Raw genomic sequence first — 70,134 nt, forward strand, 5'->3', positions numbered from 1 at the left:
ATGGGGAAAAGAGTGCAGTGTGAACTGAACTTTTAATTTATTTTTTATTTTTTTGTTTTGAACTGAACTTTGATTTGCACAGAAGTGACTGGGTCCTTTAAAGGGAGAATGAAGAAATAGGGAGGAGGATGAGCAGGGGCCAGTAAAGTCAGGGAAGTAAAAGGTCACAAAAATCAAGAAGGGATGGGGGTGGGGGTGTTGGGGATTGTGACACAGGGCTCTATCTTCATGTGTTGGGTGGGACAAGCAGTCAATAGTTTGGGAACTTTGAGTTTTCTCAGACAGGCACTTTAAGGGTGCTAAGGTTACCCCAAGGAGGCTGCTTTGAGCTGTTAGAAACTGTCAGTTGTTTTTTCATCTTTATAGGCCAAAGTTGAGGCCTAGTCAAGAGGAGGACTCGGAGAGAAGCTGGGCTAGAGTTTGCTGAAGGAGAGAATTTTAGTGTTTTTGCTTCCTAGGGAGACTGCTTTTTTAAGTAACACTCTTGAATAAATGTTTGTTATATTACCTTATTATTACCCGTCATATATGAGGTAACATTTTCCCCCATGATTAAAAAGAAACTTTTTAAAAAGGAGACATACCGTATGTAATATTTTAAACAATAAAAATAAATAAATATTTAAAAAATCTTTTTGAATTTCATTCAGTAGCAGTATTATTTTAAAAGGCCAAGAGTGAAGAATAAGACAGCCTTTGATCCACCTCCCACTTCTCCCACTTTGCAAGCTTTTTACACTATCTCTTCACTGTGTCCTTTTAGTAAATTCTTTTCCAAGGTTTCAGTAGCAGAAATGAAATTTTCCAAATATGATACTTGTTAAGGTGATTTACATGGCCAATTCTAATCAACCAACAGAAATTGAGGGCCTAGTAGGCTTAATGCACTGAGATGTTGTGGGCATAATGTAATTTGAAAATAGGAAAGTAAAAGACACATATAGTTTAGTTCTTTCTTTGTAATTTCTAGATGTAGTGCAAAAGAGGACTTAATCGGTGGGAGGGTTGGGGGGGCAATGGGGGAGATAAGGACACATGTAATACCTTAATCAATAAAGAAATTAAAAAAAGAGGACTTAATCTTTGTATTTTCATGTTCTTACTAGTAAGTAGAAGTGTTTCTTTCTTGTATGTCTTGCATCTTGTTCCATTAACACTTCCACTTTCTCTTCCTTACTCTGCTCCACTGGCCTCCTTGTTGTTCCTTAAACACACCAGCCAGACATTCTTCTTGCCTGGAAAGTTCTTTCCCCAGATATTTGCCTGGTCCACTCCCCTCACTTGCTCCAAGCTTTGCTCAAATGGCATCCAACTTAGTAAGGCCTACTACCCTGACCATCATATTTAAAATTGCAATACATTCCCATTCCTCATACCCCATTCTATATATTATATAATTTACTTATATACTCTATCATCTGTCTTTCTTCACTAGAATGTCAGCTTCATTAGAATAAATATTTTTTAAAATTGGTTTTATTCACTGATTTTTCTCATTCACCTAGAATATTTCCTGCCACTTAGAAGGAGCTCAATAAATATTTGTCCAGTAAATGAATTTTTTTTTGCACTGAATTTTCTACTTCCTTTCTCCAAGTTCCACTTTTCTTTCCAGTATAATTGATTTTCCTTAGAATCTGGACACAATTAACTGTAGCAAGACAGTGCTCAATACTCTTTAAACCTCATTTTAGGTTCTTTAAACTACCTCAGTATTTGTAAATATGAATTCACATTCAACTAAAATTTGACATACCAACAAATTTATTCAATATTGATGTAACTATAACATTTTATATGCAAACTATGGACTTTAATATAACAGAATTTTACCTTTATAAACTAGTTATTCTTTGCTTATTTGTCCTAATCTTAGTGTTGCACCAATAGAACCCCTTCTACAGCTTTTGCTATGTAACCAGATTCTACCCCTTAAGACAAAGTGGAAAAAAGCAAAGTTCCCACCCAGAAAAAAACATTAACAGAATTATCCAATTCTAAAGTATCAGCAGATATAACATCAGACATAGATTATGGGTAACTCTTAAGTCTTTTACTTAAGTAGTACATAGAAAGTTACAGTTGTTGACCAAAACCACCCGGTTTCAACATTGTGGGTTTGATCAACCAATGAATGCATAAATAAGTGGAACAACAAATCAATGTTTTTCTCCCTCCCTTCCTCTCTCACTCTCAAATCAATAAATTAAACACACACACACACACACACACACACACACACACACACACGTTTCTCATTGTTTTAATGGGTCTCAAAATTCTGTGACAGCCCTGGCCCATGTGCTGGCTCAGTTGTTTGAGCACAGAAAGTTTGCCTGTTGGATACCTGGGTAAGGCACATACCCAGTTGTGGGCTCCATCCCCAGTAGGGGGCATGCAGCAGGAGGCAGCCAATCAGATGTTTTGCTCTCACATTGATGCTTCTCTCTCTCTCTGAAAAAAAAAAAAAAAATCTGCAACAGATTTTTAGTCAAGTTGTTTCCATTAAAAAGTACTAATTTTAAAAACGAATAACTTAAAAGCTGCCTCCCCCACACACATTCCAAATGGTCCACAAAACATTCTCCTTTCCTTCTGAAGGTTTTATGATGCATTATAATCATTAACCAGTCTTTTACTATTACACTTAAATGGCCAATTGAGATAAACCGTTCTGAGACCGCTCTTCCACCACTAAGACTGGGGTGGCAGATATTAGGGATAATACTCATTTAGCCTTCTGAGCTTTCTGAGGGAGACTTGCTGTCTTTGCCACTTCCAGCTGCCTTCTCATCCACTGCTTTGATGACATCCATAGCAAAACGGCCCAGAGAGGGATAGTCAGAGAAGCTCTCTGGGCTTGCTAGGAACCACATCGATGATGGCAGCATCACCAGATTTAAAAAACGTTGGGCCATATTCCAGCTTTTTTCCAGAATGACAGTCGATCTCCTTCAGCTCAGCAAATCTGCAAGCAATGTGAGCTGTGACAATCCAGCACAGGTGCATATCCAGCACTAATCTGGCCTGGATGGTTCAGGATAATCACATGAACTGAGCAGCCAGAGGCTTCCAATGGTGAGTGCCACAATGAAGTTCTTTGATAGACATGTTCTTGACATTGAAGCCCACATTGTCCCCAGGAAGAGCTTCATTAAAAGTTTCATGGCCCTGCCGAAACCAGTTTGGCTCAGTGGATAGAGCATCGGCCTTCGGAGTGAAAAATCCCAGGTTCGATTCCAGTCAAGGGCATGTACCTTGGTTGCGGGCACATCTATGCAGGAGGCAGCTGATTGATGTTTCTGGTTATCTCTCTCCCTTCCTCTCTGTAAAAAATCAATAAGATATATTAAAAAAAAAAAGTTTTATGGCCCTGACCGGTTTGGCTCAGTGGATGGAGTGTCGGCCTGTGGACTCAGGGGGTCCCAGGTTCGATTCTGGTCAGGGGCATGTACCTCGGTTGCAGGCGCATCCTCAGTGGGGAGTGTGCAGGAGTCAGCTGATTGATGTTTCTCTCTCATCGATGTTTCTGACTCTCTCTACCTCTCCCTTCCTCTCTGTGGAAAATCAATAAAATATATATTTTTAAAAAAGTTTCATGGTGCATTTCAACAGACTTTATTTCAGTGTAACATTGATTGGAGCAAAGATGACCACTATGCTGGATTTAAGAACATCATTCTCCAATAGGCCCACAGGGACAGTACCAATACCACCAATTTTATAGACATCCTAGAGGTGGCATACACAGGGGCTTGTCAGTTGGATGAGCTGGTGGTAGGATGCAATCCACAGCTTCAAGCATTGTGGTTCCACTGGCATTGCTATCTTTACGGGTGACTTTTCATCCCTTCAACCAAGGCAAGTTAGCACTTGGCTCCAGCATGTTGTCAACATTCCAACTAGAAATTGGCACAAATGCTACTGTGTCAGCGTTGTAGCCAATTTTCTTAATGTAGATTCTGACTTCTTTAACAATTTCCTCATATCTTTCAGGCTGTAGGGCAGCTCAGTGGAATCCATTTTGCTAACAGCAACAATCAGTGGTTTCGTACCCAGTGTGTAAGCCAGAAGGGCATGCTCACCAATCTGCCCATTCTTGGAGATACCTGCTTCAAATTCATCAACACCAATAGCAACAATCAGGACCTCACAGTCAACCTGAGATGTGCTTATAATCATGTTTTTGATAAAGTCTCTGTGTCCTGGAGCATCAATGATGGTCACATAATAGTTGCTGGTCTCAAATTTCCACAGGGAGATATCATTGGTGATACCACACCCATGTTTAGTTTTCAGTTTATCCAAGACCCAGGCATACTTGAAGGAGCCCTTTTCTATCTCAGCAGCCTCCTTCTCAAAATTTTCGATAGTTCTTTTGTCGTTCCCACCACATTTATAGATCAGATGGCCAGTAGTGGTAGACTTACCAGAATCTACCTGTTCACTCATGACGAAGTTGAAATGAGTCTTTTCCTTTCCCATTTTGGCTTTGATTTAGTAATGGTTTTCATCACATCAGTGTTCTGGTGGCAAACCTATTTTGAAAAAGCTTCAACCTTTCTTTTATACAACTTTTTTTTTTAAAATTATATTTTATTGATTTTTTTTACAGAGAGGAAGGGAGAGGGAGAGAGAGTTAGAAACACTGATGAGAGAGAAACATCAATCAGCTGCCTCCTGCACACCCCACACCGGGGATGTGCCCGCAACCAAGGTACATGCCCTTGGCCGGAATTGAACCTGGGACCCTTGAGTCTGCAGGCCGACGCTCTATCCACTGAGCCAAACCGGTTAGGGCTCTTTTATACAACTTATTTTCCTTCCACCTATACTGTTCTTCATATTCATATACTGATTTTTATTTTCTTTTTGGGTGTCTGGATGGGTGGGATATTTTAATTACGGAAATGGGATCGTATAGTACCCTTCACTCAGCCACCAATTTTCTCACCTAACAATACCAGGACAATAGCTACAGGTCCTACATTCTTTTTAATGCTTTGCCTAATGTTCCACCATATATATGGGTACACTATTTTTCACTTCCTTCACCTTGGAGCCCATCCCAGGTCGCCCTCATTTTCTTTTTCACATAACATCATTTACCCATTCATCTGTTACCCTGCAATCCCCGGAACATAGTGATCAGTAAGTCTTTGGAGCTCCACTGGGCTGTTTTAGACAGGGATTAGCTGTGTGCATTGTTTGGGAGGGAGTGATTAAAGGGACAGAAGAGGACCTTAGTGAAGAAATAAGGTGTTTCATCCAAACAGATGGGAAGGAAGGAGAGCTGGGTGAGCTGGGTGCCTTTGGTGTCTCCTTGAAGTAGGGTAGACTTTTTGGACTTCCTGGAAGGGATGGGTGGAACTGAGGTGTCAGGGAGCTGGCAAGGGGCGAACCTGGGCGGAAGCGGGGTGAGGGGTGAGGGGGGGGGGGGGGTCGCCGGGGGGCGGGGCGGGCGGAGCACGCAGCCGCGCAGCCGCGAGCTGAAGCTCAGTGTGGCGCTCCGGGTCTCCCGAGTGCAGCGATCCGGGAGACATGAGCCGTGCAGCGGGGGAGCTCGTCTCTTCGCTTCTGGGGCTGTGGCTGCTGCTGTGCAGCTGGGTGTGTCCCGGGAGCACCGAGCCGCAGGCCCCGCCGGACAAGATCGGTAGGCGACCCTGGGGCGGCGCGGAAGGCGGGGCGGGGGTGCGCCCTGCGCCGGGCGGCAGCTGCCCAGTGCACCAGGCCCCGCACTAGGTTGCGCGGGCCGAGCCCTCTGCGCTTGTGATCTTGCCGGGTTCGCGTCTCAGTGTCGCTTTCGGTGCCTCCCCCCCCCCCCCCCCCCGAGAGCGGGCGTGGAAATGTGCCCACTTGAGGAATGGGCCGTGGGAGGGGGACCCAAGCGGGCGGGCAGGCACCCTCCAAGCGTCCCTGCAGCCCCTGTCTCGGAAGCAGAGGGAGACCGTGCGCCCTCTCGCCGCCTTCCCCTGCTGCTCCGTCGGGAGGCCAGTCCTCTGGTTTGTCTTAGAGCGACAGGCCGCTTACGCCCTGCAGGTGACAGGCGCACGCCGACTCAGCACGTCGAGCGGTGAAAACCAGCTGACCCCGTCTGCTCCCCTTAATAGGGTGAAACCCCCCTTCCCCTCCCCGCTTTGTGGCAGCGGGCCTGCTCTCAGAGGCCCCTGGCTTGCACAATTTCCCCGCCTAGGATTACTACACAGCTGACATAGTCCACTCTCTCTACGTTCAGTCGTTTGGTGTCTTTGCTTCCTGTTCGTTTTGCTCTGCTTGGTTTCTTATTCCCTTTAAAACGGCTCTTTGGGGTCATTATCCTGTCTACACGAAGGAAACAACACATCTAGGCAAAAATGGCGGCCACTTTGTTTAAAATGTATGCTGGACAGACCCACCTCCTCTATTCCCATGAGTTGGGCACAAAAAAAAAGGTTGTGCAGGCCCATTGGTGTCTCCACCAAGAACTGTGAGGATCTTTGGGCATCTGGCGAATTAAGGTCAGTTTGCAAGTTAATTGACGGCCACTTTTGTCGGAGGTCAGTGTTTGTGTCCAGATTCAGAATACTATCTTCACTGCAACTCTTTTTTTTTTTCACTGCAACTCTTACTGGCCTTCCCCTATCCAGCCTTCCCTAAATTGTTCATAATAGCCTTAAGTAACATCTGTTATTGCTTAATGGCCTTTCAAAAACAACAAAACCCACAAAGCTGGTAAGAGTGAAATAAACTTCCTTTTTTTCCCCTCCATAGCCATCATTGGAGCTGGAATTGGTGGCACTTCAGCAGCCTACTACCTGCGGCAGAAATTTGGGAAGGATGTGAAGATTGACCTGTTTGAAAGAGGAGAGGTGGGGGGCCGCCTGGCCACCATTACTTTACAGGGGCAGGAATATGAAGCAGGAGGTTCTATCATCCACCCTTTAAATCTGCACATGAAGCGTTTTGTCAAGGACCTGGGTATGTAATTTGGTCTTAGAGCTGCGCAGCTTTCTGTGTGACCATCCGTGGATATTTTTATCAGATAGGGAACTGAAACTTTTCCACTTTGTTAATTGTCTTTTACAGACAAGTTGGTGAAACTCGTTCCTCACTTTCCTCCTAGCAGTTGGTACTGCCTTAGTTAGGAGGCACTCTCCTGTAATGGGACACTAGTTATCAGTATCTTAAGTTATCTGGAATTACAGCCATGGTGTTGGGGGGGATGGGGATGGTTGCTGTTGTCAGTGCTTCAACCTGTGGGTTTCTGTTGAATCCAAGAATGGTTTGAGTTAGCAGAAACCCAGTGAGCTCATGTTATAGCAGGGGGAAATGAGACTCAGAGGCTTGTGTCTGGCTTAAAGTCACTCACACAGCTATGGGTACAGACATGTGCTTAGAAACCAGAAATTTGACTACTCCCCTACCAGCATAGAAGCTGGACAGGTTGTGAGGGAAATCTGGCAAGCCTCTGCAGGCTCTTTTCTCAAGGAATATTGGGTAATATTGGCCTCCTTCCAGTTATCTGAAATACCCAGTTATGTAAAGTGATATTTGCACAGGACTAGGATTCCTCCTTTCCCTTAGCTACCTTCCATATCTCCCGTGGATGCTTCCTGAGCCTCTTTTCTCCATGAGGGCAAATATATGCCAGCAGCAATTTATGCTGCAAAGATTCGAGTCTGCCGTTTCTGTTTTTAAGTTGAATTCAGTTGATACTCTGGCTTTTTCCTTTGACTTTTTAGTCTCTCCAGACTAAAAATAGCCAGCCTAATTTTGATATGTCTGCATGACCCCCCTCTTTAAGAGAATTTGCTTTTGGACAGTGTAGTGAGTGTATCATATCACTTATTCTAAAGATAGTGCTCCTTTGGTATATCTCCTGAGAACAAGGGGAAGCCCGGCATTCACTTCAGAGTGTCCCCAAAAAGTTCAGATTACCTTTCATTTGATCAGCATAGAAACTACTGACTTGGCTACCCTTTCTCTGTTTTTGCAGGTCTCTCTACTATTCAGAGTTCTGGTGGCCTAATAGGGGTCTCTAACGGAGATACTCTGGTGTTTGAGGAGAGCAGCTGGTTTATAATTAACATAATTAAACTAATTTGGCAGTATGGATTTCAGCCCCTGCGAATGCACATGTGGGTAGAGGATATATTAGACAAGTTTATGAGGTAATATTTTCCCCTTCCATTTAACCCTAAGTTTATGAGGTAATATTTTCCCCTTCCATTTAACCCTAAGACCTTTTGGTTAGATGATCATTAGGAATTATGGTTTCTTGGAACAGTTCTCTACCTAACTGGAAGGCTTATTTGTTAGGCAAAAAGTGTTGTTTTTTTTTTAAACATATTTCTTTATTGATTTCAGAGAGGAAAGGAGAAAGAGAGAGAGTTAGAAATATCAATGATGAGAGAGGATCATTGATTGGCTGCCTCCTGCAAGCCCCCCACTGGGGATCAAACCTGCAATCCAGGCATGTGCCCTTGACCAGAATCGAACCTAGGACCCTTCAGTCCGCAGGCTAGTGCTCTATCCACTGAGCCAAGCCGGCCAGGGCAGGCAAAAAGTTTTGTATAAAATGCGCAGACCATTTACCCACTTGGAAATTAAAAGGGTAGCTTATTTTTGCTTCTGAAAATGTACTTTGCAAATGCTTGTTTAGTATTGCTAGACACTCTTAAAAGCTCTACAAATGTTAACTTGAATTCTCATAACAGCTCTCTAGGTAGGTACGATTTATTAGCTTCTTTTTACAGATATGGAAGGTGGAGCATGGAGAAGTTTCAAGTGTGCAAGTATACCCACCTATTAGTGGTAGAGTCAGAGATTCTACCCAGGCAGGCTGACTCTAGTCCTCACTCTTATTCACTTCACTGTGCTGGTGTTATGTATCAGATGAGTGAGGCCATGTGTGCAAGAGCTTGTAGAAAGGATCAGAAAAGTGGACTTTAATTGTGACATGATGTTTTAGTGAGCCAGACATCTGAGGTAGGGTATCAGTTCTGTGCCCTAAGAATTTAAATTAAGATAATAAATTCCAGCCGAAACCGGTTTGGCTCAGTGGATAGAGCGGTGGCCTGCAGACTGAAGGGCCCCAGGTTCGATTCCGGTCAGAGACATGTACATTGGTTGCGGGCACATCCCCGGTGGGGGGTGTGCAGGAGGCAGCTGGTCGATGTTTCTCTCTCATCGATGTTTCTAGTTCTCTATCCCTCTCCCTTCTTCTCTGTAAAAAATCAATAAAAATATATATAAAAAAAAGATAATAAATTCCAGCACTGTCCTGGGAGTGCCTCTTTTTCTTTCTTTTTTTTTTCTTTATGTTTTGTATTTTCAAAATTGTCTGTGTGTATGAACGCATATTGTTTTGGTAATTGGGAAAAATAACATAATAAGATAACCAGTGTAATTTTCAAAAATGCAACCTGTTTCTTTTAAGGCTGTTGGCATGTGCTAATTTTTATGCTGGTTTACTTTTAAAATTTTTTTATTTATTTATTGATTTGAGAGAGAGAGAGAGAGGTCAGTTTGTTGTTGCACTTATTAATACATTCATTGGTTGACTCTTGTATATGCCCTAACCAGGGATGGAAACACAACCTTGGCTATGGGAATGATGCTCTGACCAACTGAGCTACCCGCCAGGGCTAGTTTACTATTTTTTTTTTTTTTAGTTTACTATTTTTAATAAATAAATAAATAAATAAATAAATAAATTAAATCTTTATTGTTGAAAGTATTACATATATCCTCTTTTTCCCCCCACTGACCCCTTCTAGCCCACCCCCACCTCCCACCCCAGGTTGGTTTACTAGATGCTAGAGATATTGAACTTATAAATGTTATTAATATTTCATTACTATGACTATTCCAGTATAATGAAATGATCATTAAAAAGGTAAAAATTACATGTCATATGTGCCTGCTAAGTGCCTGGCACTATTCTAGGTCCCGAGGATGTACAACCTAGAACATGTCCCTGCCCTCAAAGAATACACACTTTAGTAGAGCAACAGGCAATAAATCCATAACTAAGAAAATATATAGAGGCACGGGGACCTGGGGCTGGGGGTGGCCAAGGGGAGGGAGGGAGGGTAGAGTAGGGGATGGAGCATTTCGCTTGCAGTTGGTCACAGGGCCACCCGTGGAGAGCTGTGCCGGGAGGGCCTGGATCCTATGGCAGAGGCACCATGAGCCGCCAGGCCTGCTGCTCAACCGGGGAATCCTCTGGGTGACCTCGAGGTCCCATCAGCTGTGTTCGGACCTGCTAACTTATGAGCTTAAAATTAAATTTAGTTCTGAACAAATACAGCTTTTTTATTTGAGACAAACCATTTTGAAGACTGGGACTGGAGTTTTATCTTTTTTTTAAAATATATTTTATTGACTTTTCACAGAGAGGAAGGGAGAGGGATAGAGAGCTAGAAACATCGATGAGAGAGAGAAACATCGACCAGCTGCCTCCTGCACACCCCCTACCGGTGATGTGCCCGCAACCAATGTACATGCCCTTGACCGGAATCGAACCCGGGACCTTTCAGTCCGCAGACCGACGCTCTATCCACTGAGCCAAACCGGTTTCGGCTGGAGTTTTATCTTTGAGGATATAGTAAATCTTTGGGAAAGTCTGTAATTTATATAGCTAAAAGGTGAATCCTGAGATGGAATCTCTAAAAGGCCAGTACAGGGGAATAGATATTGGTGGAAGCATTTATACCCAGGCAGCTTGAAGAGTTCCAAATGGATCCTACCACTGAGAAATCAACTTGGCAGTCCACAGTGGGAGATACAACAGTGCTGTGATAATATACAACAAGACAGGGTTCTTTTAAAATGGATTTCATGAAATGAATGAAGACAACAGGTTTCTTACTCAACACAAATGGACAGTGGATTTGACTTTCTAAAGACTTTTTGTATCATTAAAACAAGTTCATTTTTTTTTTTAAATATATTTTATTGATTTTTTACAGAGAGGAAGAGAGAGGGATAGAGAGTTAGAAACATCGATGAGAGAGAAACATCGACAAGCTGCCTCCTGCACACCCCCTACTGGGGATGTGCCCGCAACCAAGGTACATGCCCTTGACTGGAATCGAACCCGGGACCTTTGAGTCCGCAGGCCAACGCTCTATCCACTGAGCCAAACCGGTTTCGGCTCATTTTTGACATTTGAAGATGAAAGATGGCACGTTAACAGAGATGATAGTTTGTACGCCTGGAATTTTTTTCAGAGTGATTTGTATGACCTTGTGGAGTGTTAACTTTAATAAAATTTCTTAACACTTAAAAAAAAAAGAAAATAAGTAGAATTTGTGTAGAGATAGGTAGTCACTTTTTAAAGAAGGTAGGTGGCATGGTGCTACACACTCAGCAGGAAAATCCAGTTCCAGTGGCATCAGATGCAGTGCCACCTGTATGTATAATTTGTTGCTTTTTAAAATTTATTGATTTTAGAGATAAGAGAAAAAGGGTGTTGCTCCACCCATTCATGCATTCACTAGTTGATTTAAAAAAAAAATATATATATATTATTGATTTCAGAGAGGAAGGGAGAGGGAGAGATAGAAACATCAATGATGAGAGAGAATCATTGATTGGCTGCCTCCTGCATGCCCCCCACTGGGGATCGAGCCTGCAACCTGGGCATGAGTCCTTGAATGGAATCAAACCTGGGACCCTTTAGTCTGCAGGCCTTCGCTCTATCCACTGAGCCAAACCAGCTAGGGCTCACTAGTTGATTTAAAAAAAAAATTTATTTATTAATTAGAAAGAGAGAGAGAGAGAGAGAGAGAGAGAGAGAGAGAGAGAGAAAGAGAGAGAAAGAAAGAAAGAAAGAAAGAAAGAAAGAAAACATTGCATTGTTGTTCAGTTCATTTATGTATTATTCATTGGTTGATTCCCTGACTGGGAATTGAACTGGCAACCTTTTGGTGCACGGGACAGTGCCCAGTGAACTGAGCCACATTGGCCAAGGGCCTAATCTTCCTTTTTGATTTACTTTCATCCTTAATATTTATCATCCTCTAAAGTATGTAATTTCCTCACATTTATTTATGTTTTTATTACCTGTTTTCCTAACTAGAACACAAGGTCCAATTAGGGCAGGGTTTTTTTTTCCTCTGTTGTGCTGACCTCTGCATCTGTGACACCTAGAACATTGCCTGAATCAAAGTTGATGCTCCATAAATAGTTGAGTGAATAAATGAATGAATAAATATTAAGAGTTATACAAATGTAGTTTGAAAAGAAAAAGAGCTGTATGAGCAAACTGATTAGCAGAAACTGCCAAGTTACTCACATGTCTAACTTTTTAAAAAATATGTTTTTACTGATTTTTAGAGAGAGAGGAAGAGAGAGGGACAGAGAGATAGAAACATCAGTGATGAGAGAGAATCACTGATCGGCTGTCTCCTTGCATGCCCCACACTGGGGATTGAGCCTGCAACTTGGGCATGTGCCCTGACCCAGAAGCAAACTGTGACCTTCTGGTTCATAGGTCAGTGCTCAACCACTTAGCCATGCCGCCGGGTGGGGAATAATTTTTTATAACATCACATGTTATTTTTGTCATGCTGACCATTAGCCACTGGTCACTTTACATTAACCATTCTTCATTTTATGAGATAATTAGTCTGTTATTTTTCTAAAAGAACTCAGTTCATCCTACTTTTTCCAAGTTCCTAGGACCTAGAGGTCAAATGATACGTCGGGAAGGAGTTATTTAGGGGTTCTCAGTTTTGGCACTTATATTATTTTTCCCCACAAAAATTTATTCAACATTTTGTACAGTACACTGGTAGATAGCAGGTAATATTAAAATGGATATGACATTGTCCCCTGCTCTCTAAAAATTTACAGTTTATTTTGGAGAAGAAAGTTAATGTAAAACTCTCTTCCCTTGATCACTGATCAAGATATTTCTGTGGCACTTATTTCTTCCTTTTTTTTAAATATATTTGTGCATGTGCCTTATTACCTGTTCCTAACTGTAAGCTCCTTGAAGGAAAGGAACCATGTCTTTCTCATTTTTGTGTCACTTGGAATCTGAAAAATTATGTATTGAATTACTGTATGAACTAATTTATGTGGACATTCTTTTAAGTCCATAAAATACAGAGATATGTCAGGTGGTATTTTCTGAAAATTAAATCATACAATTTGTATCTAAGTGCTGAATGAGAGGCCTGAGTGGCAGGGATGCTGTTAGGACTGATCAAATAATTGAATCAATACCCCCTCCCTTGGGAACTGACCTTTAGATCACTTCACAACCGACCTTCCCTTTCACTTAGATCACATTCCACTTGCTAAGACCGTTATCTTTCCCAGGATCCAGACCCACCCAGAGAGTTCCCTGCCGAAAAAGCCTGCCTAGAGTCCTTTAAAACCTCTGACTCCCCATCCTTGGGTGCTGGTGCCATTTTGGGGCTCAGCCCATCTGCTTTTCCAGATGACCTAATAAATGTATAATTCCTTACCACTTGGCCTTGTGTGTAACTCCTTTGGCTACCTTAATAGGTGCTAAGTTTTAAGGGATTTTGGGAGATGATATCACTGTGGACTGAGAGGTTGGGCAAGACTTTGCAGAGGAGGTGTGATTCAAGCTCTGAAGGAAGTGTAGCTGTTCTGTGTTTAGGAATGGGAACTGTATTGCAGTTGGAGGGAAGAGGGAGTACCATATTAGGGAGTAATATGTAGAGCCCTAGGGGCCCAGTGCACAAATTCATGCACCTTGAAAGGAACTGTAGGCTGCGAGGCTGCAGTGGGCACAGAGGCGGGTCTTGGCCCATCCTCTGCACCCCTGCCTGGCCCCTCCCCCCGTGGCCCCTGGTCCCCTCTCTGCTGGGAGCTCCCCGTTCCCACTGCTGCCTCTCCCATGTGCTGACTGTGCCCGCCCCGCTCACGGTGTGGAGTGATAAGTAGGAACCCATCAAAGAGAAACATGAAAGTCAGTGATTCTTATGATGCTATTTCCCTTACTTATGCACCCTTTGCCCCTATCTTGTTTGATGTTTAATGGTCATTTCTCTCTTTTTTAAAAGGATCTACCGCTACCAGTCTCATGACTATGCCTTCAGTAGTGTAGAAAACTTACTACATTCTCTAGGAGGGGACGACTTCGTTGGAATGCTTAACCGGACATTGCTTGAAACCTTACACAAAGCAGGTTTCTCTGAGAAGTTCCTTGATGAAATGATTGCTCCCATCAATAGGCTCAATTACGGCCAAAGCATGGACATCAATGGCTTTGTAGGTAAGCCAATGCTTGGAAAGGTTATAGAACTGGTTCGCAAGGGGCGTACCTGATGTTATGGTTACTTCTGACCTAAGCCATGAGTTGGAGAAGATACCTTTCTCTGTGAAACCTCAGGCATTGTTGGCAAAATTGTGTAAATGTAGATGTGCATTTTTATGGGGAGAGTGTCCTTAGTTTTCATTAGTTGAATGGTTCTCACCTGGAGGAAATTTTGCCCCCAGCGGCCATTTGGCAATGTGTGGAGACATTGGGAGCAGAACTCACCTAATTGGGAAGGGAGAGTGGGTGGAGGCTCCTTACAGAGTTAGAATTGAAACACATTTTTTTCCTACTGCTGACAGGGGCAGTGTCACTAGCTGGTGCTGATTCTGGCCTTTGGGCAGTAGAAGGTGGCAATAAACTTGTTTGTTCAAGGCTCCTTCAGGCTTCCAAAAGCAACCTTATATCTGGCTCAGTAATGTACATAGAGAAAACAAGAACCAAGCAGACAGGTGAGCTTGAATTTCTATTTTATTGTTCCTGATTTCCCCTGTAGAAAGTGTAATTGCTCAGGGAGAAAAACCTCTCTTCCTCCGTTTCTCACTCGGTTCCAAATGATGGAATTTTAAATTGTATGTGTTGTACCATGTGGAAATATTCCTAAATGTACTCGAGTACAGAGGCATGATTCCTTGGATTTAAAAAATTTCATTCTCAAGAGTAAAATTTCCTTATTTTGTACTTGTATTATTTTTATTCTGAGTAGGAAATTGGCCTCAGTTTGGGACAGTTATCCTAATAGGTAAAAGTCTCTTTTTTTTTTTAGAGAGAGATAGAAACATCAAATTGTTGTTCCACTTATTTATGCATTCATTGAATAAACTTTTTAATTCCTTAGGATTATAAACAATTAAGAAGATATAGAATTATTTTTAGGAGGCATAAAACATAGTATGTTAGAAACACTAAAGAAATGTATGCTTCCTTATTTCTTCTAGGAAACCCCACAAAAATGTATGAAGTGGTCTACCAAACTGGATCTGAGACCCGTTCAGACTTTTATGACATCGTCTTGGTGGCCACTCCATTGAATCGAAAAATGTCCAATATAACTTTTCTCAACTTTGATCCTCCAATTGAGGAATTCCATCAACACTACCAACAAATAGTGACAACTTTTATTAAGGGGAAGTTGAATTCATCTTCTTTTAGCTCCAGAGCTTTAGGTGAACTTGGTCTCAGTACAATCTTAACCACTGATAATTCACATTTGTTTATCAATAGCATTGGAATTGTGTCCTCTGTAAGAGAAAATAATAATCCTCAACCATCAACAGATGGAGCTTTTGTTTGGAAGACCTTTTCCCGGGAAACTCTTACTAACGAGCAACTTTTAAAGCTCTTTTTGTCCTATGAATATGCTGTGAAGCAGCAGTGGCATGCATATCCTTACTATAAGCCTCCAGAGAAATGCCCCTCCATCATACTCCATGATCGACTTTATTACCTCAACGGCATGGAGTGTGCAGCAAGTGCCATGGAAATGAGTGCCATTGCAGCCCACAATGCCGCTCTCCTTGCCTATCATCGCTGGAACGGGCACACAGATATGATTGATCAAGAGGATTTGTATGAGAAACTGAAAACTGAACTATGAGATAACACTTTCATTTTCCCCCTCCTGGTTCCACATGGAATATCACTGGCAAAAAAGAACACAATCTGAGCAGAGATGATTTTGAATCAGATATTTTGCCATTATCATTGTTTTAACAAGCGTAATCCCAGTGAGTCATGGGAAAATACAAAGGTCTAAGTGTGAAGGTGTAACTATTTTATGTATGCCATCTCCAAAATGTGTGTGTAATTTTCAGAGTATATTTATTAAAGCTGGGGACTGTGAAACAAAGGACTTAGGGTAGAAGAAGCAAAAGGAGAGAGCCTCGGTGGTACTCTGCTTTGGTTCCGTAGAAACGTTATAGAAGTGAGCCAAGGCAGAGCTGCTATTAGCTCACTGAAAAGTCAGAAAAAAGGGGCCTTGGAGACGGGTTCAGGATGTTAGTCCTGGATGAACTGCTGTTGCCCATTGCTTCCCCGGTTGCAAGTCTTGTGGGGACCCTTAGAGTTTAGGAGAGAATAGTAAAGATGCATGCCTGAGAGTTTAGGAGAGAAAAGTAAAGATGCACACATGGGCGTGCTCCAGAGAGAGCCTGCTCCAAAATTTTGTAACTCTTCTTTTAAGGTCCATCAACAGTGTTTTCCAAACTTGTCTGATCATAAGAATCATCTGGAATTTGTCAAACATATGGAATTCCCTAGTTCCTCTGGAGAGTCTGATTCCATAGGTCTAGAGGTGAGGCCTTGGATTTTGAACAAAACTTTAGAGCATTTTAAGCTGAACACTTGAGGAAGAACTTAAAGACATACCTTTTAGTTGGGGACTAGTTCATTTGTGCTTACAGCTGGTTGTGATCTTAAGTTACATAGTGAAATCTGCTATGGGAGCTGGTATCTTATGCCTGGCTTTAGTAATTTATACCATTTTCAAAGTAAATGTGCCCATTACTTAAGCCTTGATTTTTAGAATGATACTCTTTGATTGCTTCTGCCTTTTTTTAGGAATGAAATTCAGAAGTCTGAGTAGTATAACTTTAAGATGTCATACAAAAACTCCAGTAAAATGAAAAGCAAATATAGGCTATTGATGTGAAGAAATTGGCATTCTATTATCAAAACCTCACCTATGGAGCTTTTATATAATTTTACTTTTTTTTCCTTTTAATATTTTTTATTGATATCAGAGAGGAAGAGAGAGGGAGAGAAAAATAGAAACATCAATGATGAGAAAGAATCATTGATTGGCTGCCTCCAGCATGTTCCCTACTGGGGATTGGACTCAACTGGGGCTTGTGCCCTGACCAGGAATCAAAGCAGTGACCTTTTGGTGCATGGACAACACTCAATGAACTGAGCCATACAGGCCAGGGCTCACCTATGGAACTTTAAAATATACAGATAGACCCCCCAACTCTCAATTAGAGATTCTAATTTAATAGAGGATAGGACCTCACCATTGTAGCTTTTGAAAGTTCCTAATGTGCAACCTGTGTTGAGAATCACTGATTTGGGCAACTGAAATGTCTCTAAAGGGTTTGTAGTGCCTTAAAAGTCACAAGAAATTCAATCCATAATCAAAGCAGATTCATTTTGTGAAGAATGAATTCTCAATGAGAAAGCATTGACAGTTTAACAGCAGAGGCAACCGAGATTATTCTAGAGCAATTGACATGAAGACATTCAGAATGACACTACACTTGATCAAATCCAGCATATGTTCCAACTTCTTAAGCTACTGCACCATTTTGAGTGAGAAACTGGTTGCTGAAATCTTAAAGATGGTAGTCTCAACCTTGACTACACTTTGAAATCACCTGTAGGACTTTAAAGCTTCCCAAGGGATTCTAATATGCAGCCAAACTTGAGAACCAGTTCTACAACTACTGAACAGATCATGAATGACTGTCCATAGGGATAGAACAAGTAAAAGCTTGTGAATTCAGTCACTGCAAAAAGTTAACATGTACTGTTAAAAAATATTAGTTTATCAAAGGGTCAGCTTTTTTCTAATTTTATTTTTAAAATAAGAATGTTATTTTCCCCCATATTGTTTTAATGAAGACAATATGTAGAATGTATATGCTGCACTGGTACATACTAATTTATCATCTGTAGACTTATTTTGCAATGTGATATATTTTTACTTATAAGAATTTTTTCCAACAGGAAATGTTGGAAATTGCTTCCTCCAAGAGCAAAACAGGTCATCTGTATATCAAGCATATTAGTTTTAATACAGTTACAGCATTAAAGAATAATTTTTTAATTGGTTGAAAAATATCAGCTCATTTACTCATCTTTTTACAGAAGAGTCTGGTAAAAATGATGCAGAGGCAGGATGAGAAATAGTTCTGCAACTTGAATATGCAGTGGACTCACCTGAATTTTTCAATAGGTTTGGAGTGGCATATAAAAATTTGCATTTCTAAGTTACAAGGTGATGTTGCTGGTCTAGGAACCACACAGAGAGAATCCATTCTACAATTCAGCTCTATGTGGTTGTAAAACATCAAACCTATCAACTTCAGTGAAGATTTAAAATGTATTGGAATAAAAATGGAAAAAATTGTAAAATGTTGGACATCACACCAACTCTCAAGTTGGTTTGATCCCTCTAGCTGTTCTTTGGCAATCCACATTTCCTATAAGTAGGAATACCATTTTAGAGATACATATAAGCCATCCACTGTGTTGTTTTCCAAATACCTTATGTACCCCATTCTCTACAGTTTCAAAGGGACTCAAGATTTGTAGGCTTTTTATTTTTTTTTTTTTTTAATATATTTTATTGATTTTTCACAGAGAGGAAGGAGAGGGATAGTTAGAAACATCGACGAGAGAGAAACATCGATCAGCTGCCTCCTGCACACCCCCCACTGGGGATGTGCCCGCAACCAAGGTACATGCCCTTGACCGGAATCGAACCCGGGACCCTTGAGTCCGCAGGCCGACGCTCTATCCACTGAGCCAAACCGGTTTCGGCAAGATTTGTAGGCTTTTTACCAAATCACAAAAAAGAGCAGGCCTAAGCATTTGTTAGGCTTCATAAAGTTAGATTTATGATATACAATCATGTGTAATATATCCTTCATCAGTTTGTGCACTCTAATACTTGAACTAGATGAATGTATTATGGGCAGTATTATCACTACTCCACAAAGAACAATACACTGGATTATTTTTCTCTGGGTTCTATTTCAGCTCTTGTATTCAAAATATTTTCCCACTTATGTTCAAAATAAACAGCAACATCATTACTTCCTGTTTTCTATTGTCCTCTACTCGGAATGTAGATGTGCTTGGAAAAGTCAGAGTATATCAAAGTCACTACAAGAATTTTGAAAATTACAATTAATGTTTCAGAAGAAACCTACTCAGTTTGCAGGTTCTTTTATCTCTCTTCAATGTTAAAAGATGGGAAAAAGGCATCCTTCTATATGAATGCATAAAAACCTTTGGGAAAAAAAATCAGTATTAACCAGGTATAGTTCTATAAGAAAGAGCTAATATTCTAATTTTTAAGTTCAGAACACCTGAGAAAGCATTTTTTGATCAATACAAAAGTTTATTTAACAAAAGTTCAATGTGAAAATGGACAGGACTCTATTTTTATATTGTAGTAAAACAGGTGCTGTGGAGAGGGGACATGTGGAAGCAGTTGATTTCTCTGGTAACTACAGCCATTCTTTATACTCGTTCCAAGGCTTCTAACATGATGATACTATTTCCTCGTATTACCTAAGAGAAAAGTAAATTTAAAAAGACCACAATCATTTAACAGACATACCATGATTAAAGAATTTTCACCAAATCATTAATGGTTTTGCAGTATTAAATGTCAATTTGAGGCTTTTTTTCAAGCCACAGGAATACCAAATAACTTGTCTTTTAATCACTCGTGAAGTCATATAAGCACTTTTTAATGAGATGCACGTTATCAAGATCAAAGGCTAACAACTACCCCTTTGAGATATCAAGTCTCCAATGACTCATTTCACCTCCTGATGGACTTGCTTTTCAAAATGCAGTAATGAAAATATATTTGAAATAAACAGTAACAAATAAGCAGGACACAAATAACATACCCATCACTGCCCCTAAGGCAGTGGTCGGCAAACTCATTAGTCAACAGAGCCAAATCCCAACAGTACAACGATTGAAATTTCTTTTGTGAGCAGAAAACCGACTTCTGCGCATGGGCCAAAGAGCCGCATGTGGCTCGTGAGCTGCAGTTTGCCGACCACTGCCCTAAGGGATCCATAAATTAATGGGAAAACAAGTGCAATACAATATGCATGTTAGTTTTGGGTGAAGATAAATTAGGAAACAAACCAGAATGAAAGTTGTGGAAAGCAGGCTCTATGAAATGGCATTTTTACTGAGCTTTGAAAATTTGGTACATTTTTTATAAGAAAACTAGAGGCCAGGTGCACAAAATTTGTGCACGGGGGTGGTGGTGGTATGTCCCTCAGCCTGGCCTGCAACCTCTCCAATCAGGGACCCCTCGGACATCCCTCTCACAATCTAGGACCGCTGGCTCCTAATCGCTCACCTGCCTGCCTGCCTGCCTGATCGCCCCTAACTGCTTGCTGGGGGGCAGGGCCAGCCCTGAGAGGAGCTGTCTGCCTACCTGATTGCCCCTAACCACTCTGCAAGCCTGCCTGATCATCCCTAACCGCTTGCTGGGGGCCATTTGCCTACCTGATTGCCCCTAACCACTTGCCTGCCTACCTGATCACCTCTAACAGCTGGCCTGCCTTACCTGATCGCTCCTAACCACTTGCCTGCCTACATGATCACCCCTAACTGCTGGTCTGCCTACCTGATCAACCCTAACCGCTGGTCTGCCTACCTGGTCACCCATAATCACTCTGCCTGCCTGCCTGATCTACACTAACTGCTTGCTGGGGGCGGGGCCAGCCTAGCGAGGGGCCATTTGCCTACCTGATTGCCCCTAACTGCTGGCCGGCCTACCTAACCACCTCTAACCACTCTGCCTGCCTGCCTGCCTGATCTCCACTAACCACTTGCTGGGGGGCGGGGCCAGCCCAGCGAGGGACTGTGGTGGCTCTGATCTAAGGGTTGTTATGGTTGTGACGCCGTTAAGGTCTCTGGCCTTTTATTATATAGGATAAGAATTTCTATATCTTATCTGGGGGATAAGGAAAGAATCTAATTGGCAGTAAAAGATTATGAAGGGAAGTGGAAACAAAGATAGTTTGCACCCTATCTTAGGCCTCAAACACCAATCTTAAAAGTGTTTGGAGACAGCCATTGCAGTATATTGAGCTCCATAGAGACAGCGCAGGGGCAAGTGCGAGCCGGCTGGGCACTGGGTGACTGTGTGGTCGCTGAGGAAAAGTAATTAAACATGGGCAAAGGAGATCCTAAGCAGCCGAGAGGCAAAATGTCATCGAGAGGCAAAATGTCATCGTATGCTTTCTCTGTGCAAACTTGCCGGGCGGAACACAAGCAGCACCCAGATGCTTCAGTCAACTTCTCAGAGTTTTCTAAGAAGTGCTCAGAGAGGTGGAAGACCATGTCTGCTAAGGAGAAAGGAAAATTTGAAGACATGGCAAAGGCAGACAAGGCTCGTTATGAGAGAGAAATGAAAACTTATATTCCCCCTAAAGGGGAAACAAAAAAGAAATTCAAGGATCCCAATGCACCCAAGAGGCCTCCTTCGGCCTTTTTCTTGTTTTGTTCTGAGTATTGCCCAAAAATCAAAGGAGAGCATCCCGGCCTATCCAGTGGTGACGTTGCAAAGAAGCTGGGAGAGATGTGGAATAACACTGCTGCAGATGACAAGCAGCCTTATGAAAAGAAGGCTGCTAAGCTGAAGGAGAAATATGAAAAGGATATTGCTGCCTACCGAGCTAAAGGAAAGCCTGCTGCTGCCAAAAAGGGAGTTGTCAAGGCTGAAAAAAGCAAGAAAAAGAAGAGGAAGATGATGAGGAGGAAGAGGAAGAAGATGATGAATAAGTTGGTTCTAGCGTAGTTTTTTTCCCTTGTCTGTAACAGGCATTTAACCCCCCTGTACACAACTCACTCCTTTTAAAGAAAAAAATTGAAATGTAAGGCTGTGTAAGATTTGTTTTTAAAATGTACAGTGTCTTTTTTGGTATAGTTAACACACTACCGAATGTGTCTTTAGATAGCCCTGTCCTGGTGGTGTTTTCAATAGCCACTAACATTGCCTGGTACAGTCTGGGGGTTGTAAATTGGCATGGAAATTTAAAGCAGGTTCTTGGTGCACAGCACAAATTAGTTATATATGGGGATGGTAGTTTTTTCATCTTCAGTTGTCTCTGATACAGCTTATCTGAAATAATTGTTCTGTTAACTGAATACCACTCTGTAACTGTAAAAAAAAGTTGCAGCTGTTTTGTTGACATTCTGAATGCTTCTAAGTAAATACAATTTTTTTAATTAAAAAAATAAAAGCGTTTGGAGGGGACCAAGACACCAACAATGTGCTAGTGAAAATTTCAGTTGGAATGACCAGTTCTGGCAACAGCATTGACAGACAACCTTTGAACAATACTGGACTTAGGGGGCCGAATGCCCTCACAGTTGAAAATCTGTGTATAGCTTTTGACTCCCCCGTCGTATATTGAAGGGGATTGTTTCCAGAACCCCCTGCAGATACCAAAATCGACAAATGCTCAAGTCCCTTATATAATAAAGCATACAGTTGGCGCTCCACATCCATGGATTCCCGACCACGAAAACACTATTTTCAATCCACAGTTGGTTGACTCTGTGGATGTGAAACCCAGGGACACTGTGTACCTACTGAAAAGAACTGGTGTATATGTGGACCTGCATAGGGTCCACATGGGGAGAGAGTTTAGAGGCAAGAGAAGTTATAGAGAAAAGGCCCTAGGACTAGCATAGTGCCTGACATAGCCATTCCATAAATGAAGATAAGCCAGATACTTATGAGAACACAGATGAAATGACTGGTAACTGAGTTCAAGAATGATAGAAAAATAAGTCAAATTCCAAGGCAAGGGTTCTGTGAATACAGGGTTTGGCCAAAGTAGGTTTATAGTTGTGAGCATGCAAAACACAGTTTATTCTTGTACTAGAGGCCCAATGCACGAAAATTTGTGCAAGAGTAGACTTTCCTTTCCCTGGCTGCCGGCACCGGCTTTTGCTCTGGCCCCACTGGCAGGCACCCAGGACCCAGCGGCTTCCCTCCGGCCCCGGCTTGTCTGGAAGGATGTCTGGTCTAATTAGCATATTACCCTTTTATTATTATAGATAACCTAGATCAGGTCAAATAGAAGCTCAAGGAGAATGTACCTGAAAAGGTTGATTTATAGGAAACTTGAGGGAGTCTTATACCTAGCGGCTATAAGCTGTTTTTCCAGCCCTGATGATGGACTTTTCAAAATGCAGCAATGAAAATATATTTGAAATAAATGGTAACAAATATTGGAATAAGTCATTAAAAAAAAAATTATACCCCTCTACTGCTCAAACTAAAAAAAAAAAGGGGGGGGGGAAGGGAAAAAAAATCAAGTCTAACAATTAGGAACTTTTATCACCTCATAGAGGTCTCTATGCTCTACGATTTGCTAAAGCTAAGTTGTCCTTTTGATTCAACTCTCCCAAGAAACTTGGACTTATCACTAAATGGGTATATTGTCCTGTGCTGGGCAAAGAGAGGGATTCAAAGTCTGGGTCTTGCTGAGAAACATCAAAAATTGAACCCACAACCTTGACAAATTGGGATGATGCTCTTAACTGAGCTACCCGGCCAGGGCTTACCTTGACTACTTATATACACAATTAAAAAATAAGTGTGATCTGCGGACTGGCAGATATGCATCAAATGGCCACTTGTCAAAAATGCAAAATCTCAGGTTCCACCCCCCATCTTATGAGTTAGGATCTGTATTTTTACAAGATTATCTGAGAATTCATAAAGATTTTGTTTTAAGATACTTTATTTCTATATTTATTTTTTAGAGAAAGGAAGGGAGAGATAGAACACCAATGAGAGAGAAAAATCATCAATCGGCTGCCTCCTGCATGCCCCCTACTAAGGATAGAGCCTCAACCCAGGCATGTAACCTAACCAGGAATCCAACCGGTGATCTTTGGTTCCTTGGTCGATGCTCAACCACTGAAACATGCAGGCCAGGCCACAAGCATGTTCTTAACCTTTACTACACATTAATATTTTAACAAAACAAAACAAAAGCACCACTAGGGATAGCTTCAGTTGTTTTGGGGTAGAATCTAGTTTTTTTTTGTGGAAAAACTCAGGTGACTGTAAATGCTCTTTACATTCAAATCATCTGCAGAACTTAATCACAGTTGAATGATTGCCAAGTGTTAAACTCAAAGGAAGATGGAAAGTCTAATGCTGCCTGTAATTTGCCAAACTTCAGTTTAGTTCAAGACTTTGATAGAGGGAAATTAATGCTTATTCCAAATGAAAAATAAGTCTCTTAAGAGAAATGTCACATCTTTACTTACCACCATTCCAATATTGTTCTGTTGCCCACCAGTTGCCATCTCCACACATTCATCTATCACAAGATTCATAAAGGGATCAAATCCCCGTAATATTCCTTGGACATGTCTGCCACCATTTAATTTCACTATAAAAAAAGGAAAATGAAGTTTTAAAAATTAGGTGGAGTAAAACCCAGGTATATGAGATGTGCAATCCAATATCCTTACTATATGCTAAGCACTGAGCTAAACATTTTACATTTACTCCCACATTTAAACTTACAAGAATCCTGTAGAATTATCCCAACTTTTTACGAGGGAACTGAAGTATAAGGCTTTTAAAAGTAACTGGTTCAAGGTTATACAGCTATTGTGTGGTAGGGCTTGGATTCAAACTGAAAGTTGCTTACCTATCTCTAAAGCCATGATCTTAACCCCTACAAATTTCAAATACTATGCAGGTCAGATCTTTAGTTCTTGTCTATGTCCTTTGTTTCTTTTTTAAAAAAGATAAATTTTCAAATATCACAAAATAGAAAAATCCTGTTAATTTTGTGAGAGTGAGGGAGGGCTTATATGAACTTTTGAAAAGTCTGAAGTACTGTGTAATTTATTAAATTGCAAAAATTAGGCAAATAAAACTGTCTAGTTAGGATTTTGCTAGACTTGCTTCTTCATTCATCAGAGGCTGTGTGCTTTGAATCTTTATAAAGTTGCTCCAAACACTGTATACTGCCAAGACATTTGTAAAGAGCAACTGAATAATTAAAAACAAAAAAGAAAACTTACATGATAACTTCTTGTCCATAAATCTGAAAAAGCAAAGAGATAAAGATTATGTAACTGCTAAAATTATATTTACACAATAGGAATAAGTAAATTTAAAATAGTAAAAACCCTGTACTTCTGTAAAGGATGAGTGGGTAATGGGCTACCCTAGTTAGTACTTATACAAAGTAATGTATTTTGGGAAGGGGCAAGATAATAAATAAGATGGAATAGGTTTATAATAAATTAATATACATTAACTTGAGTCTTTATACTGATGTGAATTACAAAAACATTTTCGTCGTTCAATACTGACCTAATTTTCAATGGTTGGATTTTATAGCCGTAATAGAACAAAGATTTTATTTTTGTTATTTCCAAAACCAAACAAAATTTTGAAGAAATTAGAAGTTGTAATCAAACCACATCCAATCCAATAGCTATATTTGAGACAGTAAGTGGAGTTTCATTTAATATTAAGTTTTATTCTTCAATACATAATTATAGGTTAGCAAAATAATTTCATATTTTGAAGATTTAAACAATTTAAACAAGAAAATCCCATCTCAGCAGAGTACTATACCGGATCTAGTACAGGATGGTTAACAAAGGGTTGGAGATCTTTAAGTAACGAGGGCGAGCGTGGGGGAGAGATGGGGCCGGGACTTCGAATAAGTCAAATCGGGGAAATTCAGGGGCCTAAGCTGCCTTGGGCAACCAAGCCGACCAAGCAAAAGAGGGGTTTCTGCGCGGTTTCAGGCCCGGCAGCGTGGGACCTTGGCTGGGACCTGGGCGGCCTAGGACCCGAACGCGCGCGCCAGGTGCACTGACGGGAAATGGAGGGGCACACGGAAACGCTTCCAATCACCCGCGGCCGCCGCAGACACTTACTTTTTTAACTCGGGAGGGTGAGCCTTGCTCATGGTGTCCAAGCGAGCTCAAAGATACTGCCGAACGGAATTCGCGGCCTCTCTGGCGCTCCCGCGGTAGGCCCGGCGTTTTGCGTCTGACGTCGCCGATCCGTTAGCCAATCGATTGCCGGCAACTTTCACATTTCACCTCGCGATACTAAGGGGAAGCCTGGGCGAGCAGACCAGTCCCGAGCTTCCGGTTGCGTCGCCAGCGATTGGCCAGAGCAGAGGGGTGTGGCCTCGGGAAGTCCTTGATTTCATTTTCTCTTCTGTAAAACTGAGATGCATGTCCGGACTCTTTTAAACCACACGGATTAATCCCTAATTTTAGTGGATCGCATCGTTTATCTTATTAATATATAGCAAATGAAAGTAAGCTCTAGATACATGGGCCCCTGATAATTCTTTGGAATGTATTCCCTCAGCATATCGTCTTGCGAAGCCTAGGGTTTAACATCGCATTTAGTGAACTCTGCACCAAAGAGTAGGGCGACACGCCTCAGTTTCCAATAATTTGAGTCCAGAGCCCGGAAGCAGATTCCCGACTGGATGGTCTTGCTATTCTTGTAACACTGCCTACAGATCCCCCACTTAAATGTAAAATGTACCTTGATCCCATACATAAAACATTAAGCACAACACACAAACTCGCTGAGGTATTGATTTTCAAGTCAAAAACATAAGTGTAAAAAGTAGTCTTTGACTTGTTCTCAGTTAAGTTACCCAAAATAGGGGAATCCACATTAATGAATAAAATACAATAGGGATTAGAGAAGACTTGGAGCAAAATAGAAATGCCTTGGTGATTCTAAGTACCAGCTGGTTCTCTAAAATTGAATTCATTCCTAATATTTAGGAAAGGCTCTACAGGGGTGGGCAAAAGTAGATTTATAGTTGAGAGTACACAAAACACAGTCTTTATTATTTATTTATTGTATTTTCCATATGAACTGTAAACCTACTTTTGCCCACCCCTGTATTGAAATGCCAATGATAAAGACTTAGTTAAACTAATATATTTTATATTCTCTTGGTACTCAAAATCCTAGACATTGCATATTCTCTAGATGGGTCATAACAGTATCTTTTCTACCCCCGGCTGTTAGTGTTTAGTTGAAACTAGAAACCTGACATACTAGCAGATAATTAATCTTTTTTTTTTTTTTTTAGTTTTATAGTTTCTATCTTTTTACTAGTACATTAATGGACTTCAAGTAAAAGTGCCTTCGTCTGCCCTTGACATTTTTCCCATTTACAATGACCAGGTCCTGCATCCAAACCATAGCACATAACTTTCACTCTTCTGGACCTCATAAGAAACTTATTTCACACATTACAAGGAAAAGCATTCTTAGAAAGTTATATATTCACTGCCCAGATATAAAAAAGCACAATAGTAGAGGAAAATTAAACCTTATTTATTTTTTAAAACCAGACCACTAGGAAAATATATCACAGTCTTGAAACAGCAAACAGACAAGCTATTTTATCATTTCAAGTAATAAGTTGGTAAAAAGACAAGCTCCTTATCAAAACAGTAAGGTTCCAGAGCTGGGGTAGGAACACTGTATGTTGCAAAGGGCCTGGCAAAAGTGGTGTTTGGTAATGGGGGGCTGCCCCTCTTTTTTCTCCCTTGACCTTCCTGTTGCCAGAAGATTGTCTCGTTAGGGCTGTTATTTGAGGGGGCGAAGTAAGCAATACTGGATTCAGGTTTCATTCCTGAAAACCAGGTGTTTCCCAAACCCAGTGCTTCAGAACTCTTAATGAAGCAACAGTTCCTCTCTCACTGTTTATTCTGGGATGTTGGTATACAGCACAACCAAATCCCTCTTTCCCTTCAAGGTAGAGTACCATGGCAAGATTGTCCTGTCATCCTGCTGTAGACAGACTTAGGACCCATCACAGCAGCCAGTGAGAAGGAAGGTCTGCTTCCATACCCAGTGGGACACTGCCTCTCATGTTTTTGGAGGGTTTCTGAGCTGGAAGGTGTCATGTGTGAGCATTAAAATGCATATCCATACCTTGGACAGAAACGGATATCCAAAGGAACCTTTTCAAGTTCTTATCCAAACTACCTCTCCCAACTCCCCATCTTAAATGAACTTTATGCCCTTGTATATAAAACCAAACCAAACCAAATACTCAGAAACGGTTTTTCCACTTCTAAATTAGTAACCTCATGGATTTTGTTTCACAGCTTATGGAAAATGGTGTGGTAATGCTTCTGGTAAACAGGAGGTTGGCAACAAACAGAAACACCTCTCCTCATCTCCCACCAGACCGCTGGCAGGTTAGAGGACCCTGTCAGCTTGTTGGTACCTCAGAGGGCTCTGGCTTGGTTTGAGGGAAATGCCTGCTGCCAGGATAAGCATTTGCCACATAAAATTTAGGCTCTCAAAAACTCTCTGACCCAAACTTTAGCACCAGTTTTTTTTTTCCCCATTTCACTTTCTAGGATTAAAACATAAAAGAACCGGTGTCCAGAGGCAAGTGACACATGCCTTAAACTTGCTGCCATCCTTAATTTCTTCATCCTTAAACTGCTTAAAAGACCAAAATTCGCATTCTTCATTTTAAATAGATTCCTGCCCTCAGCCTCCATGGCCAATGGCAAAGACTTCTATTTCTGAATGGATGAGAGAGACTCCTTCATCTTCTTGGTCATGGTTGGAATGAGGTTCATATGGTCATCCACACACTTGGTCACACAACTCTCCAGCTGCCGCTTCACCTGACTCTCTTTACTCCCCGCATCTATTGAGTCTTTGGCTTTGTCGTTGCAATGCATGGTGCACCGGGCCAGGCGGTCCTGTGGCAAGAAGGAGGAGAACAGAGAAGGCTGAGAAGTTGGCCTTTATTTACCGAGTGCTTTATCACGTGCCAGGCCTTGTGCTACATACAGTTAAGTCCTCACTTGATGTTGACATGGAACTGTGGCAAAACGATGTATAATGATACCAAATGTACCACAGGCTAATTTATATACAGGAGTCAAGTTCCTTTGGTTTCTTATCAATGTTATAACAAATGACCTGCTGTGTTTGGGCTTGACATGTATGATCTTGATGAATTAAAGAGACCCTATAGTGAAATTAACCAAGACTATCCTGATTGAAACAGAGGGTGGCACCAGAAGGGCCCAGAAAGAGCATTACTAGAAAGCAGGTGAGTGACAGAATAAATTGTACAGAAGTCCCTCCCAGGAAATGAGAACTAGAGACCACTTACTCAATTACTTTAGTACCAGTTTTTTTTTTCCATTTCAAGACTTACAAACATCTTGATTATTTAATGTCTGTCCTTGCTAAAGAAAAACACTCAACAATTACTTATTACATAGAAGGTATTCTATGTGTCAGGTACTCTCCGAATGGGGGATACAGCAATGAGTAAAACAGATAAAGTTCTTGCCCTTATAGAGCTTATATTCCACTAAGGGTAGATAAACCAACAAAATAAATAAGTGGAGATGTTGAGGAAACCGTCGGATATATGAATTTGGAGATCAGGAGTGAAGTTGGTCTAAAGCAGTGGCCTAAAGATATGTAGTTGTCAGCATATAGATGGTAATTGTAACCATGAGACCAGAGAACTAGATAGAAAAAAGGTTCAAGAACAGCCCTGGGGACTTCAATGTTTAGAGGCTGGAAAGGGGAAAAGCCAGCAAAGGAGGTCATAAAAGGATGGCTAAGGAGAGAGGTAGACAATCAGGAAAGTGAGGAGTCCTGGTAGCCAACTAAATAAAGTGTTTCAAGGAGGGCCAAAGTGATCCACTGAGTAAATGATGCAGACAGGTTGAGTGAGATGAGGAATGAGAAATGACCACTGGATTTAGCCCAGTGGAGAGGAGTGGCAAGAGCAATTCTGGCACAGTAGAAGAGGAAGTCTGATTGGAGAGGGCTGAAATGTTATACAGCAATTCAGGTGTCAAAATGTCAAAGACCCTATTTATAAAATTAGGTGTCAAAATAAACACAAAAATCTATTGGAGTTTCATGATTTTGAAGACATTATTCCTATCAGCAATGTTAAAGAATTTTATGTAGCAGAATATAAAAATGTATCACATTAGATATAATTTCATCCATGTGAACAGAATCCCAGACTATGAAGAACTGAATAGAAATGGGCCCTGCTTCCCCCCAGTTCCAGAAAAATATACTCAGAGGGAGGGAGTAAAATGAAGTTGTGGCTACCCTTTGCTCCAGCCAGGGATTTGGGGGACTCCTATTGACCTCAAAGGGGCTTGTGAGGCAGGGAATCAACAATAATAATGCTTCATATAAATGACTGCTCCGTAGTGACATAGGGAATACCTTCTGTGTGTAGCAAGGAGGGGCTACACCCAGAGCGTGTAAATCCACAAAATGATGGTAGGATCTTGCTCTAATCTATACGCTTTAAGACAAGTATATTCCACTTTCCTGGGGATTCTGCTATTTTATGAATGAATGAATACATGTTTTAGAAAGATCTGTACTATACAGCGCACATACATATTATATTTGGTAACTACAGAAAAAAAAAAAAGCATAGGGCCCTTGGTTACGAACTCCCTCGGTAACTCATTGTTTCTATGGGAAATACAGCGCCCCATCTCCAGTACTGTGTCCAAAATGTCAAACTCTGTGAAGACTGGTTGACCATAGCACTGTCACCGATGTTAACAGAACCAAGACACTACAGCCAAGAGCTCCGTAACAAATGCTTGTCATCTGCAAAAGAGCAACATCCAGGACTAGAGTCCCCTGTCTGGGATCTTGCTCACCTGGAACTTCTCCAACTCGCTGGTAACCAGGGCCTGGGCTTGAGCCAGAGGTGCGTGGCAGCGCTCAATGCACTGGTGCACCTGCTGCATGGACGCCTGGCTGTCCTCACAACAGCCAGCGCTGCACCGGAACATGAGGCCCTGGGAAGGGAGGGCAGAGAGAGGTCAGGGAGGAAAGCCCCAGGGACAGAGACGACCAATGGAGTGCCACAGGGATTAGGGGGAGGGTCTCTAGAGTTGCACCTCTCCTTAGACTAGCCATCAGGACGTTAAGACCACAAACGGGAACATTATCCTCAGTGCCTCGCACAGTGTTTCATAGTCTTCTTGCCTCTATCTCAGCGGCAACTGCTGCCTCCAGGGCTGGTGGACACGGAGGTGGCGGTGGGTCAGATGAAGCCAAATTCTGAGAACCGGGCGCCTACACCCCAGAGTTCAGAGGCCAGCAACCTAGTAATCTTAAGTTCCACCAGGGGGTAACCCATCCATTAATTAATGACAAGGGAAACTCACAATCCTTTCAGGGAGGCAGGACCAACACCACAAAGCATCAGGGGATCAAAGCAGGACAACATATACACCAACGGCCTGTGGCGCGGAGACCTGGGCGTGACCTGGCCACGGAGGAGGCAGGGCACGCCCGCCTTCCGGCCTTTCACCTTGGCCGTGCTCTTTCAGCCTCGGCGGCGCACGTGCAGAAGGGGCCGGGCAAGAGGGGAAGGCGGCGGGGCAACACCGCACACCCGGGGCTCTCTAACCCTGGCCCGGGACCCCCAACACCCCCCGTGCAGGTCGGGGTGGTAAACGGCCTTGAGCCTGGCGAGGACGCACAACTTTCCTCCGCTCGGCCGAAGTGCTAGAGTTTCTGCCCGAGGGCACGGCCTGCTTCCGGGGCGCCACAGCGACCCCAGGGATCCCCACTGGGTTCTGCGGGGAGGGGGGCGGCTGCGGGAAGGGGCCGGGAGTCGCGGGAAGGGGCCGGGGAGGTCGGACCGCACCGCCGGGTTTCCCTCGAGTCGGCTCCCGCCCGCTACCTGCATCTTCCGGATATTCTCTCTCTCCAGACTCTTCACCATGGTGTCCACCGCCTCCTGCACCCGAAGCTGCTGCACGTCCGCCATGGCGACCCCGCGCTGCACCGCGCCGCGCCGGCGCCCACATGGACTCCGCGCCCGGACCCGCCCCCTCGCCGCCGCTTCCCGGGTCACCACGGCCGTCCTTCCCTGCCCACGCCGCCGCCTGGCGGCCGAGAGGAGCAACTGCACGCCGCGCGCGCTCCCCCCGCCTCCGCGCGCTCCCTCCTTCCCCACCCGTTCCCCCCTCCTCGCCGGCTCCCGGCGTTGGGCGGAGAGCACCCCGCCCTAGTCGCCTCTGGGAACCGATGGCTCATTCATTTGATCCAGCACCGGGCATCGCGACTGCCTTTCTTTCTCCCCTCTCTTCTCCTCTTCCTTTCTTCTCTTCCAACTCTCAACACATATTCAATACGTACAATTAACGTACAGAAAAATGCTTAGATCTTAGGTGTACAGCTTGATGAATTGTAACAAACCTGCTCTTTCCCAGTCTCTGCCCTTTCTCCCCTTATTCCCTCACTCCCTTACCCCTGGTAACAATGGATCTGCTTTCTGTCGCTGAAAGGTTACGTTTTCCCTTTCTGAAATTTTATATATAGGGTGGGCAAGAGTAGGTTTATAGTTGTTTGGTATGGAAAAGAACACAATAATTAATACATAATAATTATGAATCGGGAGCCAGCGAGGAACGGGTGGGGAAGGCGGGAGCCGGCGGGGAAGAGGGGAGAGGGCGGGGAATAAACTCTCATAACTGTAATCCTACTTTTGCCTACCTCATATGTACTCTTTTTTTTTTCTAACTTCACCTAGCGTAAGCTTTTGAGATCCAGCCCCGTCATTGATTCCTGTTCATTGCGGAATGGTAGCCCATTAAATGGACATAGCACAATTTATTTTTCCATTCCCCTGTTGACATCTGGGTCTTTTCTAGTTATTAGCTGTTACGAATAAAGTGGTGACTGAACATTCCTGAGTAAGACTTTTGTAGACATAGATTTCCATTACTGTTGGGTAAATATCTCAGAGTGGAATTGGTAGATGTATGTTTAAGCATCTATAAAACACTAGTGACTCGGTGCACGGATTCATGCACATTGAAAGGAAATTAATTAGAAGGTGGCCAGTGGGGCAGGACTGGGCGAGAAGGGCCAGACGTGCCCTGGAGCCAACCTCCCTGGAGCCAACCTCCCGCAGTCCTTCCCCGATGCCTGTGGAGTGAGTAGGGTCCCTCTGGCAGGTGGGGTCCCTCTGCCTGGCCTGTGGGGATCGGGCCAAAACTGGCTCTCTGACATCCCCTGAGGGGTCCCGGAGTGTGAGAGGGCACTCCACAAAGTTGCTATGTACAGGGTGTGGAATGCAAACGCAAGTGTGCAGTAAACCAGATTCTGGGCGGACAGTGCCCCAGCAACAACATAACCCATGGCCCAAGGTGGAATCGCGCGGCCCCATGAGGAATCAGGCTCCCTCCTCTCTGATTTCGGGGTGTGTCACCCGAGAACTGCTGCTGCCAAGTCACTGCAGCTTGGCAGCTCCTGCCCCCTCGTGGTCAGTGTGCATCATAGTGACTGGTCAGACAGTAGGAGGGACACTTAACATATTAGCCTTTTATATATATAGATAATTAGCTTCAAAGGCAATGCAGAGGCTACAGATATTCAATTGATGACGGAACATTTACATACCAGCAACAGCAAGCCGTTTCTGAGCTTCTGGAACAGTTCTCTCTGGAATGCCCCACCTTCCACCTCCAACTTCCCTATCCTATGCATTCCACTTATTCAACACATATTGGGCCCTTGCTAGACGCAAGGCACTGTGCTAGGTAGGGGTAAATGTCCACAGGGGAGCATCAGTGAAGGCGAAGGGGGCAGACAAAGGCAATGGAAGAGGTGTGCTCCAGGGCAGTGGTCGGCAAACTGCGGCTCACGAGCCACAGGCGGCTCGTGAGCCGCGGTTTGCTGCTCTGTTGACTAATGAGTTTGCCGACCACTGCTCTAGGGGATGGTCCAGGCTGGCAAGAAGGAGGTGAGGGGTTCAGGTGCCTCAGGAAAGTTTTCTTAGAGCTGTTTGCCTGGCACACAAGAGGTGAAGAGAATGCCATGCCAGGCACAGGGAACTGCTGTGAACAGAACAGAATGTGAAATAGCTTGAAGCTTTGGGGACACCAGGTGATTCTGCTGACTTGGATCCTGGAGTAGAAAAGGAGACTGATGAGTCGGGAGACACAAGGAAATTTGAATTTAGGCATTTGCTGCCATTGGGCACTAGATGGCAGGAGAACTCTGGTGTGAGGGTAGGGGGAGGCGTGGGTCAACCTACGTCCTTTCAAGAAAGCTGCTTTTCAGTGCTCGCTTCGGCAGCACATATACTAAAATTGGAACAATACAGGGAAGATTAGCATGGCCCCTGCGCAAGGATGCCACGCAAATTCGTGAAGCATTTCATATTAAAAAAAGAAAAAAGAAAAAAAAAGAAAGCTGCTTTCTGGATGGACCTAGAGGGCATTATGGTAAGTGAAATAAGTCAGTCAGAGAAAGACAAATATCATATAATTTCACTTATTTGTGGAGTCTAACGAATAATATAAACAAAGGAAACAGAAACCGACTCATAGATACAAGAGAACAGACTGATGGCTGCCAGAGGGGTGGGGGTTGGGAGACTGGTTGAAAAAGGTAAAGGGATTGAGAAGTACAGATTGGTAGTTTCAAAATAGTTATGGGGACGTACAGTACAGCATAGAAAATATAGTCAATAATATGCTAATAACTATGTATGGTGCCAGATGGGTACTGGATATATCAGGGGAACACTAACCACCATGCTGTACACCTAAAACTAACACAAAATAATATTGAATGCAAACTGATTGGGAAAAAAAAAAGGTTAAAAAAAGAAAGCTGCTTTCTTCAAGCACAGGCTCTCTCTAGCCTACGTGCTGGTAAAACTCCCTGGTCGCAGCTGCTCAGGGTTTGAGGCAGCCTTTCCAGTTCAAACCAAACTGGAGCTGTCTCCAGCAGCCACTGGCATCAGGGTCATGCCAGCAGTTACTGCAATGTGCCAGGCACTGTTTTAAGTGCTTTACATGGATTATCTCATTTAATTCCCACAACAATCCTACGAGGTGCGTACTTTGTTATCCACTTTTCTCCCACTCAGAAAGAAAACTGAGGCCTAGGGAACGGAAGCCACCTGCCAAAGGTTGTACATGTAGAAGCATGAACTGGTGGAGCTAGACTTCAACCTGAATAAACTGACTCCAGACTTTGGAAGTAGAAACCTCTGTCATGACTTACTTAATGTTTATACTCATGTCTCCATATTCCACCGAGAGGTGTTTCTTTCTTCTTTATAGCACAATCTGACACTCTCCACTTTCCCCCCTTATTCCTAATGTCACACTGAATTTCTCCAAGTCCTAATTGTAGGAGCCCAGTCAACCACACTAAAATGAATTTAAAATTCCGTGAGTAATGCAGCCTTGTTAGTTTGTGTATATGAGATGAATGGATCTTTTTTCAAATATATGTTTTTATTGATTTTTTAGAGTGAGAGGGAGAGGGAGAGAGAGAGAGAAAAACATTGATTATCTGCCTCCTGCATGCCCCCTACTGGGGATTGATCCCGCAGCCCGTGCGCCCTGACCAGGAATCAAATGGGCAACCTTTTGGTGCATGAGATAACAACTCAACCAACGGAGCCACAACGGCCAGGGCTATGGTTTTGTAGTATTAATGAAAAATGATTCCAATTGCAGTTGGCTTTGGAAACCAACTGGGAATTAGGTGGAATCAGAATTTAATATAATTTTAAGAAACTCATTATAATGGTGATCTTATCTAGGGTTTAACAGTAGGCTGGCAAGATGTGAATAGATTCAAGAGATCTATAGATATAAAAGTCTAAGCAACTGGCTGACCGACCAGTAGCTATGATGTGCACTGACCACCAGGGGGCAGATACTCAAGGCAGGAGCTGCGGAGCTACAGCAACTTTGCAGAGCTCCATCTCACACTCTGGGACCCCTAGGGGAATGTGGGACTTCGGGTTTCGCCGGATCCCTGCAGGCCAGGCTGAGGGACCCCACTGGTGCAGGAATCCATGCACCAGGCCTCTAGTATTTACATAATGGTAGGATATTTATAATCATAAAACATTTGCTTTATTTTATATTTATATAGAGCAGTAAACAATAAAAATCAAATCCAGACTTAGTAAGCAGAAACTTTAATTAAAGGAGATTATTTCAATAGGGGAAGGAGGACTGCTTTAATTTTTATTTTTTATTTTTTTAAAAATATATTTTATTGATTTTTCACAGAGAGAAAGGGAGAGGGATAGAGAGCTAGAAACATCGATGAGAGAGATACATCGACCAACTGCCTCCCGCACACCCCCCACCGGGGATGTGCCCGCAACCAACGTACATGCCCCTGACCGGGATCGAACCTGGGACCCCTCAGTCCGCAGACCGACGCTCTATCCACTGAGCCAAACCGGCCTCGGCGGAAGGAGGACTGCTTTAAAGGTGGAGGGGATTACTGCAACCAAAACATCTGCAAACCTCTGGAGAGTTAGGCAAGAAGATTTTTTTTTTTTAGTTAATCCTCACCCGAAGATATTTTTTCCATTGATTTTTAGAGAGAGTGGAAGGGAGGGGGAGAAACACAGAGAGAGAAACAGCGATGTGAGAGAGATACATCCATTACTTGTCTCATGCACGTGCCTGACCAGGGCGACCAGGACAGAGCCTGCAACCAAGGTAAGTGCCCTTGACTGGAATCAAACCTGGGATCCTTTAGTCCGTGGGCCGATGCTCTATCCACTGAGCCAAACCAACTAGGACAAGGACAAGAATAATTTTTTTTTTTTATAGAGCAGTAAACAAAGCTAATAAAAACCAGGTGTGGGGAAAGAGGATGAAAGGATGGTGAATCAGGTGTAGATCAGCTTGTTTTACCTTGAGCAGCCTTTTTTTTGGGAGGGACACTTTGGGGGAGCTGTGTGCTGGCGTAGGCTGAAAGCGGGCCAAAGTTCAGGGACCTGGAGAAAGGAAAAAAGCTTCACAAAAACGTTTGGTTAGTAACATCTTGTTCAATTGACTGATCAATAGGGACAAGCAGTTCAGTCGATCATTTATAAGGGGAAGAATGCGAATTTGGAAGCTCTGTGTCTGGCCTTGTCATAAGTGAATAAGGAAGGCATGTATGAATCTTATAAAAGTCTTAGGGGAAGGGTGGTTCCTTGCCGGAGGCCTTCTGGAACACAAAGGGTTGGGGGACGTCTTAATCTTCGCTGTTTTCCAGGATCACTGGGCTCAGGTTAAATTCCACCTTGTCCAGGAAGCAGTTTTAGAGGTCAAGTAAACTGTCTAAAGGTGACACAGCTAAAACACAGTGGGAATGATACTCAAATGAGATCTGGTAAACTCTAAAACGCACACATTCTACCCTACTGTTACTGGTCTCACTAGTCTAACATTATAGAAATGGCTTTTATCAACGGAAGCATTTCTCACAGCACTTGGTGGTGAGGTTGTGTGTGTGTGTGGTAAGTGGGTGGATTCACTGCTATTATATCTTTTAAGAAATATTTACAAAACGCCATTTTAATGTTCATTGCAACGTTACAGTTTAAATAGAATAAATTCTTTTATTAAAATCTATATTTTTTCACTCCCCCCTAACATTGTATTTTGAAAAATTTCAAACTTATTATGAACATCTACCAATGTAGTTTCTCCTAGATTTACTAATTGTTAATATTCCTTTACATTTTCTTTCTCTTTCTATATACATATTCTCTTTTCTGATCCACTGTAAGTAAATTTCAAACGTTATGACTCTTCCCCCCTAAATACTTCAGTATGTACCTCCAAGAACAAAAGTCTGTCTTACATGACACAATAGCATCATCACACCAAGATCCTTAACATGACCCAGCAGTATCATTTAATATGAGATCACATTCAAATCTCCCTTATTGTCCTTCCAAGTACTCTGTGGTTATTGTTTGTTTTTTTTTCTCCAGCCAGAATGCAATTAAGGATCACATGTTATATTTACTTGTCATATCTCTTTGGTCTCTCTTAATCTAGAACAATCTCTCACCTTTTTTTGTCTTTTATGACAATAAAATTTTTGAAGACTTCCAGGTTTCATGTCTTATAAAATGTTTCACAATCAGGATTTGTCTGATTGTGCCTGCATGTTTAGATTTGGGTTAAACATTTTGAGCAAAAATTCTGTATAGTGAGATGCTATTGCAGGTGTGTACTTCTGCTATTATATCTTAATGTCACAAATTTTCTTCTACTTTTATCTGTAACCAAATTTCTTCCTGCTTTTTTAGAGAATCTTATGCAGCCCTTCTCCTTTAGGACTGCTCTTTCATATTCCCCCTGAAGATGGTTTTCCAAATGTGGGCCGTACTCATTAGTGTGCAGTGAAATACATTCAGGGGATTGCAACCAGCACTTTAAAGAACAAAACAGAATAGAATAGAGTGAAAGAGAAAATATCAGAATGCATGGTAAGGGTTGAGGATGTTTTGTAAAAGCCCTTTTCCCATTCTCTCTATATGGACATGTGTAAAATCACATTTCTTACTGTTGATAATGGTAAAAAGTTTAGGAAGTCCTGTGCTGAAGTATTATATAGGTCACAGATCTAGGTTCTGTTAAACACAGGTCTACGAAGTCCATCTTGGGCTGAGCATCAAACTCTTCTTGTTTTCAGCCTACCTTTGACAACCACTGACAGAGCCTCTTCCCCTTTCTCTTCCTTCCTTCTCCCTTATGCAATTGCTGTGAACTCTCAGGGGCGTGGTGACAGGCCATGAGTTAGTGTCTCTGAGGTCTGAGGTAAATAGTTATTATTGTTGCTGGGAATCCTGTCTTTCCCTCTCTCCCACTCTTATTACTTTGGTTGTTATAGTGAAAACAACAGTGATAGCAATAGTAATAATAATAATAATAATAATAACAACAATAATAATGATAATTTGGGAAGCCTGCTGTGAACCAGGCTTTGGGAGCAGTGCTGAGGAGCCCCCATAAGGAAGACTTTGTGGGGTGGTGTCCAGTTCAGCCTAGAGGAAGAGAGGCCTATCATACATGTCCTTAACCCAGAGGGCTCTGTTTCTCATACATTTGGGGAACCTTGGATCTGGGCTCACTTTGGGCCTTTCTTTCTCTAAGACTCAGTTTCTTTATCTGTAAAATGAGCAGGATTTGATTAGACCATCTCTATGGTTCCCATTAACTTTACTCCCTATGGCACCCTTTACCAAAGAGGCTGAGAGTCTCTTAGTAACTGGAAAACACCTGATCACCAAATTTTGAAGGATCAGAGTGGAGGAGAGATCCCTTCTGAGGTTTTCTGGAGACTGGGTAGAGGCGGTGGGGATGAGAGGACAAGTGGTGCAAATAGTGGGCAGTTAGAGGACAGAATGAGGATGCTGGGCTCCTGAGAAAACCAGGGATTAGAGAGAAGTTTTAAGAGGGGAAGCAGGGAGTCACAAAGACCGACTTCTACTACAAGCACCGAATACTTTATATATTGTAAACACCATGCAGTGCAAATATGATAAATATACCCGAGTTTATCACAGGTCAACAAGAAGAGTGATGCTAGTTGGCTCAGCGTGGTTTCTCTTGGTGATAGCAGAATGTCCGTGGCACTTCACACAAAGTCTAGACATCTCAGATCTGACAGGGCAAGCACAAGCAGCTCTTCCCTCATCTGACTCTCATCACTGTGAGTCACTTAATCCTAGAGAAATGAAAAGGTTGCCTTCAACTTTAAAAAACAAGATTTTGGATGCTTTCTTGTGTCATGAAATCAACCTAATATAGTGAGCAGTAGGGGAGCGAAGGGGGAGTTGTCATTTAGGAGATCAGTGCTGAGGGGAGGCCTCCAGCTGCAGCCTGTGGCTCCTGGAGGAGGAGGGAGGACCACTCTTAGCAGACTTGCAGGGTGGCTCCATCTGAACAGCACAGGGAGTGGGGCGCATTTCCTCTCCTGACTTGAAGCAATGCTGGCAATAATGGGAAAGATAATTAGCGTGACTTTCTCTCCTCCCTGATGGAATCATGGAGAGTTACTTAGCAGGGGCCTGGTGAGCACACTCTTTTTAAAAAATATATTTTATTGCTTTTTTACAGAAAGGAAGGGAGAGGGATAGAGAGTTAGAAACATTGATGAGAGAGAAACATTGATCAGCTGCCTCCTGCACACCTCCTACTGGGGATATGCCTGCAACCAAGGTACATGCCCTTGACTGGAATCAAACCTGGGACCCTTCAGTCCTCAGGCCGATGCGACGCTCTATCCACTGAGCCAAACCGGTTAGGGCAGGTGAGGACATTCTTAATGAAGTGGCAAGAAATGGAGATCAAATACCCTTGCTGCGGTCTTCTGTAATGGCGGAGCGTGGTGGGGACGGGGGGGACGGCGAGCGATTCAACCCGGGGGAGCTCAGGATGGCTCAACAGCAGGCCTTGAGGTTTCGAGGCCCAGCTCCCCCACCTAATGCAGTGATGCGAGGCCCACCACCTCTCATGCGACCTCCTCCACCTTTCGGTATGATGCGAGGCCCTCCTCCGCCACCTCGGCCCCCCTTTGGACGTCCTCCTTTTGATCCTAATATGCCACCAATGCCTCCTCCAGGAGGGATTCCTCCGCCTATGGGCCCTCCACACCTTCAGAGACCGCCTTTCATGCCTCCACCCATGGGAACCATGCCTCCTCCTCCGGGTATGATGTTTCCACCAGGAATGCCTCCTGTGACTGCCCCTGGTACTCCAGCACTGCCTCCTACTGAGGAGATATGGGTTGAAAATAAAACGCCAGATGGGAAGGTTTATTATTATAATGCTCGGACACGTGAATCTGCCTGGAGCAAGCCAGATGGAGTTAAGGTTATTCAGCAGTCAGAACTGACACCTATGCTTGCAGCCCAGGCCCAGGTTCAGGCCCAGGCCCAGGCCCAAGCCCAAGCCCAAGCCCAAGCCCAGGCGCAGGCACAGGCTCAGGCGCAGGCCCAGGCCCAGGCCCAGGCCCAGGCCCAGGCTCAGGCACAAGCGCAAGCACAGGCCCAGGCCCAGGCGCAAGCACAGGCTCAGGCTCAGGCTCAGGCTCAGGCCCAGGCCCAGGCCCAGGCGCAAGTGCAAGCACAAGCAGTAGGAGCTTCCACCCCTACGACCAGTAGCCCAGCATCTGCAGTATCCACCTCAACATCATCATCCACCCCATCCTCTACCACCTCTACCACGACAACTGCCTCTTCGGTTTCGCAGACAGTATCAACACCCACAACACAAGATCAGACCCCAAGTTCTGCTGTTTCAGTTGCTACGCCTACAGTTAGTGTTTCAACTCCTGCTCCTACAGCCACACCTGTGCAAAACGTTCCCCAGCCGCACCCCCAGACGTTACCTCCTGCTGTCCCTCATTCAGTACCTCAGCCAGCAGCAGCGATACCTGCTTTTCCACCAGTAATGGTACCTCCGTTTCGTGTTCCCCTTCCTGGCATGCCAATTCCACTTCCAGGTGTAGCAATGATGCAAATAGTCAGCTGCCCGTATGTAAAGACAGTCGCTACCACCAAGACCGGTGTGTTGCCAGGAATGGCCCCTCCTATTGTACCCATGATACATCCCCAGGTTGCAATTGCAGCTTCACCTGCTACCTTAGCTGGAGCAACAGCTGTTTCTGAGTGGACTGAATATAAAACAGCAGATGGGAAGACATATTATTATAATAATAGAACATTAGAATCAACCTGGGAAAAACCCCAAGAACTGAAAGAAAAAGAAAAGTTAGAAGAGAAGATTAAAGAGCCAATTAAAGAACCTTCTGAAGAACCTTTGCCAATGGAAACGGAGGAGGAGGATCCTAAAGAAGAGCCAATAAAAGAGATAAAGGAGGAACCCAAAGAAGAAGAGATGACCGAAGAAGAAAAGGCTGCCCAGAAGGCAAAGCCAGTAGCTACTACCCCTATTCCTGGTACTCCATGGTGTGTTGTTTGGACTGGCGACGAGCGGGTCTTCTTTTATAATCCTACCACCCGTCTTTCTATGTGGGACCGACCTGATGATCTCATTGGAAGAGCGGATGTTGACAAAATTATTCAGGAGCCCCCTCATAAAAGAGGAATGGAAGAGTTGAGGAAGCTAAGGCACCCAACCCCGACTATGCTGTCCATCCAAAAGTGGCAGTTCTCTATGAGTGCAATTAAGGAAGAACAAGAATTAATGGAAGAACTTAATGAAGATGAACCAGTTAAAGCCAAAAAACGGAAGAGAGACGATAATAAAGACATTGATTCAGACAAAGAAGCTGCAATGGAAGCTGAAATTAAAGCTGCCCGAGAAAGGGCCATTGTCCCTCTGGAGGCCCGAATGAAGCAGTTCAAGGACATGCTGCTAGAAAGAGGGGTGTCTGCTTTTTCAACATGGGAGAAGGAGTTGCACAAGATAGTTTTTGATCCTCGGTACTTACTTCTCAACCCTAAAGAACGAAAACAGGTTTTTGATCAGTATGTAAAGACCAGGGCAGAGGAAGAACGCAGGGAAAAGAAAAACAAAATAATGCAAGCCAAGGAAGATTTCAAAAAAATGATGGAAGAAGCAAAATTTAATCCAAGAGCAACTTTTAGTGAATTTGCAGCCAAGCATGCTAAAGATTCAAGATTCAAAGCAATTGAAAAGATGAAAGATCGAGAAGCCTTGTTTAATGAATTTGTGGCAGCTGCAAGAAAAAAAGAGAAAGAAGATTCGAAGACCAGAGGTGAGAAGATTAAATCGGATTTCTTTGAATTATTATCTAATCATCACCTGGACAGTCAGTCTCGATGGAGCAAAGTAAAAGACAAAGTAGAAAGCGATCCACGTTACAAAGCAGTGGACAGTTCATCAATGAGAGAAGACCTTTTCAAACAGTATATTGAAAAAATAGCCAAGAATTTAGACTCAGAAAAAGAAAAGGAGCTTGAAAGGCAAGCCCGCATTGAGGCTAGCCTTAGGGAACGAGAAAGAGAGGTTCAGAAGGCTCGGTCTGAACAAACGAAAGAAATAGATCGAGAGAGAGAGCAGCACAAACGGGAAGAAGCTATCCAGAACTTCAAGGCACTTCTGTCTGACATGGTTCGTTCTTCAGATGTGTCCTGGTCAGACACTCGGAGGACCCTCCGGAAAGATCACCGCTGGGAGTCTGGGTCCTTGTTGGAGAGAGAGGAGAAAGAGAAGCTTTTCAATGAACACATTGAAGCACTTACCAAAAAGAAGAGGGAGCACTTTAGGCAACTTCTGGATGAAACGTCTGCAATTACCTTAACATCCACATGGAAAGAAGTAAAAAAAAATCATCAAGGAAGACCCTCGGTGCATTAAGTTCTCCTCCAGTGACAAGAAAAAACAAAGAGAGTTCGAAGAATACATCAGAGACAAATACATCACTGCCAAAGCCGACTTCAGGACGCTTCTGAAAGAGACCAAATTTATAACATATAGATCCAAAAAGCTAATCCAGGAATCTGATCAGCACCTGAAAGATGTAGAAAAAATTTTGCAGAACGACAAACGGTATCTAGTACTAGACTGTGTGCCAGAGGAGAGGCGGAAACTGATCGTGGCGTATGTGGACGACCTGGACCGCCGGGGCCCTCCGCCCCCTCCCACAGCGTCGGAGCCCACCCGACGATCAACAAAATAACCCTGCATACTCTTCCACGGTGGTATCTATTACTTCAAAATGCTTGCATGAGCCAATTTTCAGGTTTTTTACATGTATGTGCATTAGTCAAACTATTGCAAAACCATCTGACGAACAGAAGGAGAAGCATTTGTGAACAGTTGCTGAACAGAGAACACTTTGGAAATATTTATGCTTTTCTTTGTGTGGCATGACTGACATACATACTCAAATATAGGCTGTCTCTAGTAAATCTAAAATCTTGAAGCTAAAAATCATCCTTTTATGAGGTGTGGAAGTCAGTGACTTTTGGTGACGTTCTTTCTAGCAGTGTTATACATGCAAGACATAAGAGCATTTGTGGTTTGAACTTGCAAGATACAAATACCACAGACTCCCAAAAAACATAGGTTGGGGTTTGTTTTGATTTTGTTTTTCAAAGCGGGTAAAAGAGAAAACACTGAAAATGGAATTCTTATCTTCCAGAGGTTAAGATTATTATAATGGACATACTTTTACCTTTGTCTCTAAAGAACATTTTAGTTTTATTTGTTCACTTACGAGCTTTGATTATCCCCTCTGAATTATAGGCCAAGTCTTGTTTAGCCTAAGAGAAGATTTATTTAGGAATTTCTTCTCAGGTATGGAGCCACGGTCATAACTAATATGTTGGCCAGAATAGAACTGCTGGTTAAACACATTCACCATTAAGTGATCTTTATCAATATTCTGGATTAGACAACAGATTACCTTTTTGGGTGTTCCCTGTAAACTGTACTCCTGTTTGAATGTTAAACTTTTGTTTCTAAAGTTTAATTTTAAGATGTTGAATGTTCAGTTTATGTATTTGAACTACAATAAACCAACCCTTTTTCTATAAAAAAAAAAAAATACCCTTGCTCACCTGTGCTAGCCTGAGAGGACCTCAAGCTACCCAGAGTAGAACTGTGCATCCCTAACAGGAGTGAGCACAGGGTGTGGCCAAGGCCACGTTTCTCCAATATTTGTACGCAGGAATAATAAAGCTAAAATGTGTTTGACATGAAGGAGACAAGGTATTACACAAAAGGACAATCACAAAAGGGTGGGCTGTGTATGGGAGATGTGTGGTGGGTAAGAGAAAGGGAAGGAACTAGCCAGTAGGTATCCAAAGAGTTGCCTGGAGTACAGACATGTTGTGAGTCCATGAGCCTTGAGTGTATTTCAGCACTGGATTTCCCATACCTTTTGGCCCCCATTACTACTCCACTGGGACTGCCATATCCTGATGGCACTTTGGGTTCCCTATAACTTGGGGGTGTGGATATCAGATGGAGTGGTCATCCAGTTGGAAATAAATGAAGACCAAGTGAATGAGAAAGTAAAGGCTATTTATTCTGAACTTGATATAGTAAGTCGTCAGCCACCATCACTTGCATTTGGGCAGAGGCTCAAAGACAAGGGGAGGAGTGAGGAAGATTTATAGTGGAAAAAAGGGAAGGCTTCAGGTCTGTCCTGATTGGAGGCTGTTGGCATTGGGAACTATAGGCTAACTAAAAGTGGGCATCCTGCCCTGGCTGGGTGGCTCAGTTGGTTGAAGCATTGTCCCATATACCAAAAAGGTTGCCGGTTGGGGCTTATACAGGAGGCAAGAAAAGGATGGCTCAAGTTAGTGTGTGAAGAATTCAGAGTATACTAAGTATATTGCACTGGCAATCGCCAGACTCTGTTGCCTGAACTAAGATGGTCAGATTAACTAGGCAGAGACTGAGGAGGAAATATGAAGGTATCTTTCATTTTCTGATGAAGGACTATGGATTGGGGCTCATGGTGTAATTTCTTACCACTTTGGCAATGGTACATAGATATGCGTAATGCAACTGTTGGCTGCCGAATGTCGGCATAGTCCTCCATACTGGGGCCACTTGTCCTTTAAGATTTAAATAAAATTGTCTTGAACACTCATCCACATCTGCTGGGAGACAGAGCATCCCCCTAGTTTATCTGAGAATTGTAAGGGGCTTCCATTTCTTTCACTTAGTCCTGGTTGGGATTCCCTGCTCTGTGGAGTTCTCGTCTTCTGCCACATCTCATCTCCTGTGTGTGCTATCCCATTTCTGAACCCTGTCATCACTAGAATCTGCCCTGATTCCTATACACCCCCTCAGTACCATGGACGCAGTGGAGCATGTGTGGGTGGCAGTTGTTGACCAAAAGTCTGAAGACACAGGAGAAGTTATACTGCATCACCATGCAGCAAACAACTTTAACTTGAACATAGGAGAGTGTGGTATGTAATTCTTCAGCCATTCCTGTCTTCTCTGGAGAAGCAGAACATTCCCACCTGTTGTGAGGTTTGGCTACTCTTTCCTCCAGCCCTTTCCTGTGTTCTTGTAATAGTTCAAGTAAAAAAAAAAAAAAAAACTAAGAGAAAAATAAATGGCGAAGCCTATGGGCCCCACTATCAACCTGGGGCATACAGGAAATCGCTCTGGTGTTGGGGAAAGTTTGATTTATTTATTCACAAACACCTACTACATGCCAGACATTATTCTAGGTACTTTGCAAGTATCTGCTCATTTAATCCTTATTCTAATTCTATGGGGTAAGCACTATTTTTATTCCCACTCTACAGATGAGGAAATAGGAAGTTAAGTACCTTGTGCAAGGTCATGTGTTTGCAAGTAGCAAAGCCAGGATTTACATCCAGGTTAACTGGCTCTGAAGGCCACACACTTAACCACCAGGCTTTCATGACTCTTGACAGGGGTCCTGTGGTCCCTGTGGATCAGTGGGGTTCAAGGCAGTGGTGGCAATCGGGCATTGAGACTTAGGAGGCTGTAATAAGGCAGCAAGCCGTTAGTGGTTTTTGGGGAGTGAGTTATTTAGAGTGTCAGCAAAGTTCTTTGTAGATACACAAGGTATTGGCCTGGTAAAACTGGGCTGAATGTAAGAGGTGGAGGGGAAGGGAAGACCTGGTGGGTTGCCAGGGAGCTGTCTGTCCATAGTCTGGCTGTAGCAGCAGCCACAGTGGAATTTGCAAGATTTGTTATAGATGTTAAGCAGGGCTGAGAGCTACCATAGAACAACAAAATCTTTAAGAATGTCGCAAACAGTTGCAAAGAAAGAATTCCTCTTTCATGTTTCCCCATGGCTTTGGTTCCTTTGGATACCTGGATCACTGAAAGGGCATTGCATCCTTTGACCTGAGGTACAAGAGATCATGCCTAGTAATGGAGAGTGAGGGGATCTACTAATAAGAGGAACCTATGCACCCAGTTTCAAAAAAAAAAAAAAATACCAGACTTGGATAAAATCCTTACAGTTTAGAAATGAGTAAACGGATGGACCCTCCCTCCCCCAACCCAGGAGAAATATAAAAAATTCAGTGCCCTGCAAGAAAGAGACTGTAACACAGAATAAGGGGAGGAAAAAAGGCCTTTAAAAAAGATTTATGGCAGGAAACAAAAGAAGGTTTCAGATAACATCTGCATGGTTCTTTAGATAAAGTTAAGAAAATGTGGTTTCTAGAAAATGGAAAAAAAAAAAAGATGAGACAATGGGATCCTAGGCAAATAAAAATGAAGCTCACTGCTGAATACATAAATAAAAAGGAAAGCAGAAGAAACAAGGAAAAAGTACTTTGAAATGAAATGGGGGTCATAGAATTTAAAAATATTTTAGAAGAAGAGACCCAAGGGGAGAAATAAGGCAAGGAAATGAAGGAAACATGTATAGCAGAAAGTTTGCCAGTATAGGGGGATTTATTATACACAGAACAAGTTCTGGTGGGCACAGTGGAAAAGTTTGGGAAAGAGGAACACAAAGAAGTCTAGTCAAGGTGTAAAAACCCTGAGTGATATGGTGATGAATATACAAGAGGAGATGGATGGCCAGAGTAGCTAATACATTCCCTAGAAACTTAGGGGGCATGCACAGCCCAGGCCCTACTGAAACCTTGACTTTGGACTTCTGGCCTCTAGAACTGAGACAATACATTTCTGTTGTTTTAAGTTACCCAGTTTGTCACACTTTGTGTGAAATAATATCCAGCTTCACTAAAAATTTAAGAAATAAAAAATAAAATCACTGTCCCTTATGTCACTGTTCAACTTGTTAGATAGCAAGATAAAACAAATTGCATGTGAAAACGAGAGGAGAACGGAACGTTTATACAATGGTGGTGGAGATATAAATGGTATGACTTATCAGTAGGGCAAGACCATTTGGCAATATATATCAAAAGCCATAAATACATGAAAACTCCTTAGCTTAACAATTTATTTAAAAGGAGGACCCTAGAGGGATAATCAAACATGTTTGGCAAAATCCGTGAACAAGAATATTTAGTACTGATTTATATAGCCCATATTTGGAAACAATGGAAATGTGTAACAATAGGAAACTGATTAAATAACTACTACAAATACCATATAATGGAGTACATAAAGAGTGATGGTATACTGTATAGGAGTATTTTTTATCGACATGGAAAGATGTATGTCACATTTGAGTGAGTGAAGAAATCAGGTAACAAAAGAGTTCTATACCTCATGATTTTTCCCCCCATAGGAAATAAAAGTATATATGCAATATAAGTTTAGAGAGTTACACAATAAAAGGTTAAAGTTTGTTACATATGGGTGATGGGATTATAAATGATTATGATTTTCTTTTGAATATTTATATGGAATGACTAAGTTTTCTCCAATAAATATGTTTCTCTTGGTTATATAAAACCTCTCTCATGTTGGGACATTCTATCATAATTGATGAGCAAGAGAGTGAGGATGGATCAGCTCATGTAAGACTGCAGCTCACTCAACAACAACGCTTTTATTTATTTATTTTTAAATATATTTTATTAATTTTTTACAGAGAGAAAGGGAGAGGAATAGAGAGTTAGAAACATCAATGAAAAAAAAAAAAAAAAAAAAAAGAAACATCAATGAGAGAGAAACATCAATCAGCTGCCTCCTGCACACTCCCTACTGGGTATGTACCCGCAACCAAGGTACATGCCCTTGACCAGAATCGAACCTGGGACCCTTGAGTCCGCAGGCCAATGCTCTATCCACTGAGCCAAACCGGTTAAGGCAGTGGTCGGCAAACTGTGGCTCGTGAGCCACATGTGGCTCTTTGGCCCTTTGAGTGTGGCTCTTCAACAAAATACCACGGCCTGGGCGAGTCTATTTTGAAGAAGTGGCGTTAGGAGAAGTTTAAGTTTAAAAAATTTGGCTCTCAAAAGAAATTTCAATCGTTGTACTGTTGATATTTGGCTCTGTTGACTAATGAGTTTGCCGACCACTGGGTTAGGGCAACAACAACACTTTTAAATTATTATTATTTATACTGTCAGGTGTTTTTCCCACAAAGCCTTAGGGCCATGTCACTACCCAGATATACTAGTTGGAGTAGCACGGGGAGCATGGGAAAGTCTCGGCCACATGTCGGGGAGCTGGCTGTGTGGATTTTGGTTTTCATCCTGACAGGTTGGTCCATCTCTAATCATAGCTCTGCCCAGATTGCCTTAATGACTGCCTTGCCTCACCTGGCTTCCTGAGCGGATGCATTCCTTCCCAATTGGGTCACATAATACTATTCTGATTCTCCAGAGGGTGGGCCTATCCTAGCTCAGTGCCTGCTTACCGAGGACCTGTCCTGAGTCACTATCTTTGGGACTGACAATCTGATTGCTACAATGGGATTTTTTTTCTTACCTCCTTCAACTTCAAGAAAACACCTCCTACTCACTTCTGCTGGCTTGCCCAGGTAAATCACTCTAAGCTTTAACAGGATTATTTTTCCTCTCTAAGTTTGGGAAAGCAGGTGAGCTGGCAGGAGTCTACAGGGCAGATAGGGGATCACTGGAGCTTGGACTTCTGCTCTGATGGGCGGTCAGAGTATGTAAAGTACTTCTGATAGGAGAGACACTGGCTAACTTGTTTACAGTAGTTAATCACGAGGATCTGCTGCTAACCTTTTCGTGTATGTATGCGCGTGTACACACCCACACCAATATGTTAAGACCTATAAAATGCTCTACAACTGTTAATTATTTTATTATTAGGGGTGCTTTTGGCAGACTTTTCAATTTGATTCTTCTGAGCACATCAATGAAGTGGAAAACAAAAAGATCAAGGATAGACATTGAAATATTAGTATTTGCTAATTTGTTGTTAGCGGCCAATTGATAGAACCTAACTATGTGAATAACAAAGTGATTGTACTTTGCCTTATCCAAGATAGAAGACCTTTGCCTAGGAATCTTCATAAGATCCCAAGAAGATTTGAGTGGTGTCTGGGCAACTAGAGAACATCTCACATAAGGCATTAATTTTCCAAGAGGCTGTAGCGTAGGTCTTGGGGGCAGGCCCTGTCTTGGCCTCTAGCGCTCAGTTTGTGAGGCTCAGGGTAGAGCCCTCCTCTGCATTCTGATGTCCAGGCACCAGTGTAAAGTTACTTTCTGCTTCTCCAGGCAGCTCAGAGGTGCCTCTGGAACCTTAGGGCTTAAGCTTGATGTCATTAGACCTGCTTGACACTAGGGGCAGATGAACTCTTCAGTTCTTCCAGCGCTATGTAGAGATAGCTATTGTGGGAGTAGAGAGGACTGTTCACCTCACAGCTGAAGCAGAATAGCAGGATGGAGACAGCCTCTTAGTAGAGGAAAGAAGTAGAGATCAGCCCGGCCAGTGTGGCACAGTGGCTGAGTGTGGATCCAGGAACCAAGAGGTCATGATTCGATTCCTGGTCAGGGCACATGCACGGGTTGCAGGCTTGATCCCCAATGGGGGGCATGATGTACCTCTCTAATTGATGTTTCTATCTCTCTATTCCTCTCCCTTACTCTCTCTCTAAAAATCAATAAAAACATATTGAGAAAAAAAAAAAAAGAAAGAAAAGAAGAAGAGATCATGGCTGAAGGCACTATGTGGGAGGTGCAACGACAGGCCATAAATTGAATTTGAACCATGAGGTTAGGATCTGATTGTCCTGGGAGCAAGTTAGGATGGAGCAGATGAAACAGGAAGGCATTTAACAAAAGACACCAAATAGAGAAAAACCAAGATGGCGGCATAGGTTAAACACCTAACCTGCAGCCGGGCACAACAATTTCAAAGGCACAACTAGAGGTCAGAACGGACATCGTCCAGAACCACAGGAGAGCTGGCGGACTGAAATGCCCACAGCTGGGGGGAAGGAGAAGGCCACGGGGACAATCGGGGGAGCCGTAAAAGCCTGAGGTATGGAGAAACTGGCGGAGACACGAGCACGCGCGCCTGCGGGGAGGATGGAGCCAGAGAGGAAGGGGCGGCTGACGGCCTGGCCGGCGTTCACTGGCAGGAAGGAGATAAAGGCTCCGGAGTGCGCTAAGCGCCGGCTCTGACTGCACTGAGCGCTAGTTCCAGGCGAAACCCTGGGAAGCCAGGCGCAGGCTGGGGGAATGAATCTGGGCTGTGGGGCGCAGGCACAGAGGAGCGGGGGAAGGCAGAGTTCCAGAGGCGCGCACGGGAAGGGGCGCAAAGGACGGACTGTTGCCTGCGCCACTGAACTGCCCTAGCGGGAAGGAGACATAAGCTCAGGACCGTGCTGAACCCCAGTTCCGACTGCACTGAACCCCAGTTCCGGGCGAAACCCTGGGAAGCCAGGCGCACGCTGGGGGAATGAATTTGGGCTGTGGTGGCGGAGGCACAGAGAAGCGGCGGCTCCAGACGCGCGCACTGGAAGGTGCTCAGAGGACGGACTTTTGCCTGCGCCACTGGGTGGCCCTGCTGGGAAGGAGACAGGGGCGCCAGACTGTGCTGAGACCCAGTTCCAACTACACTGAAACCCAGATCCAGGTGAGAATCTGGGAGTCCAGATTCATTAGGGGAGGGACTGGACTGTTTGGCAGTGGGCGAAACTCCAGGGCGCGTTTCTCTCAGAGGTGTTTGCAAGGAATACAGAGGGACACAGACGCAGGAGCCTCATAGGGCGGGGCTGACAGGAAGCCAAGGTTGTAGGCTCCACCCTGTAGCTCCGCCCCAGCCAAGCTGAGGAGAAGCTTTTTCCTGCTGAGTGCCTCAGGTAGTGGCTGACCCGCACTACATTGGAGACCCAGAAACGAGGGCATCTAGTGGTTGGTGTGAGATGACACCAGATTTCAATCACTTGCATAAGGGAGGCATTCTAGAGGCAGACTCAGTGAGCGCCAAGGCATTGCTGCATCAAGACCCGGCCCACAAACATGTCTCCTGCACAGCAACTCTTCCTATATAGACAAAGAGGGTCCTCACGGCCAATTGGCCTGGAGGACAATTCCTCCCAGTGACACCAACAACAATCAAGACTTAACTGTACAAAGGAGGACCAAGATGGAGACATAGGGCGGCAGCCTGATCGTTGCCTACCACAACAATATTGAGACTACGACGGGAGAGCAGAGCAGACACCAGCCAGAAAGACCGGGGGGCTGGCTGAGCAGATGCTCTACAACTAGAATAAAAGAGAGGGGTACGCAGGATGATGCTGATGCCAGTGACCCAAAGTCCACACTTTAAGAACTATGGCTCAGGCGACACAATGGCGGCCTGGAACGTGCTCGGCGCAGTTCCCCCGGCGGTCTCCGGCTGAGGGGACGGCTCCACTCGCTGCCGAGCACGGACAGACGAGCCCCTGGGAGACATGGGGTGGGAGACTCCGTGCTTGCTGACCTCCGAGTCCTTCAAGAATCTCAATGCCCCGAAGTGGCCAGGTGCGCACGCTCAGTGACCGGCCACCGTTGCAGACCCAAGGGCCGACGCAGCGACACCGGAGCAGCCCACCGCCGTGCACCGGGCACACCGGAGCCTTGCTGAGCCCGCCGCCCAACGAGTTCTGCGGCAGTCGCCCTGGAGCTCTGAGAAAATGACCGAAGGAATTGCTGAGAGGGAATTGACCAACAGGAATTGGGATCAAGAAGACGAAACCCCGCTGAGACCCGAGTCCAGGCGAGCCTGCGAGCCTCTGGGCTCAGATGTGGTCACACGCCTCTGGGTCTAGGTGAGGCCTCACGCCCCTGGGTTTGGGTGAGGCCACGCGCCCCTGGGTCCAGGTGAAGCTGGATTCCAGGTTCGGGTGAGGCCATGTGCCCCTGGGTCCGGGCGAATCTGAACCCTGGGTCCGGGTGAGGCCGTGGGCCCCTGGATCCGGGTAAGGCTGGGTCCCGAGTCCGGGTGAGGCCATGCGCCCCTGGATCCGGGTGAGACCACGCGACCAGGGGTCTGAGAGAGGTAACGTCCCCCTGGGTCCGGGTGAAGCTGAACCCTGGGTCCGGGTGAGGCCGTGGGCCCCTGGATCCGGGTAAGGCTGGGTCCCAAGTCTGGGTGAGGCCGTGCGCCCCTGGATCCGGGTGAGACCACGCGACCAGGGGTCTGAGAGAGGTAACGCGCCCCTGGGTCCGGGTGGCTTCGTGCACATAGGTCCGGGTGAGGCCACGTGCCCCTGGGTCTGAGAGAGGCCACGCACCCCTAGGTCCGGGCGAGACCATGTGTCCCTGGATCCGGGTGGGGCCTCGTGCACCTAGGCCCGGGTGGGGCCGCGTGCCCCTGGGTCTGGGGGAGGCCAGGCGTCCCTGGGTCCGGGTGAGACCGTGTGTCCCTGGATCCGGGTGAGGCCTCGTGCACCTAGGCCCGGGTGAGGCCACGTGCCCCTGGGGCTGGGAGAGGCCAAGCGTCCCTGGGTCCGGGTGAGACCATGTGTCCCTGGATCTGGGTGAGGCCTCATGCACCTAGGCCCGGGTGAGGTCACGTGCCCCTGGGTCTGGAGGAGGCCAAGCACGCCTGGGTCCAGGTGAGACCATGTGTCCCTGGATCCGGGTGAGGCCTCGTGCACCTAGGTCCGGGTGAGGCCATGTGCCCCTGGGTCTGGGAGAGGACAAGCGTCCCTGGGTCCGGGTGAGACAATGTGTCCCTGGATCCGGGGGAGGCCTCGTGCACCTAGGCCCGGGTGAGGCCACGTGCCCCTGGGTCTGGGGGAGGCCAAGCGCGCCTGGGTCCGGGTGAGACCATGTGTCCCTGGATCTGGGTGAGGCCTCGTGTACCTAGGTCCAGGTGAGGCCACGTGCCCCTGGGTCTGAGAGAGGCCACGCACCCCTGGGTCCGGGCGAGACCATGTGTCCCTGGATCCGGGTGAGGCCTCGTGCACCTAGGCCCGGGTGAGGCCATGTGCCCCTGGGGCTGGGAGAGGCCAAGTGTCCCTGGGTCCGGGTGAGACCATGTGTCCCTGGATCCGGGTGAGGCCTCGTACACCTAGGCCCGGGTGAGGCCACGTGCCCCTGGGTCTGGGAGAGGCCAAGCGTCCCTAGGTCCGGGTGAGACCATGTGTCCCTGGATCCGGGTGAGGCTTCGTGCACCGAGGCCCGGGTGAGGCCACGTGCCCCTGGGTCTGGGAGAGGCCAAGCGTCCCTGGGTCCGGGTGAGACCATGTGTCCCTAGATCCGGGTGAGGCCACGTGCCCCTTAGTCTGGGTGAAGCTGTGCCCCTGGGTCCGGCCGAGACCAAACCAGAGGGAGTCGGACCTCCGTTACCACCATTTGTCCACCATCCAGAGCTGAGGGGTCAGTGCTGACATGTACACATAAGGAACTGGTGGACATTGAAATTGGGTCTCAAAAGAACTGTTGGTCCAGAAAGAAACTCACTACAGACTGATACATTTGCCTGTCAGCATAACTATTATTGCTTTTCTCACATTCAGTTCTCATAAGTATATATCTAGTGACATATGATCTCGCTCATCTAGGGGAAATGATGAACAACATAGACTGAGGAACAAGAACAGAACCAGAAGCAAGGAGGCATCGATCGGACTATCGGGCCTCAGAGGGAGGATAGGGGAGGGTGGGGGGAGGGGGAGAGTTCAACCAAAGGACTTGTATGCATGCATATGATCCTATCCAACGGTTAAGTTCAACAGGGAGTTGGGGCATTCGTGGGGAGGGGGGGGATGGGAATGGGGGGATGAGGACAAATATGTGACACCTTAATCAATAAAGAAATTTAAAAAGAAAAAAAAAAAAAAAAAAAAAAAAAAAGACACCAAATAGATGAACAGAGATGAGCAAAACGCTGAACAAAGGTTATAACCAGGTGGCAGCATTTCACCAGCTTCTGGGTGTGAGCTCAAGGGAAATCAGGGCAGCTTGGAGCCAGTTGTTTATCCCATGAAGTCTGCATATCTGTGCTAGTGTGCATAGCAGAGCTGAATGGATCTGACTTTACTGTGGCTTCTGCCTCTATTATCACAGTGAGTGGGAGTGTGCCCTATCCCAGTGTCTTGCTGGGATGAAGAACAGACAAATTAGACCCACCCAATTAGACTGTAAGTTATTTATAACCTCTCTAGATGGTTATGCATATTAATAAAGTAATAAAATATCTAAATAAGGCTCTATGTCTTAAATACTTAACATTGTGAAAATTCTAGCAATAGCTCTAGTTCTTCTGATTTTCCCCATGACCCCCAAAAGCTCATCAGTGACTCGTGGGCTCCCTCAGGATTGAGACCAGGAGGTTCTTAGATGCATGTGATCTCCTCCAAATATTTTTTTCCTCCTGAAAATCTGAAACAAAGAAGAACCTACAATCTTGGGCTGGTTTTTCCTCTTCTTGGACTCAGTTTTCCCAGCTGAAAATGAGGTTAAATCAATGTTTCTAAATTCCTGTTTTGTGAGGTGATCCTAAAAATCCTAAAACCAACAAAAACCAAACTCTCAAAATAGTTCAGATAATATTTTTTCTTAAATGCATTTAAAAACATGTAATAAAGTAGAAACCCACACCAATATGTGATAGAAATTATGATTATTATATTATTAGAGGCCTGGTGCATGAAATTCGTGCACTGGGGGGGGGTGTCCCTCAGCCCAGCCTGCACCCTCTCCAATCTGGGACCTCTCGGGGGATGTCTGACTGCCGGTTTAGGCCTGATTGCACAGGGGATCGGGCCTAAACTGGCAGTCAGACATCCCTCTCACAATCTGGGACTGCTGGCTCCCAACCGCTCGCCTGCCTGCCAGCTTGATCACCCCCTAACCACTCCCCTGCAAGCCTGATCGACACCTAACTGCTTCCCTGACGGGCTGATCACCCCCAACTGCTCTCCCCGGCCAGCTTGGTCGCCCCTAACTGCCCTCCCCTACTGACCTGGTCACCCCTAACTGTCTTCCCCTGCTGGCCTGGTCGCCCCCAACTGCCCTCCCCCACCCTCCCCTGCTGGCCATCTTGTGGCAGCCATCTTTGACCACATGGGGGAGGCCATCTTGTGTGATGACATGAGAGTCAATTTGCATATCACCTCATTATTATATAGGGTAAACTATCTTTAAGGGGTGATGGCCCAAGCCGAGGCACAAGAGATAGAGGGTGTACAGCATGGACAGGCAGTGATTACTAACCATGGTGGGGTTGAGGCCCATCATCTGCTTGATGATCATTGCATTGTATTAGGCCTCATGTTTTGTATTCATTATGCACTTTTGCCCGGGTTCTTGTCCCAGCCTTACAAAGGGCTCAGCATTCTGGAGAAAGGGGCTGCGCGTAGATGATTAAAGAGCCCAAGGACGACGAAAGAGAGTTTGGAAAGGCATTGGGAGTCAGAGGAGCTTCAGCTGAAAGGAACTGAAGACTCTGCCTTGACCAAGGGACCCATGCTTTTATTCACACAACCTGTCCTAAGGCAAGGTGGAAATATACACTTCAAAGGGTAAGGTATCAAAGGGTACAGAGCATTGTCAGTTTGGGGAATAGCTAACAGCTGTTCAGGTGTTTGGCCAACAGGAGGCAATAAAATGCCCCGAGCTGTCTGGCAGTTAACAATCCCATTCAGGTTTGGGGGAAGTGCCGTTTAGCCGTTTCCAACAGGTAAATTACGTATGTGGCTCACCCTTGTTGAGCCTCCCAAGTCCCATCAAGCTTTTGACAGACGGAACTTTTGTAATTATTACATGTTGGAATTGGTTCTCGGCACACTTTTGTCATAGTTTGTACTTTTTGTTCTTCATATAATACTACCGATTTAATTGATCTAATATTTTCCACCCCACAATGAGATAAAATAACACGAATAAACTGTGGATCCTTTGGTGAATTTTGGCTGCTTAGTTCAATCCAAGTGACCCTACTCACATTCCATCAATGGGTGATGATTAAAAATTTTTTTAATTGTGAAATTTTCTAAGAAAGCACTAGATTGTAGGCTCTCTAAATTTCCTTTTAGGCCATGAAATCTATATGAATATGGATGGCATTTTGGGAATGAAAGAAGAAACAACGGTAGGAGGCCCCAACAAGTGGGAACTTAGGGGTCTACCAATCAAGGCAAAGTGTGTGTGCCTCTGGGTGTGCAGTTGTGTGTGTGTGTGTGTGTGTGTGTGTGTGTGTGTGTGTGTAAAAGACACTGAAGTACAAGGAGGATTCAAATGAATAGTGAGGGTCTGCTCCTGGAGCTTATTGGGAAACATTTCATCTAAAGGCCTTCCCAGGACTCCTTCTATGGCCACCTACACACCCAGACACATACAAGACAGAGACACTTAGACACACACAAACACAGACACACTCAGACATGGAAAGGCACAGAGACACACACAGACACAGTTTTGTATTCTTTTATGAGAAGGCCAGTAGGTGCAGCCACAAGAGGAAGCAGAAGAGAGGCTCAGGAAAACAAAGTTCATTATACTCACAGGACCTAGGGACACTCCTGTGGCACACCGCACAGGGCCACATGGGAAAGACACCAGGGTGGTCAGGAGGCAGGAACGAGGGGAGTGCTCAGTCCAGGGCCTTTATTGGAGTTTCCCTGGCAAAGGCAAGGCAGGGCAGAGGGAACAATTTAGGATTGGTTAGTTTGAATAATTTTAGGTGGCCCTTAGCTATTGGGGTGGTCCCTAGTTGCCGGAGCAGGCTGGGCAGTCCAGTAAAACTCACAAGGCCCAGAGGTGAGGCCTTAGTGATTCCTATGCTGTTTATTAATCTAAATCTGCCCTTAATCAGGTGGGAAGGGGGCTGAGGGAGCAATTTTTTTGTTGTTTTTTTTTGGTTACTTGGCCCTGGGATGATTAAGGCACAGGAATAGTGCTTTGGGGCCAGATAGAGGAGGTATGGCCTTGCTCTGGATTGCTTCACTTCACATCATGGGAGTGCTACTAGCTGGGTCTTTTGCTATCTCTAAGAATTGGCTAGCCCAGGGGGGGGGCAGTTTTTCCTCAGACAGAAAGTTTATTTAAGATATCACACATCATCAAATACAGAAATCCTATATAATAAAAGAGTAACATGCAAATTGACCATCACTCCAACTCACAAGATGGCTGCCCCCATGTGGTCAAAGATGGCTGCCCCCATGTGGACACAAGGTGGCTGCCACAAGATGGCCAGCAGGGGAGGGCAGTTGGGAGGGACCAGGCCTATAAGGGAGGGCAGTTGGGGGCGATCAAGCCTGCAGGGGAGGGCAGTTAGGGGTGACCAGGCCAGCAGAGGAGGGAAGTTGGGGCGACCGGGCCTGCAGGGAAGGGCAGTTGGGGGGGACCAGGCCTGCAGGGGAGGGCAGTTGGGGGTGACCAGGCTGGCAGCAGAGTTCAGTTAGGGGTAACCAGGCTGGCAGGGGAGGGTAGTTAGGGGCAATCAGGCTGGCAGGGGAGCAGTTAGGCATTAACCAGGCTGGCAGGGGAGTGGTTAGGGAGTGATCAGGCTGGCAGGCATAAGCGGTTAGGGGAAATCAGGATGGCAGGCAAGCGAGCAGTTGGGAGCCAGCAGTCCTGGATTGTGAGAGGGATGTCCGACTACCCATTTAGGCCTGATGCTATTGGGATCGGGCCTAAATGGGCAGTTGGACATCCCTCGAGGGGTCCCAGATTGGAGAGGGTGCAGGCTGGGCTGAGGGACAGCGCCCCCTGTGCATGAATTTCATGCACCGGGCCTCTAGTAATATAATAATTATAATAATATATTTGAGTGTGTTCTGTAATACATATTATACATACTAAAGGACTATATTGCAATACATTATGTATTACAGAACATACTCAGACACACTCAGACAACAGAGAGAGAGACTCATGCAGACACAGACATATACTGGTCTTGTGTTTTTAGATAAACACGAAGCTTTTTCGTGGAAAATGCTTAAGTAAACTCTCCCTTTAAAGGAGTCCTGGAAAATCAGGGCTATTTTCAGTTACATTCATGGTGCAGTGAGAAGTCTCAGAATTCTGGCCTTTGCACAATAGAGTTAACTTTCATTTTCTAGGGAAATTAGAATTTAAAATATGCTGACAGTCCTCCCTGTGACTCCGTAGATCTCAAATGTTAGTATGCCATGACCAGGGAGCTGGGACTTGAGCCCCATGCCTCTGATACTGTAGGTTCAAGGAGAGGCCCAGGAACCTGCATTTTATAAACCCCCAAATGATTCTGATGCAGGAGTTTCATGGAGAAACATGCCATCAGAAATCCCATCAATGCAACAGAGTATTTACTGAGAGACTCAAGGTCCCAAGTATTACAGTAAAAATGTACAACAACCACCTAGCACACCCCTTTCCTAGGAATCACCTTTCTTCCCCTCACAAGCAGAAGGCATTTCTGCTTTCTTTAGTTCAGATGATAAAGCTAAATGGGCCCACCTGTAACGTGCTTGCACGGTACTAGAATTCCCGGCCTTCTTGACTCACTGCAATATTAGCCTCAGTGGGCTTTTTATAACTTCTGGGATTCCAATGATAATCTAGCCTCCCTAAACTTTAAAATTTGCACGTGAGTCACAGAAACAAATACATTTTACTTCTTAATTCATGTAACATACACAAACATACGTTTTTCATTCTGTTCTGTCCTATTTACCTTTTTTTTTGATCCTCAGCTGAGGATATGTTTATTGATTTTAAAGAGAGAGGAAGAGAGAGAGAGAAGCATTGATGTGAGATGGAAACATCGATCGGTTTCCTCCTGGAAGCACCCTGAATGGGGATCAAACCTGAAAACTAGGAAACTATTTTGACTGGGAACCAAATCTGCAACCTTTTGGTGTATGCAACGATACTCCAACCAAGTGAGCCATCCGGCTAAGGCTGTTTTACTTAGTTTTAAAAAACATACTGGTCATGGTATACTAGACTGAATTCATGATCCACTATTCTAGTTACCTACTGTTGCATAACCAAACAACCCAAAACTCAGTGTCTTAAAACAGCACTCATTAATTTATTACCTCCCTTGTTTTCTGTGGTGCAGGAATTTGGGAAGGGCTCAGCAGGGCTGTTTTGACTTAAGTCTCTAAGTGGTTATAGTCAGTTAATGGCTGGGGCTGGAACAGTGTGGGGCTGCTTCAGCTGGCTCTCAAATAATTTCTCCATGTGTTCTCTCTGCATGGGCTAGTTTGGTTTCCACAGCATGGCAGTCTCAGGGCAGTTGAATGGATTATAAACAGGTGGCTCAGGGCTCCAAAGCTGAGAACCAGGGAGAAGGTAGTCTAGCCTTGGAAGTCACATAGCATCACTTTCTTCATAATCCCAAGTTTGCCCCATCTGAGAAGAGAAAACATAAACTCCACCGTTCGATGTATCCTGTGACAAAGTCCCGTTGTAAGAAAAGCAGGTGGGATGGGAGATAACTTCCCTTGTCATCTTTGGAAAATGCAATCTGACACACCCCTGAGGGCACCATTGCAATTTGAAAAATACTCCTCTAGATGGCACTGTTGTCATGTGAGATCAGATCCATTTGACCTTGGGGGATGGGATAGAGTGATGGGCAGGATGTTGGGAAGAGAGACAAAGGAATTTGGGTGTTGGCAAAGGTGGAGCAGCTCTTTCGTTTTGAATTATTCTTTCTGTTGCATAGACCATGTGATGGCAGGGGTGTGTGTGTGTGGGCAAGTGGGTAGCCTAGCTGAATAGATGTAGATGTGAACAAAACTAACTCCATCTCTGTGTTCTGGATTTCATTTCATTTTTTAAGTTTTATGCTGTGACATTTGACCAACCCTGCTGTCCTTAGCAAGCATACCAAAGCTTTCTAGTTGATGTTTATTTACGTTTCTTAAAATGTAGCCATAAATATTTTTGTTAGAAATAGCCAGAATGGCATGACAACCAAGAGAAAATCAAACTGGTAATAGCATTGCATATAAGCAATCATCCATCACAAGACCACCAGGAGGTATGGCTCCTGGTGCTACTGCATACTTTGTCCCTTTGGTCAATCATTAGTACTCCTGTTATACTATAAAAAAGTAACAGAGGTCTGTTAGTGGAGAATAATTTGCACAAATCTTCTGTCAACTCAGGCCCAATCTTCCTGCAAATGAATTACCATATAATAAATTCCATTATATTCTATGGAATTGCCTACTTTTTCTTTTGGCCTGAAGATACTTTCTCGTTACGTTTACCAGTGCACCTTTGCCCCACGTAGGCCACTATGAGGAGGTGGACCAGTGACCAACTTGCAGGGTTTTAAGTCTATGTGAATTCCCCACACCCATACCGTCTCCCCCCACAACCTCCAGGCAGAAAGCCTTGCACATGGATCCACTTTGATAGCTAAGCATCAAGTGCCTGGGAGTCACCAGGCAGAAGTCCAAACTGATAGATCCTCCCTTCCCCCAACTGATGGCTGGAGTATGACGTAAACTCCACCTGCAGCCGGACATTCCTGAACACCTTACATGGACTGTACATTGAACCACCAATCAGCACCTGCCATATACCCTAAACCCCCAATTCCTAAATCCCTAGGTGCCTAACCATGTACCTTACATGAAACCACCAATCAGCATATGCTGAGTGCCCTAAGCCCCGTCCCCTCTTTTCCTCCCCTTAAAAGGCACTCTCACCCCGGCAAGCTCTCTCTCTCTCTCTCAAGCTCTCTCTCTCTCTCTTCCCTTTCCCCCTCTGGAAGGCGGCCGGCAGGGTGATCTCCAATAAAGCCTGTGTCCTGGTATCCCACGGTCTCTGGCCCTCTGTTTCATCTTTCACAAACTTTGGGTAGGATAGTGCCACCCCTGGTGCCCTCATAGAACCCACAATTCCCAATAAAGCATGGCTGGCTCCATGCCTCCAGTGCTCAGGGATTGAAAATGATGATTTGGAAGAATATTAAAGATCTGTTAGTGGATGAGCTTTTCCAGGAAGAGTGTGTAAAGTGAGAAGAAAAAGGGGCCAAGGAGAGGAAACTGGGGGCCTTCGGCGTTTAAAGAGGAGAAGCAGCGTGGCAAAGGAGACCAAGAAGGTGAGAGGTGGTCAAGGGTGCAGGAGGAGAACCTGGTGAGAACGGCGGCTCAGGCTCAGACAGAGTTTCCAGGAATAGGGAGCGGTCCTGAGGGTCAAATGTGGCAGCAACATGGAGACTAGAAATAGACCACTAGATTTGGCATCAAAGAGGTCCTTGGTGACTTTTATGACGACATTCGCAGGAAGCCAGGTGGGTAGGGCATTGTAGGAGTTCAGTAGTGATGGGACAGACAAGGAAAGGGTGGAGACTTGAGAAGGGGGACAAGGTCAAGAGGTTGCTTTTTAAAAATCTTGGGCAAGTCCAGCTGGCGTGGCTCAGTGGTTGAGTGTGGACCTATGAACCAGGAGGTCATAGTTCTATTCCCGGTCAGGGCATATGCCTGGGTTGCAGGCTCCATCCCCAGTGTGGGGTGTGCAGGAGGCAGCCGATCAATGATTCTCTGTCATCATTGATATTTCTATTTCTCCCTTCCTCTCTCTGAAATCAATAAAAACATATTAAAAAAAGAAGTACTAAGAATTTTGAAGAAGACTATGATGAGGCTATTTGCCCTTAAGTTATTAAGGCAACATAACACTGTAGAAATTAAGACTGGGGTGAACGGGCTCCAGGACTGGGACCCATATAGGCAGGAAGCAAAAGAAGCTCATTTAAGGCAACACTCTGTGAGGAACGTAACAAAAGCCTCTGAAGCCAGCCATGAAAGTGGGATGAAACGAGGCCACTGGCAGGCCTGGATGCATTTTTTAAAATAATAGCTTTATTGGGCTATAATATGATATAATTCATCCATTTGAAGTAAATAATTTAATGTTTTTAGTATATTCACAGAGTTGTGCAAGTGTAACCATAATCAATCCCTGTAGCTTAAAACAACAGAAATTTATTCTCTTACAGAGAGGTTAGAATTCAGAAATCAAGGTGATGATAGGGTCGGTACCTTCTGGAAGCCCCAAGGAAGAATCTGTTTCATACCTCTCTCCTAGCCTCTGGTAGCTGCCAACAGTTCTTGGCATTCCTAGGTTTGTGGGGGCATCACTCCAAACGCCACCTCCATGTTCACATGGCCTTCTCCTCTGTGTGTCTGTGTGTCCTCTCCTCTTCTCATAAGGACACTAGTCATTGGACTTAGGGTCCACTCCAATCTAGTATTCAGGTCAGGACACAATTTAAGCCTCTTTGAGGACAAAAATGATCATGATAAGCAAGGACAGAAGGAGGAAAAAAGAGAAAGGAGAGAACCTGGTCTCAGAAGAAGAAAAGGGGCGGTAGAGGTGGTGGTGGGGAGAAAGGAGGATAAGAAGAAACAAGAGGAATACCTTATAGAGAATGAAGCAGAATGCCTCTAGGGTCAGGCTTCTAGAAGTTTGGAATTTCTACTCTGAGCAGCCTCCTGAAAGCTCATTAGCCAAGCAAGAAGGACAACAGACATCCCTTCCAGAGGTTTTTTTCTAAGAGATTTTTTTTGAGGAGTTTTAAGTACCAGTATACAATAAAATTGAGAGGAATGTGGAGATTCCCACATACCCTCTGCCTCACTCATGCATAGCCTCCTCCATATTCAATATCACTCACCAGAATGGTATCATGTTTTTTTTCCACCAAGGACAAGCCTACATTGACACATCATAATTACCCAAAGTCCATAGTACATTTTAGGGTTTATTCTTGGTGTTGTGCATTCTATGGGTTTGAACAAATGTATAATGACATAACCTCATCATCATATGCCATACAGAGTATTTTCACTGTCCGAAACATCCTCATTTTGCCTACTCATCTCTCCCCCAGCCTCCATGGTAACCACTGATCTTTTTATTGTCCCATAGTTTTGCCTTTCCTTCCAGAGGTTTTGAGTCAACAGATGAGGCAACCACAGAGAAAGGCCCTAAAAGCTTTCTTTTCATTTTTTATTACTCCTGACTACTCTAAAATCATTGAACATTGGTGACTTTAGTACCATAAAAGAAGATATCTAGAATAATGAACACCAGCCCATAAAAGGACTAGAGGTTAATTTAGAACTAATGTGTACCAATGCCATTTACACCATTTATTTCAAAGCTGCAAAGAGGCTATTGGGCTCAGGGGTATAAACTCCAAGCCTGGACCAAACTCAGATCCTGAATCAGTACATAATCTTTATGGCAAACTCACAAAAGACTGAAGAGTAGAAAGATAAATGCCCTTCAGAGAGGAGAGAACCAGAGATGCTGGCCACCGGAGAAAGAAGAACCTGTAGACTCTGATGCCAAAGTCTTCAAAACTCCCACTGAGGAAAGGAAAAGGAAAGTCAGAGATATGCGTGACAATGAATGTAAAGCAATAATTTAGAAAGAGAACAGGGGCAGGCTGGCTCCATAGCTTGCTATGGTCAGTTGGCTTTGAAAGAAAACTAGAAGGTTAACAACACTGAGCCTTCTCCCTTCTGAGGAGCCTGTGGGAGGAGAACCAGGCCACCGTTCTGTAAGCCAGGATGACAACTCAGTGGCTTCAGTCTGACGTGAATCATGATGAGGGGTCAAACCAAATCCCATGGCACCATTTACTAGCCATTCATTGGGCAGCCACTATTTTGAGACAGTGAAGTAATGCTGAGGGGCATTTTGCCCTAGGATCTAAAGGGAACCCTTTCAACAATGCAGAAAGACAGGAGCTAGTGATGCCAGTTTGCAGATGGAGAACAGAAGCTCAGCATGGTGGTTATACTGCCCCAAGTGTTGAAGTTGGGAAGGGCTCCCAGAAACTGCAAGAGGCTTGGGGGAAAAAAGTGACAGTGGAAGGTATAGGAACATCAGAGGATTCAACTGGATGACACAAAAGGTTTTTTTTCCCACTAACAAATGTCTTTCTTTGCTTAGTAAATTATCTCATTTCTAGGGAGGAGACCTCAGTCTAAGTTATCCTTCTTATAGAAAGGTCAGCTCTCTGGTCAAGCAGCTGAGGAATGTGTGCTTTTTCATGAGTTCAGGCTTCCTGATTCATGAATTGAAATTTCGTTTTCTTACTGCCTCTCTGAGAAGGATGGACTCATTGGTGGCGAGAAGAGCAGCCCTCTGTCCTTCCTTCTCTTCTCCAAATGCTGGAAGAAGTGGGATGTAAACTCTAAAATGTCACAGAAGCCTATGAAATGCTGACTCCCAGATGCCAGGCATAACTGGGGTTGGCTCAGAACGTGAAGACAGGGCAACAACATCATCTGCTAAGAATTCATTGCTCTGCAGCTTGCCTAGGGCACAATGGTAAGACTGAAACAGGAGGGATAGATGTGGGGCGGGGTGGGGGCAGGGAAACTGGGTGTGTCTTTGCAGACTCGGCCTTCTTGGGGGTGGGGAGAGGAGCAGTGCAGGATTAGTCAACAGGCAGACCGTGCGTGGGTTTAAGGCACCAAGAAGCAGGGACACAAAAACTCCTGACAGAATAAAGCAAAACAAGACAAATGTCCAAACAAAGGAAGGGAAGGGGAGCATTGGTTTGAAAAGATGTTGATATTCACTGCTTGAAAGAAAGCACTGAAGTAATCACGGGAAAATTCAGAACTTAGTTGAGAGTTATGTATTTTGAATCACAAATGGTGGGTGGGCACCATGACCTTTGCAGAGTCTAGGGTGCTATTTGGATTAGAAGTTCTGCTGGATTGAATGGAGCCAAACTCTCTTGTGGGCAAAAGGGCAGCTGAGGTCCTGATGGGTGTGTTTTGAGCGGCCCTGAGCTGACCCCTGACCCGTTCCAAAAGGGCTCCAAAGGGTTAGCAGTTAAGGTGGGATTGGAGATTATCTTACTTACGTCTTTGTTCTTTGTGTATTTTCCACGTTTTCTCTTGTGGGTATGTATACATGTATATATTTAAGACCTCAATTTTATGAATGTAAAATCATACAATTAATATGTTACTGCATTTTTCTTGAGCAAAATTACTATTTTATGGTAAGAGTAAACTAAGTCCCCTTTAGTCATTGCTCCTTTTGGGGGCTTTTCTGTGCATTCACACACACATATTGAAACACACAGATGAAAATCAGATTGTTTTGTGTGAAGGGCATTTTTAAAAACATAAATGATACTGGACTGTACCTTTCTTTCTGCAAATTGCATTTTTCACTCAACAACATGTTTTGTTGGGTGTTATGACACATTAATCTGCTTCACTCTTTAAACTATAGCATGCTAGTCCATAGAATGACTTCATTATAATTTAGCTACTCCTTTTTCATGGACATTTAGGTTGTTTCTAATTTTCATCATTGCAAACAATGTTTCAGTCAACATCCTTGAACATAATTTCTTGGGCATAGGTAAAGGGATTTCTTCAAGGCAGATATAGAACACTGGGTTCTAAGTCTTTAAATTTAAATAGATACTGGCAATCTGGCCTCCATAGGGGCTGTAATTAATAATTGACATTTCCATTGCAGTATTAAAGTATCCATTTTCCACAACTTTGTCAACACTTCAGTCTGGTGAACGAAAAGTGACATCTCTGGCATTTCCCTGATTACAGGTGAGGCTATTTTTATTTATTTCTTCATCTTTCGTGTATTTAAATGTTTCCTCAGGAAACACATGCTACTTTCATAATATTGAAAGACGTTTTCTCCTTTTCCTTGTTGTTGTTGTTACAGACACAAGCACGTAGATGAGGATTGTTTGCTCTAATTGGACACTATTAGGAGATAGGAAAACCTATCACTGTGGGAGATGACAGGCATCCCCATGACTGGCTTGCAAACCACTCCTTGACAGGGGATAGAGTTAATCCCAGAGTCCTCAAGGCCGCTACTGAGTAGAGAAGGGGTTTGCTTTGCCCTACCACAGGTCATCAGTTACCCCAAACAGGAAGAGGCATACCTTGCAGCTTCCACAGAAAAGTGTTTTTACTTTACGACTTCTGCAGGAGGAAGGACAGTTTTCTTCTTTCTAAGCAACAAAGCTTAGCCAATGAAAACTGTTGTCACTCTGAATTCTTACTTTCCTTTAATGAGCTTTTTTGTTTTTTGCTAATGACTTCTGTGTCTCACTCTCATTTCTATAGAAGTCTTTCATTTTGTACAGTTCCCTGGATATAAAGCCAATTAGATCTCCAATTTTACTTGGTTGAATTTTTAAAAATATAATCTACTGCTGTCTTGGTAGGTCTTTGGATGTGAGTTGCCTTTGATGGGTGGCTCTTTGCAGCAGGGATATGGAGCTGTCTGCAGGCCAAGTCCTTTCTTAAAGAGACCTAGTATATGCCAGGCACTGTTCAAGTTCAACAGTGGGAATTCAACAGTGAACAAAACAGACAAAAAAAATCCCTATCCTTGTGGAGTTTATCTTCTATAAGGGAGACAGAATAACTACTATATATAAGTGAAATATATAGAATGTTTGGAAGTGATAAATGCTAAGAAGAAAAATAAATCATGGAAGGAGGATTGAAAGTATTCATGTGTACATGAGTGTGGGGTGTTGCAATCTTAGAGTGGGCAGGAAAGGAGTATTAAAAAAGTGACTTGACCAGAAACACCAATCAGAAATATGCACCCCTATGTTCATAGCAGCACAATTTACAATAGCTAAGATTTGGAAACAGCCTAAGTGTCTATCAGCAGATGAGTGGATTAGAAAACTGTCGTACATCTACACAATGGAACACTACACTGCTATAAAAAAGAAGGAACTTTTACCATTTGCAACAGCATGGATGGAACTGAAGAGCATTATGCTAAGCGAAATCAGCCAGTTGGAGAAAGATAACTATCACATGACCTCACTCATATGTGGAATATAATGATCAACATAAACTGATGAACAAAAATGGATCCAGAGACAAGGTGGTACTGTGCAGACCATCCAACCTCGGGGAGAAGGCAGGGGAGGGGGGGTTAGAGATCAACCAAAGAACTTGTATGCTTGCATATTAGCATGACCAATGGACACAGACATTGGGGTGGTAGGGGCTTGCCCTTGGGGATGGAGTGGCAGGGGGGTGGTTAATCAGGGAAAAAAGGAGACATGTAATACTTTAAACAATAAAAAAAGTGACTTGAGTAAGATGTAAAGGCAGTGAACAAGTGGCTGCATGGATATATGAGGAAAAACATTCTGAGTAAAGACACAGATACAATGACTGAGGCTGAAGTATACTTCATTTGTTTGAGGGTCAGCAAGAAGCCAGTGCTATTGGAGAAGAGTGAGGAAGAGTGAGAGTTTTTGCAGATGAAGTTAGAGAGGGGACAAGGGGCCAGAGTGTTTAGGGACTTTTAGGTTATAGGTAGGACTTGTTATAGTAAGAGTTGTCAAGAATGAGCCCCTGATCTGGTTGCCACATTGAGAGGATGATGGTGCCACTTGCTGAGACAGAAAACCCTAGAGAGGAACCAGGAAGTTGTGAATTCATTGATAGATATGTTGAGATCAAGGGGCTTAAATAACATTTAAGTGAAAGTCTGCTAGGTAGCTGCTAATATGTCTGGAGCTCAGAGACATTTTGGTAGTGTAGATGGTGATGGGGTACATGAAAGGAAAACTGCATTAAAACTAAGAACTTTTGTTTAATCATTACAAGAATAAAAGAAAGACTTGAGACTGGGAGAATATACTTGTGATCGTATTTATATATATCAGAATCACAGGTATAATCTATTATATACCCATAAAGTGATTGTGTGTGTGTGTGTGTGTGTGTACTGGTATATCTATACTAATAAAAGAGTAATATGCTAATTAGACTGAGAGACCTTCCGGATATCCTTCTGGACAAAGCCATGGTGGTAGGGCTGAGGCAGAGGCGGTTAGGGGCTATCAAGCTGGCAGGGGAGGGCAGTTGGGGGCCATGAGGCCATCAGGGGAGGGCAGTTGGGGGCGATCAGGCCAGCAAGGGGGGGTAGGTGGGGGTGAGAAGGCTGGCAGGCAGAGTGGTTAGGGGTGATCAGACAGGCAGGCAGGTGAGCGGTTAGGAGCTAGTGGTCCTGGATTGCGAGAGGGATGTCCGACTGCTGGTTTAGGCTCGAATCTATGCAGATTTTATACAAGTTAGTAAGAAAAAGATAGATTACCAGTAGAAAAATGGGTAAAATACTTGAAGAGGCACATCACAAAAGCACATATTCAAGTAATTAATACTAATATGAAAAAAGGAATATTGGCCAAAATACTGGTTTCTACACAATTCTAAAGAAAATCCCATAAAGTGGTTTTGGAATAGAGAAAGTTATATGATTGAGATATTAAATTCTAAGAAAAAAAATGAACATAATGAAAGACTGCTACATAGTACTCTTTAAAAAATATATTTTTATTGATTTCAGAGAGGAAGGGAGAGGAAGAGATAGATAGAAACATCAATGATGAGAGAGAATCATTGATTGGCTGCCTCCTGCATGACTGATCGAGCTAAGCCTGAGCCCCCAACCCAGGCATGTGCCTTTGACTGGAATCAAACCTGGGACCCTTCAGTCCACAGGCTGACTTTTAAAAAAAAAGTACTATGCAGCGCTATCCACTGAGCCAAACCGGCTAGGGCTGCATAGTACTTTTTTAAAGTAAAGTTTTGCTTAAGGGTAGAATACTTTTATTAGATTAAATCTGAGTGATCTTCCTCCTATGGAGTAAAACTAGTGCTTACCAATATAAAATTGTATTTAGTTTTTGACTGGAATTGAAAAAAATGAAAACCCAAATAAAATAGGTGAAAGCTCCCTTATAGTTCAGGTAAAATACACACACACACACACACACACACACACACACACACACACTCACAGGCTCTCGTAATTTAGCTCTAACCATGTCTTGTTAAGTAGGAGGTCAAGTCATTAGCTGAGTCCTAGGGAGGAAGGGGGAGGATCAAAAGTCTTGAGGAAAGTGGAGTAGTTGACATCCTCATGGTAGAGAGTTGGCCAGAGAAAATAGTTGTTTAAGGCAACGTTAAGTACTTGCCTGTCCTCGTGCACCTAGGCCCGGGTGAGCCCAAGTGGCCCTGGGTCTGGGAGAGGCCAAGCGTCCCTGGGTCCGGGTGAGACCATGCGTCCCTGGATCTGGGTGAGGCCTCGTGCACCTAGGCCCGGGTGAGCCCAAGTGGCCCTGGGTCTGGGAGTGGCCAAACGTTCCTGGGTCTGGGTGAGACCATGTGTCCCTGGATCCGGGTGAGGCCTCGTGCACCTAGTCCCGGGTGAGCCCAAGTGGCCCTGGGTCTGGGAGAGGCCAAGCGTCCCTGGGTCCGGGTGAGACCATGTGTCCCTGGATCCGGGTGAGGCCTAGTGCACCTAGGCCCGGGTGAGCCCAAGTGGCCCTGGGTCTGGGAGAGGCCAAGCGTCCCTGGGTCCGGGTGAGACCATGTGTCCCTGGATCCGGGTGAGGCCTCGTGCACCTAGGCCCGGGTGAGCCCAAGTGGCCCTGGG

General features: G+C 44.3%; 4 protein-coding genes, 1 non-coding gene and 2 pseudogenes across 10 annotated transcripts; 4 read left to right on the top strand and 3 right to left on the bottom strand.

Moving 5' to 3' along the window:
* Positions 1-2,732: 2,732 nt before the first annotated feature.
* Positions 2,733-4,485, bottom strand: LOC103291452 (elongation factor 1-alpha 1-like; annotated as a pseudogene).
* Positions 4,486-5,489: 1,004 nt separating this feature from the next.
* On the top strand, positions 5,490-18,589 carry PCYOX1 (prenylcysteine oxidase 1). Its single transcript, XM_008147495.3, has 6 exons — positions 5,490-5,653; positions 6,751-6,957; positions 7,976-8,150; positions 14,025-14,236; positions 14,581-14,730; positions 15,217-18,589. The coding sequence occupies exons 1-6, from the start codon at positions 5,542-5,544 to the stop codon at positions 15,873-15,875; spliced, it is 1,515 nt and encodes a 504-aa protein (XP_008145717.2). The 5' UTR covers positions 5,490-5,541; the 3' UTR covers positions 15,876-18,589.
* An 834-nt stretch (positions 18,590-19,423) lies between these two features.
* SNRPG (small nuclear ribonucleoprotein polypeptide G) lies at positions 19,424-26,098 on the bottom strand. 2 transcript variants are annotated; one of them, XM_008147494.3, is made up of 4 exons: positions 25,964-26,098; positions 25,094-25,116; positions 24,326-24,450; positions 19,424-19,573 (listed from the first exon to the last, which is right to left on the bottom strand). In XM_008147494.3, exons 1-4 carry the CDS (start codon positions 25,993-25,995, stop codon positions 19,523-19,525), a joined length of 231 nt encoding a protein of 76 aa, XP_008145716.1. In that variant the 5' UTR covers positions 25,996-26,098; the 3' UTR covers positions 19,424-19,522. The 2 variants fall into 2 exon arrangements, with proteins under 2 accessions (XP_008145716.1, XP_054584579.1); XM_054728604.1 differs by lacking the exons at positions 25,094-25,116; positions 25,964-26,098 and adding an exon at positions 24,715-24,745.
* Positions 20,843-22,324, top strand: LOC103291449 (high mobility group protein B1-like; annotated as a pseudogene).
* Positions 26,099-27,380: 1,282 nt separating the features above from the next.
* On the bottom strand, positions 27,381-32,125 carry FAM136A (family with sequence similarity 136 member A). Of its 5 annotated transcripts, XM_028154437.2 has the most exons (4): positions 31,786-31,839; positions 30,995-31,209; positions 30,752-30,892; positions 27,381-28,792 (listed from the first exon to the last, which is right to left on the bottom strand). In XM_028154437.2, the coding sequence occupies exons 3-4, from the start codon at positions 30,884-30,886 to the stop codon at positions 28,604-28,606; spliced, it is 324 nt and encodes a 107-aa protein (XP_028010238.1). In that variant the 5' UTR covers positions 30,887-30,892; positions 30,995-31,209; positions 31,786-31,839; the 3' UTR covers positions 27,381-28,603. The 5 variants fall into 5 exon arrangements, with proteins under 5 accessions (XP_028010238.1, XP_054584250.1, XP_008145715.1 ...); XM_054728275.1 differs by lacking the exons at positions 30,995-31,209; positions 31,786-31,839 and adding an exon at positions 32,062-32,125; XM_008147493.3 differs by lacking the exon at positions 30,995-31,209 and having other exon boundaries at positions 31,786-31,957.
* Positions 32,126-34,171: 2,046 nt separating this feature from the next.
* LOC114233726 (U6 spliceosomal RNA) lies at positions 34,172-34,278 on the top strand. Its single transcript, XR_003619881.1, has one exon. It is a non-coding gene; the product is annotated as a U6 spliceosomal RNA (small nuclear RNA).
* A 5,965-nt stretch (positions 34,279-40,243) lies between these two features.
* On the top strand, positions 40,244-44,399 carry LOC129151866 (transcription elongation regulator 1-like). The gene is given in 2 exon segments (XM_054728245.1): positions 40,244-43,183; positions 43,185-44,399. Coding segments are annotated over 2 exon segments (3,291 nt in total). The 5' UTR covers positions 40,244-40,249; the 3' UTR covers positions 43,542-44,399.
* Positions 44,400-70,134: the final 25,735 nt, after the last annotated feature.

The sequence above is a fragment of the Eptesicus fuscus genome, chromosome 16, assembly GCF_027574615.1.
Source record: "Eptesicus fuscus isolate TK198812 chromosome 16, DD_ASM_mEF_20220401, whole genome shotgun sequence".
NCBI lineage: Eukaryota > Metazoa > Chordata > Mammalia > Chiroptera > Vespertilionidae > Eptesicus > Eptesicus fuscus.

Bases quoted from the DNA above. Each gene is read 5' to 3' on its own strand.
- PCYOX1 (XM_008147495.3), top strand. From the start codon at position 5,542: ATGAGCCGTGCAGCGGGGGAGCTCGTCTCTTCGCTTCTGGGGCTGTGG. The intron at 5,654-6,750 runs GTAGGCGACCCT...TCCCCTCCATAG, and splicing joins GGCCCCGCCGGACAAGATCG to CCATCATTGGAGCTGGAATT. The intron at 8,151-14,024 runs GTAATATTTTCC...CTTTTTTAAAAG, and splicing joins ATATTAGACAAGTTTATGAG to GATCTACCGCTACCAGTCTC.
- SNRPG (XM_008147494.3), bottom strand. From the start codon at position 25,995: ATGAGCAAGGCTCACCCTCCCGAGTTAAAAAA. The intron at 25,117-25,963 runs GTAAGTGTCTGC...TTGCTTTTTCAG, and splicing joins CACCCTCCCGAGTTAAAAAA to ATTTATGGACAAGAAGTTAT. The intron at 24,451-25,093 runs GTAAGTTTTCTT...CTTTTTTTATAG, and splicing joins TATGGACAAGAAGTTATCAT to TGAAATTAAATGGTGGCAGA.
- FAM136A (XM_008147493.3), bottom strand. From the start codon at position 31,872: ATGGCGGACGTGCAGCAGCTTCGGGTGCAGGAGGCGGTGGACACCATG. The intron at 30,893-31,785 runs GTAGCGGGCGGG...CTCCCTTCCCAG, and splicing joins AGAATATCCGGAAGATGCAG to GGCCTCATGTTCCGGTGCAG. The intron at 28,793-30,751 runs GTGAGCAAGATC...TTCTTGCCACAG, and splicing joins GCGAGTTGGAGAAGTTCCAG to GACCGCCTGGCCCGGTGCAC.